We start from the raw sequence: 72089 nt of genomic DNA, 5'->3' as shown, positions 1-72089 counted from the left end.
AAATGGAGGATCTGTCAGGTAATGTGGGTTAAAATGGAGTTAGTGCAAAAATTCAACACAGGTTCAATACAGGTTTTTAATAATTCAACATCAGTCCCCCCTATGAAATGTTAGATTCTAAAAGATAAACTTTATTTGTTAATACCAGAAGACGTGTTAGCCCAAAGGCACAGAAACCCCGTGGCCGCTAGCTAGGTGTTAATGCAAAGTGCAACTCTGTCCCTTAATCTGACCCTAGTAGGCTAACTCATCCGTCAGCATGGCTCTCGAACGCTTCACTCCCATGGGTGGCCCATGGTGGCTTGTCCACCACTTCTCCGCACGGAGGCTTGACCCATCACAGACGGATGCTGTCCCTAAACTGGTCCCTTCCTAGAACTCTTGCACTTTATCAACAAAAGGGACAGTTTGTAGCGGTATACAGGGTGAGTTGTGATCTTGAAAATCTTGGTCATCAACTGCCAGATGTGCAAAAGTTGGTGTTGCTTGGTCTACAGTCTTCTGTAGGAATTTTCTCAGACAAGGGAGGACACAACAAACGAGAAGAGCAAAGATAAAAAGAGAAATTAGTATTGCTATACCAATATGCATTAAAGCTTTTTGCCATCCTGTCATCCAACCAAACCATCTTTCCTAGGGATCTTTTATCCCAGAATTTATTTTTAACTCTTCAGAGAGCTCATTTAATTTTTCTATGGCTAAGGTGACTTTACCATTAGGGCCTGTGTTTTCTGGGATGTAAGTACAACATGTCATGGTGTCGGGCAAAATTTTACATACACCCCCTTTTTCGGCTAGAATCATATCTAAGGCCATTCTATTCTGGAAGGACATTTGGGATGTAGCCTGCAGCTGTTCGGCTAATCCCTGGAGGGCATCCCTGGTGTAATTAACAAAGCGCTGTTGGTTGTAATAAATGTAATTTATCCAATTCAAATTCTTGTTTGCAGTAACTATGGTAAAAAGTGATTCAAATCCTGCAGCAACTTCATCTCTTGCTTTAAATTCATTGGGCACCCCCCTAGGCACCCCAATGGCATCAATATAAATGTGAGGGTCGAAACTGCCTTTTACTGGGGCTTCACGCTTAACCTTGGCTGGTGTGTGTTTGGACTCATGTGTGTCAGGGTGTGTGTCAGAGATAATATGTATAGGCATAATGGCTTTAGCCAGAGTACACTCCCCCCACCATTCCTTGTCCATCCTGGATCTTAGCTGTAAATCCCCACACAACCAGTAAATATCCCCCAGTGACCTAGTATGGAATTGCAACAAGTTCATGGAGACATTTCTGTAGGTGGCACAATACCCTTTAGAGAAGTTACCCAAGAATTTACCAATTCCATCATAATTAGCATAACAAGTGTAGTTACCTTTATATACTGTAACACCATCTGGGGGTTTGACATCCTTGGTTAAAAGAGGATATTCCACTGTCCATGCTTTGCAGAGGGACCTATTGAAATTCTTCTAAATCTACTGGCAAGGTTAAAGGTACGGTGCCGAGGTGAGGCCGGGCACCACCACACACATAGCATGCAGTTCTGTTATGTTTGTTGGCATTATATTTCATCCATTCCAACCATAGATTAACATCATTAAAACCTGTTTCAGCGGCCATGGTATCTTCAAAGGTGGGGTTTGCAATGGCCATCATGTCTTTAAAGGACTGGATGTGTGGTTTTAATGGATTTGAGACCATATGAGTGGCCCCTTGCCACTCTGGAGAGTGGCACATATCTTTAAGGTAGAAGTGCCCTAACTTGTTATAGGAACCTTTCTTCCAATACATTCCCATTACATACTGATCTGCATCTGTTGGACTGGGATGCTCAATATTTAGGATTAATTTCATGGGTGTGCCTCCTCCAGGCTTCCTTAGGGTCATTCTTTGGAGGAGAGATCTACCATGGTCATCTACTTTAGATAAGGCACTTTTTGGTTTGTAACCCCAGGCAGGCCCGGCATTCCATCCCGCCGCCCCCCAATGGTTACAATTATGCCCCCATTGTTTGTCAACTACACAAACATAGGGGTCCTTTGAATGAGGAATATCTCTATAGATATTCTGAATCTGTGATGTAGGGAATGGGCATTCTACAATGTCACAGTAATCAAAAATAAAAGTAGCCACACGGGTACATGAAGAATTGTACCAGAAGGTATACCCACTGGCATCTTTGGTGATGGCTACTTGCTGGGCCTTAATTAAGCTAATTAAGGAGAGGATGCACCAGAGGTACATGGTTGTGCGGTATCTGCTTCCTCTGGGGCAGGAACTTTCTTGCAATGGGAAGCGTGGATCCAATGTGGCCTGCCGGCCAATTTGACGGAGGTTGCGGTAATCAGGAGAACTTGGAATGGCCCGTCAAATCTTGGTTCCAGGGTGTGTTTCTGCACAAATTTCTTGACCAGAACCCAATCTCCAGGAAGCAGGTTGTGGGTACCCGTATCAGATTCGGGATCTGGAATTGAAGAGAAAACTTGGGCATGTATTTTGTTTAAGGCATTTGCAAGTTCAGTTACATAGTCTACTAAAACATCAGTTTGAAGCTGCAACTGTTGCGGGTAATAACAACCTAGTCTGGGTGCAGTCCCAAATAGAATTTCATATGGGGATAGTGAGTGCTTCCCTCTAGGTGTGTGCCTAACACTGAATAAAGCTATTGACAAGCTTTCTGGCCAGGGCATCTTTGTTTCTTGTGACATTTTAAGCATTCTGGCTTTTAGGGTGCCATTCATGCGTTCCACTTTGCCACTACTTTGTGGGTGGTAAGGGGTGTGAAAGGCTAGGGTCACTCCCAGAGCATTCCAAATTTCTTTAGTCACTGTTGCTGTAAAGGCTGGGCCCTGGTCACTTTCAATGACTTCTGAATCTACACACAATATCTGCAAGTAGACGTTTTGCTGTTGTCTTGGCAGTGATATTGGCCACTGGGTAGGCTTCTGGCCAGCCTGAGAACATGTCCACTATTACTAGTGCATATTCATGAGGCCCACTCTTGGGCATTTGTATGTGGTCAATCTGAATTCTCTGGAATGGGTACATGGGCTTAGCCAGGTGTTTCAAGGGCACCTTGGTTGGTTTTCCTGGGTTGCATTTTGCACAAATGACACAGGCCTTACAGAAGCTGTTGATCAATGTTGTGATTCCAGGTGCTTCATAATACTTTTGTATGAGGGCGGCCATTAAGTCTTTTGACAGATGTGCAGGTCCATGTGCCCATTGAACAACTGCTGGATATAAATTTTTAGGAAGGCAGAATCTAAAGTTGTTGTAATATACTCCATCCTTTAGGACTGCTCCCTTCTTCTTCCACTTCTGTATTTCTTCGGGGGTAATTGTAGCTTGCTGTTCCCGTAAGATTCTTAGGTCAGTAGGAAGAGTCTGCAAGGCAAAAATAGGAATTTCTTCGTGTCCGGACACTTCTTCATCCACTTCCTGCAATTTTCTTGCTGCTTGCTTAGCAGCCTGATCAGCCAAATGGTTGCCCCTTGCTTCATCTGTATCCAACTTCCCATGTGCCTTCACTTTTAAAATGGCCACTTCTTCAGGGAGTAGGAGGGCATCCATTAGTTCCTTGATTGCAGAGCTGTGTTTGACTGGTGTACCGGCAGTGGTAAGAAATCCTCTTGTTTTCCAAATTAGGCCGAAGTCATGTGCCACACCCAGAGCGTATCTTGAATCCGTGTAGATGTTGGCACGTTTTCCTTCGGAGATTTTGCATGCTGAAGTCAGGGCTTGTAATTCAGCTTCTTGTGCAGACATTGCTGGTGGTAAAGATGATGATTTGATAACTTCATCTGTTGTGGTTACGGCATATCCTGTGTGGTATTTTCCTTCTTCATCAGCATACCTTGAACCGTCCACAAACAAGGTGAAATCAGGATTTGGTAATGGATTCTCATGCACAGTTGGTAAGTGTACTGTCTCCATTTTCATCTGTTCAAAACAGTCATGAGGTGTCTCTGGGTCATAATCATTCACTATGACCAGGTCTTGAAATTAATTTTCCAGGAAGTGGCGTGGCCATGCTTCAAGATGGTCAGTTGTTGGGTATTTGACAATGCCATTTTTTTTTTGAGTTTTCAACTTGGTGACAGGGACATGTGGAATAGCAGTGTCCCAATGACGGTACAAGTAGTTGAGTTCTGAAGGTAGTTGGATCAAGGCCATGCTGTTGCCTTCAGAGTCACAGTAAAAGTCTTGGGCAGTGAGTTTCACCTCCACTAGGTGATAAAGCTCATCTTCGTAGCAAGGCTCAGGAGTGCTGTTTGGCTTATACCACATGGTACAGAAGGCATATCCTGGTCCCTCGCAGAGAGGAGCCTGTCCATCATGAAAGGATAAATCAGGATGCATTCTCTTGATTGAACCAGCAAGAAGGTAGATGTAGGTTTCATCCATGATAAACCCATAGTGGATACCTCCCTCAGGTAGTGGGAGAAGAGTGGACGGATTGAGAACTTGACATCTTTGTATGGTAATGTTGTCAGGTAACAGGAGATGACATTGGAGGCGTAGGTGTCTTGCAGGAGACACATGCTTGAGTTGTACTTGGTTGATGATGGCAGAAATGTCATGAGGGGCCAAGACAACTAGAGGATGGCCAAGGACCAGGTCTGCAGTTCTTTCAATGAGTTCTCTTGCTGCAAAAACTGCCCTAAGGCAAGAAGGGGTCCCTCTGGCCACGATATCCAGCTGGCAGGAGAAAAAGCCAATAGGCCTTTGACGGCCTCTTAAGTCATTTGTTTGGGTAAGGACTCCTGTAGCATGACCTTGTCTTTCAGAGACAAACAATTTGAAGGGTTTGGTGTAGTCTGGTAGGCCTAGAGCAGGAGCAGATGCAATTGCACGTTTTAGTGTATTGAAATTATCCAGTGCTTCATTGGTCAGGCAGAATGGGTCTGACTTGAGTGCATCATAGAGAGGTTGCATGAGCAGAGAGGCTTCTGGGATCCATGCTCGGCAGTAGGAAATGAGGCCTAAGAAGGCATGTAGAGATTTTGAAGTCCTTGGAGGTGGAATATCCAGTACTGCTCTAACTCGGTCCCGAGTGAGATGTCTGGTGCCTTGGGATAGGCAATGTCCAAGGAAGATCACTGTAGGTTGACAGAATTGAAGCTTGAGAAGTGATGCTTTGCATCCTTGTTCTGCCAAATAGCAAAGGAGACTAATTGAACATTCTTCAGTTGTTGGTATGTCATCTCCACAGAGCAGTAAATCATCCACATACTGGAGCAGGACAACTTCTGGGTGGTCCGCTTGCCATGGATCAAGGATAGAGCACATGGCCTTTGCAAACTGGCTTGGAGAGTTTTGTGCCCCTTGGGGCATGACAGTCCATGTGTACTGTTGCATTTCATGCGTGAAAGCAAACAGGTATTGGCAAATTGGATCCAGTGGTACACTGAAGAAGGCATTGGCCAAATCAATGACTGTGAAGTATTTTGCTGAAGGTGGGACCCCAGAGAGCAGAGTGTGTGGGTTAGGCACAATAGGTGTGTCCAGGACTGTTGCTTCATTGACTGCACGGAGATCCTGAACCATTCTATACTTCTCTGGTTCACCTTTTGGAGTTTTCTTCTTCACAGGAAATAATGGGGTGTTGCATTTTGATTCACATTTCACAAGAGCACCCTTCTCCAAGAGTGCTTTGATTTGAATTGAAATAGCTGCAGCTTGAGCTGGTTTTAAAGGATATTGTGGTTTTTTTGGTAACTTTGCTCCTGGAATGAGCTTTACCACCACAGGTGGAACTTTTAGGTGACCTATGTCCTCTGGGCCTGAGGACCATAATTTTGCAGGTACCTTTGTCTTTAGTTCATCTGGAAAATTGGACCTCTGTTCCTTTGCTTCCCCACGGGGTTCTTCTAGATGCAGCATCAGAGGCAGGGAGCACAAGGCTGAAGTATCTGATTCAGATAGAGGAGTGGACAGTTCTACCTGTCCATCTGGAGTGAAGGTGATAGATGCCTGTAGGCGTGAGAGGACATCAGCGCCTAACAGGTTAATTGGGCATGTGGAGGATACCACAAAACGAGCAAGCAAGCTAGGGTAGTTGCCAACACGTAATGGAGTTGTTAAAGGACTGTGTCTTGGTTGGCCGTCCACTCCAACACAAGAGACATCAATATTTGACAGAAAAGATGGGTCTGGCAGGTCTTGTTCTCGTAGAACACTTCGGGCTGCACCTGTGTGCATCTTGGTATCTTTCTTGGGCTCTGGGCATTCACCTCTGAAATGTCCTTTAGCACCACAATTAAAGCAATGTCCATCCTCGGGTTTGGTGCCTTTTGGGACAGGTCCGGTGCGGGACACCATGAGGGGAGCTGAACTGGGCCTTCTAGGAGTCTGGGCAGATTCCAGACCCCTAGCAACTAAGAGTAAGGTATCCAGAGGGACCACCTTATATTCAGGGCGTGCAGCAATGATTCCTTTGCGTATGGAGTCTTTAACACCTTGGACAAATGCACCAGACAGAATTTGAGAATGGATCTTGTCTGTAAGATCAAATCCTAAATCTGTAAACATTTGAAACAGTCTTGCATGAAACCTTTCCACTGATTCTCCTTTGTCTTGTACAATATCAGTAAGGCCAGCAGCCTGATCTGCAAGTTTGTCCTTAGCCCATTCTTTTAGCTGGTTACAAAAAGTTACTCCGGAGGGGTAATCAATGTCACTTATAAGCAGATCTGTACTGAGGTGGCGGGCCATGCTGGGCCAATATGCATCCCCGGCTTTAATAGCACAAATGCTCAGTAAATCACGCCATGCTGCAGAATAAGTCTTTTGAATCTGAACTATTCCTCGGTAAAAAGGCATAGGCTGCTTTTCTGGGTCAGGGAGTGATTTCATCAGGGCACTAGCCTGAGTAGGATTAAAAGCTACATATTTAGGAGGGGCCTGATCCCCCCGGCCTGTATGTCCGAAAGGATCATCGAGGGAACGGCGGGATGGGGGCCCCGTGGCATCCTGTGAGCTCTGGGATCCCTCCTCATACTCATCTTCACCTGTGACCTGGACCCCTCTGAGTAATGGGGCTATTTGAGGTGTTAGAACCGGGGGAAATGAGGGAATCCCAGAAGCTGGAGTGGCCAGTGGATTATGAGCTTGGGGTGAGTAATCACCGGGAAGCACCGGCATTAGGGGTGCTGGATGACTGGGGGCCGCCATATTGGAGGCGTGAAAGGAAGCTGCATTAGGGTTAAGGGAAGAAGTGGCGGCCATGTTGGATGTGGGCACATCCGGGGCAGACTGTGCCGGACTGGGCATGACCGGGGTCTGGGGAGTGGCTTGGGACAGGAAGTAGGCTTGGTTTGGATAGGGCAGGGCCAAGGGGTAAGGGAAGGGGTAGGGCCAAGACAACTGGGCAGGGTTTTGGGCGGAACCTGGGGAGGGTGGGTTAGTTGGCCAGGGATTAGGGAAGGAGGTGGGACATCCAGGATATGGATATGAAATTGAAGGGGTGGGAACCTGGGCTGTGGAGGAGTGGGAAAGGGAGAGAGCGGAGAGGGATTAGCAGAGGCAGGTGTAGAAGGAGGAGCCGGAATGGGTGTAGTAGGATTGACAGTAGCAAGAGAGGAGGGATTAGTGAACTGGGTGGATACAGATGGGAGGGTAGGATTATTGACGGAGAGAGAGTGTAGAGAAGGAATAGCAGATGAAATGCTTGGATTAGGCAGAGAAGGTAGTGCAGGGATGGATGAGGATGATGGGAATGTTAGGGATGATGATGGGGAGAATAATGATCCATCAGAATTCAGGACCGGACAAACAGGGGAAATGACGGGATGGGAGGTGGGAGGATTGGGAGAGGGGAACATGGTCAGCTGGCTGTCACTTATTGCTGACTGAACCTTGGGGATAGACATCCCCTGGGCGCCATTTTGGGGCGCTGGCTGAGGGAATGCCCCAGCAACACAATTATTATGATACACAAACAATTTTACACCTTTGTGATTTATTTCTTCCTCAACCCAACCTTCCTGCTGAATAGCCTTCGCTACTCTGTACCATGCTTCAGCAGTACGCAATAAATCATTATCTGTAAGCTTGCCTTTCTTCTCTGTCAGTAATCTACGCCAGCTTTCTGGCTGCAATCTACCACATGAAGGCACAGCAATTTTACACACTTTAGCAATCTTTTCAACTCCTTTAACCATTTCCTCTCCCTCTCTATCTTCAACTAAATCACACGCTAGCCAGCCCTTACCGGGCTTACTCAATTCCTGTCCCATATCCCCCCCTATACAGGCGTCCCAGATATAGGGAAAGAAAAATTAAAAAGAACGTCTACAATGCTCGACTGCCACTCAAGAAGGGTGGGTCCCCCTCAAGTGCGTCTTCCCAAAACATAGACTAGTCACTAAATCCGCCTACCCGAGGTGGTAGTCACGGATTGGAGCGGGGTGAGAAGTGTGTGACCAATCACTTCTCTCACAAGAGAAATAGGAGTGGATAGTGAAAATAACACAGGAAGTATAGTAAAATAAAAAGTAAGGTGAAATTTTAGAGACAGACACAGGAGTTTGAATGACTCCCAATTAAACAAAAACAACAATACAATTGAAATACAGTGCATGCATCACAGTTCAAATAAAATCAACAGTAATCCCTTTCTTTTACTCATGTGACCAAAGTCACCTCCCTCAACCTCGTAGTGTCCCCGCTCGGAGAACAACTTTCGTAAGTTTCACTACCAGCGGCCACAGGAAACAGCAACCATCTCCGACCCGAATCCTGTATAGCCTCCCTCGTTACAGCAGTCCACTAAGTGTGGCCACCTCTATCCTCACTCCCGTAGCGCCCCTACGGACCCACCCGTAAGTCTCACTACTACGTGGTGCTGGAGACAAGCAATACCTGCTTGAATCCGCCCGCCACAAATAAAATTGGAATTCCACCAGCCTCAGCGCTCAAAGCTGGAGGGTACCACCTCTCTGCAAGCAGAGTTATGTGCACAATGAGGCTAGCTAGGCTATCAAAGTGACACCAGAAGGACCCCCAGGAAACTACGAGTCTACACAATCTCCACAGATCCAACACCCTCTTTTTCCTTACAGCCACAGCCACGAGGCTCCTAAAAGAGGTAAACAGGCAAAGAAGACCCCCAGGAAAACTTCCACAGGTCCACCCCCCTTTTTCCTTACAACCACAGCCACGTGGTTCCTAAAAGGAGTAAACAGGCAAACAGAGGACCCCAGGCAAACACCCCCAGGCCCCCCCCTTTTATCCCAAAAAGGGGTAAACAGACAAACAGAGGACCCCCAGGCAAACTACCACAGGTCCCCCCCCCCTCTATCCCAAAAAGGGGTACACAGATAAACACTCTACCCGGGCACTTAGATAAAGACAGACCAATACCAACACACCCAGGCAACAGATAGACTAAATGCAGGTAAACAGATGGGTAATAACAAGACACCGGGCAAGATATTACCTGTCTTTGATGTCCTCCCGGGAAGCAGTCACAGACACGTGGACGGGTCAATCAAAGGGGCTGGAACATACCGGTGGCTCTGCAGAAGACTCTACCGTGTAATCAGAGGTGATCAGTCTCCCTTCCTTCCCCCCGGATTCCTCCGTCCAACAGCGTCTTCCTTAGGACGGCTTACCGGCCAGAGGCCATAGCCCGGTGCCCCACGTTCTGGGCGCCAAATTGATGTAGATTAATTTAGAAATAAACAAATATGTTTAGAAATCTATCTGTTCCTGTCCAAATCTGAGATGATTAAATTGCGTATACGCAGAAGTAAATTCACACTGACACACGGAGTTCAGGTTAAAATAACTTCGAGAAAATTTAATGGCATCTGGGCAAAAAACAGGCTTGCAGGCCCTTATAAGACCAAAATGACATCATCATTGAATATCAGATAATAACAAATAAACATCATTAATTGGATTAAATGTTAAGTGACTATGTCAGTATCCACCCATCAATATTATTAATTGGATCAAGAACTAAGTGGTTAGCTAGGTGTCCTCCCACCGGGAGGTGGTATTGTTCTGGACACGGGTGTGGACAGATGGCTCAAGTGCCATCTCTCCCAGCATGAGGCTTACTCGGTGGGAAGGGGGGCTCGAGCGTCATTTTGGGCAGTTAGTGATGTCAGACTCGTGGTCAGGTGCAGGGTTCTTTTATGAATAGAACATTTCATTAGGCCGGCGTTCTCATGGCCTTGGCCTTGGCCTTGGTTATACTTTGTTGCATGTTACAGGAGATTCAATAATTCCGGAGTCAGCTGTCTTTATAGAAAATACAGTCTCTATTCATTACACTAAATGTTGCTGGGAAACTCTGTCATGTAATGTAGTTTAAAATGGAGGATCTGTCAGGTAATGTGGGTTAAAATGGAGTTAGTGCAAAAATTCAACACAGGTTCAATACAGGTTTTTAATAATTCTACATCACTCATACATACCGATTGTCCCGATCTCCATGTGTCCCATATCTCCCATGACTTTGTCGTGGTCCAAGCTAGAGTCCACAATTTGCTATATGCTCCCTCAAATGTTCTTTGGTCTTGTATATCTGTAAGCAGCTTAGAGACGGGCGGGCAAATCTTGGTTTTCCATGCTCTTGCAATCTCTCTATGGGCTGAGAGAATGACATGGTAGTTTCTTTGTAGCTCTGGGTATCTCACTCGGAAGGAGTAAGGTTACATATATTCGGGGCGTGAATATTAGTGTGAAGCCCGTCATTGCCACCAAGAGTTCATGGACTGTTGTCCAAAATGGCCTAAGTGCAGAGCAGTGCCACCAAATATGGAGGACATCTCTTCTTAGTTCCTCACATCTCCAGCGGGTGGGGGGGCTATTTGGATAAAATGTATGGAGTCTTGTGGGTATCATGTACCATCTATATGTGCTTTTCCGCTGTTGCTCTACCAGGGTGGTGGATTTGAGCAGTTGGTTTATGTCTTGGTATAGAGTATTCCATTGCTGAGGTGAGATATCCTCTCCTAAGTCTGTATTCCATTGTTGTGCTATTTTGGTGGAAGGGAATGGGAGACAGCTCGCTAGGATTTGGTAACACATGGAGATAGGTTTACATGAGGGTGGCAATATCCCATTTATGCATATCTGCTCCCACCATGTGATTTGGCCCTTCTCCAAGTCTGGTTTCGCCTCTACGTATGTTGGCTTGTGGAAGAACAATCTCAGCTGCCTATGTGAAAAGTGTGAGGTCTGGGGGAGCTCATGTGTGTCTCTTAATTTAGAGAAATCCAATAGTTCTCCTTGCTGAAGGATGTGGTAGATATGTGTTAATTTTTTGTCTAGCCAGGTCTGGCGTGGAAGGTAGGAATGCAATATGGCAGCGCCACTATCGGTGTGGCTGGTGAGAGCGTGGTCTTTGAGCTGAGTGTATCCCTATGTCTGTCCCATATTTGAAATCTCAGTGTGACTAGGTCAGAAGATTGGGGCAATGAAGGGCGGTGCTTTTTTGGCAGCCACATGAGGTTGGTCAGTGTATAGGGACTCAGCAGGCTCCTCTCTAGCTCTACCCAATTGGGGAGGTGTCTTATCTGTAGGTCAGTATGGATGCGTGATAGTAAGCTTTCGTATCAGGGAGACCTAGTCCTCCCTTCTTTTTTGGTGTTTGTAATATTTTCCTAGCTACTCTCGGTTTGGTCCCTGCCCAGATAAAGTTGTCCGTGTCCCTTTGTACCATGTGAAAGAAAGAGTTCGGGACCGGTATCGGGAGAGTTCTAAAGATATACTGTAGCTTGGGAAGAATTTACCTTTTTAGTGCCACTACTCTTTCTGTCAACATTAGGTAAAGTGGGTCCCATCTCTGAAGTTGTAACTTACACTCCTTCCATATTTTCATATGGTTGCTTGTGTATAGTTCTGATGTTTTTTTTGTGAAAAGGAGCCCTTGGTAAGTGATGTCCTGTTTCCTCCAGTCGAAGGGGTACGTCTCTCTTAGGCCCCTCAAGTCAATTACCGGTACCCCTATACTAAGTGCTTGAGTTTTAGAGGTGTTTAGGGAGTAGTAGGACTGTTCTCCATATGCCTGAATGAGCATCATAATGTGGGGCAATGATGTAGTCGGGTAGGACATGTATAGTAAAATGTCCTCTGCAAAAGCACTAATTCTCACTTCTTTTGGGCCAACCTGGAGTCAAGTTATGCTGGGATGGGCTCGTATTGAGGCCAGGAGTGGCTCCAAGGCTAATACGTATAATAAAGGGGACAGTGGGCACCCTTGGCAAGTCCCGTTTGCAAGTTCAAATGGGTCGGAGAAATACCCTGCCTGGAGAACCCTAGCCGTAGGGGTGGAGTATAACGCAAAAATTTGAGTGATCACCTGTTGGGGGAACCCATATTTGCCTAGAACTTGTCTCAAGAAGGCCCAACCGAGGTGGTCAAATGCTTTTTCTGCATCTAATGCTAATAGCAGACCCCCTCGGCCAGGATCGGACGGTAATTTTTACAGTCGTCCGCAGGTTTACCTGGCTTTGAGATAGTTATAATGGTAGCTAAAAGCATCTCCTGTGGGAGGGAGCCCGTTGCAGTGGCCTGTCTGTAGACTCTCAGGAGGTAGGGGGCCAGTGTGTCCGCAAACATCTTGTAATATGCGTTAGTGAACCCATCTGCCCCTAGGGATTTTGCCTGAGACAGGGCTTTGATGGCGGTCATGACCTCATTTAACGTTATGGGTTGTTGGAGTTCCGTAGCTTGATTTTGCATGATGTGCGGCAAATTGTGTGTTAGGTACTTTGAAATGCTTTCATCTGTCATGTTGTGGATCCCCGGTGTGAGGTGTAGGTTGTACAGGTTAGCATAAAAATGCGCAAAGGCCTGCGTAATGTCACTAGGATTGAGTATTTTCTTACCCTTATCATTTAGAAGATTAGCTATTTTTTGTGAATTGCATTTGTTGCGCAGTCTAGCTGCTAGGAATTTAGTGGCTTTACCGCTATGGTGGTAGGTGTCAGCATTTAATTTATGTAGGAGTCTTCAGGTTTTGTCTGCGTTTAGTTATCTAAGTTTGTCATATTGGTGGGAGAGTTGAGTCGCTATGTCTGTCGAGGGTTGCGTTTTATTTAACGCTGAGAGTTGGGCTGTGTGTGACAATCCAGCAAGGCAGAGTCGTGGAGCTTTTTGATGTGCGCTGCTTGTCTTATAAAGAGGCCCCTGAGTACCACTTTATGTGCAGACCACACAGTGGAATCTGCTATCTCAGGGTTGGTATTTAACTTAAAATTATGTAATGCACTAAGCATAAGTCTGCTGGGTGAACCTGGGTAGGTAGGAGGAAGAGGTAACTGGGGAAGGTTTGAAACTTGGGAGTGGGCAGGGGGTGGAAACACCAATTGGGCTCAATCTGGGAGAGCCTAACCGCACTAAGATAGTCTTGGCCGCAGGTGGGGGGGGAGGGGGGAGTACATTTTGTGAGCCTGATGAAGAGGGTGGCTCATCCGTGGCACTAGGGCTGTGAAGCTAATTAAGGTCGCGTAGACCGCTATTTTTCTGGGGTGCCTCTCTAGCTAACCCCTAGATCTCTCGGAGGTCGGGGTGCCCCATATATTTGTTTGGGGGTCAGGAACCTTTTGGTGCCCTCATCTGTAACCTAACTAGGTACTCTTGGTATATAACTTGAGCACATTAACCATTAACGTTTTCAACAAACAGAATAAGCACAGCAGTGTCCGCACAATGTGGTAGTAGTTAAGACATAGGTATATTTAGCGCCTCTGTGATGTGGAGGAGAGGTAGCTTCTGGTGGAATCTGTGGTTTCAAGCCGGGGTCCACTCGAGGGACATCCTGGGTATCTTCACCTTGTTCCTGTCTCCTGTCTCAGCTGCTGACAGGCCCCAGCTTTTACATTTCTCCTTGCCTGCTGACAATGAGTCCACAGCATGTAGTGCATCCTGGTATGCAATCCCTTGTGTGCGCAATGTGGTCATGAGAGGGGTCAGACTTTTGCGGATATGTAGGATTGCCGCCGACACGTCTGTGAAGATTTTTAGGTCTTGGTAAGGTTCTGGCATGCCTGGGGATCTGGAAGCTCTGACCAACCTCTCTTTAGCGTGGTAGAAGTGGATTCTAATGATTACATCCCTCGCGGTCGAGTTTGGGAGGTGTTTAGGCCTCCTCAGCCGGTTCGCCCGATCAATGATGAGCTGGTCTGGATGGGTCTCCGGTGTCAGCGCCTGGAACATATCCAGCAGTAAGTTGTGGCCGGGTTTAAGACCGACTCCGGAATGCCGTGTATACGCAAGTTGTTGCATCTTGATCTGTCCTCCATGTTGGCCATTTTCAGTGCGTGGTCGTGTAGGATGGAGTCTATTTCTTGCAGTTTATCCGCGAGACTGTTGTGGGCTTCCACGAACTCGTCCATCCGTTTTTCGGGCTGTGCAGTGCGTTGGCCTAATTCGAGTATCTCCTTCCGGAGGTCTGCCGTGAGGGTGTGTATCTGTGCAGCCATATTCTGTTGTATGTTATCTGTGAACTCTGTCAGCATCTTCTTCATGCTTGCTGCTGTGAGAGGGCTGTCCTCTGGTCCAACATCCGAGGACCCCGAAGACAGAAGGGGATCCTCTTCCAAGCGCATGTCGCCACCATCTTTAGTCCGGCTGTGGCCTTCCAACTCTGCTGTGGCAGGTTTTGCTAGGAAGAAGTATGCTCAATCTGCTTTAGCTTTCTGTCTCTGGGACATCTGTTCAGTGAGGTATCTTGTGTTCTGTTTCGCTAATTAGACTGGTTATTTTCAGCCCTTTGGCACCCGTTCTGCAGGAGCCTCGTAAGAAAGCGTCCATTCAGTCAGGTGTCAGCCCACGCACACAGAGTCAAACATTACATACAAAAACACCCCTGCACTAAAATGCTAAAATGAAATGCAAACACCAACTCTACACACAGAAACACACCTGCTACTAAATACTACAATCTGTTTACTATCTGGATACCAAACTTTACTTTCAAAACATGGATCTATCATGACAACCACAATTTTTTGTTATTAGTCCGGATATTAATTATGAGACTAGGACTTAATCCTAGAAAGTGTTCTGGCCACTCTTTTAGAATATGGGCAGCATCTATATCATACAGCAAAAACATACCAGTTCACATCATTAAATTAGTGGGTCGTTGGAAATCATCAGCATACTATAGGACAACCTGTACAAGAAATGCGGCAAGCATTTGTTAAAATGTCCTAGCAACAATGTTCTATTATTTGTATCATGTTCATTGTGTAAATAAATAGCATTTCCTTTTTGCCTACCGCATCGTTGGTTCCGGCACACCACAACTGACTTTTCCTATGTCAAGAGTTATGTTACATCACTTTACTTGCAAATACTAATATTGAGTTTCTCCCCGCACACTAGACATGTGCAATTCGTTTCGGTCCGAATATGAATTCGGACAAATTTCGGGCAATTCGGAAATTCGGGTACTTCCGAATGTCCGAATTGCCAAAGTGCCGAATTGCCAAGGTCCCGAAGTTCTGAAATTAACGAATTTCCAAAGTGTCAAAGTTCTGAAGTTCCGAAGTGTCAAAGTGCCGAAGTTCCGAAGCACAGTATTGCCTAAGTACTAATATACTTACCCAGTTAAAGAAGAAGAATGTTACATTGTATGCAATTCTAAATAAAAAGTATACAAACATAGCCAGGATTCAGCTGTAAGCATTTGCAACACTTAAAACAATCAAGTAACATACATTCATATAAAATGTAAGTTACTTGGCCAGTTATGTAATGACAGGAATAAATAAGTAGATAACTCCCTAATTCCCACGGTATTAGAGAGCTATCAACTTAAAGGCTGAAAGACCTAAATTGGTCTTTCAGCCAAATTTACTAATACCAAGTAAAGATTACTTAGTATTAGTAAATTATGCCCCTACTCGCTATACCGCGAGTAGGGGCATGTCTAGTAAACAGTGAGCAGCCTGCTCACGGTTAAAAAAAAAAAAAAAAAAAAAGGTCCCGCCCCACACCTGCGACGCGCGAGTGGTGGCTTTTAAACTAAACCTATTGCACCACCCCTGAGTGGCGGGTGGGGGCCCAAAATCAGAATAAGGGGGGAACCTAATGTCCTCCCCCCTGGCCCCCACCCCTGAGCAGTCGGTGGGTGCCCTAAATTATAATAAGGGGGGGGGGACCTAATGTCCTCCCCCCTGACCCCCACCCCTGAGCAGTGCGTTGGGGCCCTAAATACCAATAAGGGGGGGGGAGCTAATTTCTCCCCCCCCCTTGGCCCCCACCCCTGAGCGGCGGGTGGGGGCCCTAAATTGGAATAAGGGCCCCCCCCTTACACGCTGTGTAATTTGACTCATAACTCTCTGATTGGTTACTTAATCCACCAATCAGAGAGTTAGGAGTCAAATTACACAGCGTGGGAAAATTCCAAAAAAACTTTCCCACTCTGTGTAAAATGACACAAAGCACTATGATTGGTGGATTTTAAACCAATCAGAGTGCGGTAACAGGTAAAGGTAGAGACTTACCTGTCAGTCTCTTCATTTACCTGTCAGAGCAATCTGATTGGATGGCTTAACTTTATAAGCCTTCCCCCGCCCTGCAGAGCTCAGTCTGCGCAGAGCCCTCGCTGGGTGAAGATGGATTATTTTTTGCTTTTTTTTTTAATGGTGTCTGTTATTATGGATTTTTATTTGGCCGCTCAGGGGTTGGGGGCCAGGGAGAGGAGGACAATAGGTCCCCCCCTATTGGTATTTAGGGCCAAGCCGCTCAGGGGTGGGGGCCGGGGGGAGGACATTAGGTCCCCCCTTATTAGTATTTAGGGCCCCCACCCACTGCTCAGGGGTGGGGGCCAGGGCGGAGGACATTAGGACCCCCCCTTATTCCAATTTAGGGCCCCACCCGCCGCTCAGGGGTGGGGGCCGGGGGGAGGACATAAGGTCCCCCCCTTTATTCCAGTTTAGGGCTCCCACCCGCCGCTCAGGGGTGGGGGCCGGGGGGAGGACATTAGGTCCCCCCTTATTCCAATTTAGGGCCCCGACCCGCCGCTCAGGGGTAGGGGCCAGGGGGGAGAACATTAGGTCCCCCCCTTATTAGTATTTAGGGCCCCCACCCACTGCTCAGGGGTGGGGGCCAGGTGGGAGGACATTAGGTCCCTCCCCCCTTATTTTACTGTAGGACACCCATCCACCGCTCAGGGGTGGGGACCAGGGGGGTTAGGACGTTAGGTCCCCCCCCTTAGTATTTAGGGCCCCCACCCACCGCTCAGGGTTGGGGGCCAGGGGGGAGGAGGTATAGCAGTATAGCGAGTAGGGGCAAAATTTACTAATACTAAGTAATTTTTACTTAGTATTAGTAAATTTGGCTGAAAGACCAATTTAGGTCTTTCAGCGTTTTGGTAGATAACTCCCTAATACCGTGGGAATTAGGGAGTTATCTACCAATCGGCTACAAGAGAAGTGCCGAAGTTCTGAAATTTCGTAATTCCGACCTTCCGAAGTTTTGAAGTGCCAAATTTGCCGAATTTCCGAAGTGCCGAAGTGTTCAAGTGCCGAATTGCCAAAGTCCCAAATTTCGGAATGCCGAACCGAACTTTTTTCCCATGCACATGCCTACCCAACACATATATATATTGTGATGGAACCCCGGCTGTTCGTGGTTTTTCCCCTTGCATTATGTGTTTCATGTTTTATGCCTATATGCAGCTGTGGGCCTCCTCCCCCCCCTCCTTTTGGGATTGTAGTGTCTACCTGGACCTCTTCCTCCTTCTCCTCCTCCCCCTGTCACAGCAGGATGTGGTCTCAGGGACACTGCCAGCCCAGTTTGACCTGGCTACTTTATCGCTTTTCCATCGCCCCCCCTCACCCCTCCCATCAGCTTCTTGGGATTGAAACACTTGGTGTATTGTGTTATAGACCCTATGTAGGGGTCTGTGTATGAAAACTATGTGTGACAAAATAAACAGTCAGTGTTGTAACCTCCAGGACTGTGTTTTGTCCAGTTACTGGGGAGGGAGAGGGGGGAATGGATGCCTGCTTGTTGCAAGGGTTCCTGAATGGCTGAAGGAAGGGAAATAGTGGAGGTAACCGGGCGGGTTACCCATGGTCCACTACATATGTAGTCAAGAATTCATTGTGGAAATGTTTCTACTGTTTTCCATAATTACTAATTTGCCTACTTTTAGAATTTACAGTTTTATTGATGCTTTTTCCAAATCACTTTTTGCAATTTAGTGCATATACTTATTTGTGTAAAAACAATCCAGTAAGTGGGTAAAAGGGTTTTAAGTATAATAATGCATAAAACAAGTTCCTTTCAACTTTAAAGACAAGAATAATACTGAAGTGTAACACCTTGTATGAAAATGTTTGGATGTGAAAATCACAATTACAGTGAACTTGAAAACTAGAAGATATTGGTTTGGTCAGAGAAAGAGAAACTAAAGCGGTGGTAACCGATCATTCTGGACAGGTCAATTCATAATTCAAATGTCTCGAATTATCACTGTAAGGCCATTTATGTAGCATCTAAAAAAAGCATTCATAAAATTAAAATTAGAAAAGGTCCTGAGTTGCTTAGTCAATTATGGTAGGTAGACAACAGATCTCAGCACTGCCGTTTTCTTAGATGTACGTGGATTCCGTTCTTTGATTTAAGGATCAATTGTGGTATTTTAATGGGTGGATTCGCCAGATCGGGTTCCAGCTGGAATCTCTGCAGTGTTAGAATCACAGCTACCTTCATCTCATTCATGGCAAAATTCTGGCCAATGCAATTCCTGAAAATTAAAAAAAAATAAAATAAAAAGAAGTGATCTAACCATAAATTACAAAGGATTTTATAAACATACTCTGCTCACCTTTCACTAGATTGCAACTGAAAGGACTACAGAAACCTCTCTGATTTACATTCCTCTGCTTCTGGTGAAATTAAAGGGACTCTGAATTCACCTAAACAACTTTAGCTTAATAAAGCAGTTTTAGTATATAGAGCATGCCTCAGGTTTTACTGCTCAATTCACTGCTATTTAGGAGTTAAATCACTTTGTTTCTGTTTATGCAGCCATTGCCCTGGCTCTGACTGACAGCCTGCATGAAAAAAAAAACAAAAAAAAAAACTGGTTTCACTTTCAGATGTAATTTACTTTAACAATTGTATCTCTTGCTCTGTAGATTGAACTTTAAATCACATACAAGAGACTCTTGCAGGGTCTAGCAGCTATTAACATAGGGGATAAGAAAATCTTAATTAAACAGAACTTGCAATAAAAGGAAGGATAAACATTAGATGTCTCTTTACAGGAAGTGTTTATGAAGGCTGTGCAAGTCACATGCAGGGAGGTGTGACTAGGGCTCATAAACAAAGGGATTTAACTCCTAAATGGCAAAGAATTGAGCAGTGAGACTGCAGGGGCATGTTCTATACACCAAAACTGCTTCATTAAGCTAAAGTTGTTCAATTACAAAGATTTTTTTTTGTATCTCAATCTGATATCTGGGGAGGAGATTTGACAAAAAAAGGAATACAGAAGGAATGGGGTTGTAAGTCTAATTGAACTGGAAATCTTGAAAATATCTGGTATTTCAACTTTCTTGGTCATAAGTTTCTGGTCACATATACTCCTGCCAATGTACCCCAGAACAAACATGCAGGAATAACCAACTATCCTTTATATTTCTGTTAACTCTATAATACAGGACTTGTAGCAATAAAATGTAAAAATGGATCTGATGTTTAGGCAAAGATTGGAAAACAAAGTATTGTGTCAGGAAACCATATAACCCCTGACTGGCCCCTTTGCTCATGCCCCACAGTGAGATATGTTCTCCAGTGAAGATTCTAAAAGATTACTTATCACAAATGATTGCTTGTTTTTCAGAGCCCCTGTGGATAGAAGAGGTGCTGCCTTTCAATGTTAATCCCTTCCAGGAGGTAGAATCAGTTAGTCATGGCCAACTTATGGTTTGGGTCTTGGTTATTTCGATCCAACTTGCCTGACTACATTTCTGATCTCCTGCCCGTGTGTACTTCCTGCCTTGTATACCTTCCTGTTGGATTCATGTTCCAGTCATCCAGATGAGTTCGCCCCAGACGTGCCCAATAAGGGATTTGAACCTGGGTACTTTGCGTTCCTGGGCCTGCTGTTTCTCCTCTGAGCCACCATACAGCTCACGCAATAGCCTGAAGTTTGGATCTTGCCTTGTATCTAGCACTGGGGGTTGGAATTTACCTGAGATTGCTCCGGTCACTCATGGTTCACCTGTGGCTGATCACTGATTAGACAGGTATAAGACACTGCCTCTCCCTGGGGGTAGTGTCAGTTCATTGACTCTGGTTCCTGTATTGCTGTTTCATGTTCCTGTTTAGGTCCGTATCTGTACTGGGACTTGGAGCATCATCCTGCACAGCCCCATTGCACAGACTCACAGGCCAGGAGAGTTCTTCCCTGACTACTGTGGCCTGTGTTTAATTGCAAGGGTGAGCATATATCTGCGCTACAGACTCCCAGCCAAGGTAAGCCGCTACACCTTGCCTGTCTCGACTACGGCTTGTCCTCTGTGTTTCTGTTACCTGCCTGTGTGTTTTGTTGCTTTCCTGGTCTGGATCGTTAGTCTAGTCTTGTTCCTTCGTAGTTCTACCTTTAAGTTAGCCCGGTCACGCTAAGGTCTAGTAATGCACCTCTCCCTATCCCTGTGAATTTGCCTTTGTTAGGTCGCTGCCTCTCACCTTGCCGAGTATCCTCTAGTGGCAGCCAACCATGACAGTTATTTTTTTAGAGTGAAATTGGTAAATTCTTTCATATTTTTCAACAGTTTCAGAATCTTTTACATTCCTACAATAGCAACGATTTTCATTCATTCATTCCAGTCTATAGAACTATTGGCTTTCTTGAATGATTCCATAAAGCACAGATGTGAAAACATCTTTGAAGAATTTATATTTAGCTAACTCACCCCCAGCACATCACGGTCATCCACACAGGAGTGATGGTGTGGCTAGACATAACCTAAGGTAGGGCAAATGGTCTTCCTAGATCTCTGTTTAGTTTTTTTGCATGAATTTGGTTAGCTTGTTATTCTTTTGAAGAAATAAATTGTGACTATATATCTAGCTCTTTCTAGAGAAAAAAGTTCACATTTTGCAGGTTATTTATCATATATATATTTTAGGAAAGTTTACATGGTAAATTTCAATGACCAGCAGGGGTTATGGTGCAAAGTATTTCCCTTTTGATTAAAGTTACTTTGTAACGTCTAGTGGAATCAGACACCATTAGCCATCCAGATAAATTGAGTTGCGATCTTGGGCCATTTTCAGAGTTTTTCGAAGGAATATAACAAGTTAGACGTTTCTAGAGGTCAGAAAATCTTTAGTTAAATATCTGACACAGAGCTACCCGTTAACTCGTTCTACACTAGCTTCACAATGGATTAAAAATGCTAAAGATCTTAATATATAAAAATACAAAATAAAAAGTTTACATGAAAATCTTAAATGAAAATGGCAACATATAATTTGTATTAAAACAGAGGAATTTTATACCTGGGTCCTGCGGCAAAGGGTACAAAAGCATGCGAGTGTCTGTTGGCAGAATTCTCTGGAGAAAACCTCAACGGGTTAAAAACCTGGAAGATAAAATGATCACACAATGTTACGATCAGGAATGTTAACTGACTCACTTCACACTTTACGGAAATGTCATTGTGATCGACGCACACTTACTCCACTTTTTATGGACATGGTAGTCTACTTAAATTGAACCCTACATGTGCAATGTATTATATGGATAATGCATAAATAAAGTAAAACATTATACAAAAGCCTCTTTGGCAGCATTGCATAAATCCACATACAAAACACATATCACACCAATTTCATATGTTGGAAGGCCATTTGGCCTGAATTTGTGGGAGGAGTTATGATCCTATATAAACCCTACCCCTTACTTACCTTTGTCGTGAAAGCCGTTTGTCTGTCACCATAGTTACCTGCATTTACCGGTCAGCGGGTCCAGCCCAAACCTGCATCAAGCAAGCAGTCTCCCTCCAGCAGCACCTACCGCAGACTCCCGGGCTCATCCACTGGCTGCCCCGCTGCTTTTCCGACTCGCTACCCGGCTGTCGAGCTTACGGTCACGAGACCGGCATGCAAACGTAAGCTTCAACGTGGGAAATAGCGTTCGGCTATTTCCCACTTTTGGCCCTAGATATTACTTACACATTAGTTTAAATCCACCGTTCGGGCAATTTTTTGTCGACCGCAGAGTACACACGAATTTCGTTCTGTCTTACGTTATATTTTACCGAACGCCAATACTCACCTTATGTTCGCCTGTTTCTCACCTTCGTTAGACGAAACACATACGAACGGCTGGGTCACTGGCACCTAATTTCATTAAATCTAAACACTCGCGGGTCTATTATATTTCTCTTGCATGTTCGGCAGCCGAATACAGGTTCTATGCATTTTAATTTCATATTTAAGTATGTTCCTCTATGTACTAATTTAGATCATACGTTCATGGCACTACCTAAGTTTTCCTTACTCTAAATGGCATTTTTTTCTTTTCTTTTTTTTAAACTCACTTTGTCATATTTAATCAAGTGTTCTTGCATAGCAAGACCACTTACTGTTATCTCACATATATATTATTATTCTTATTATAGCCAAATTTACCACCCTAACTCCTCCCACAGTTTTTACACTACATAGACAGTAATATACCAAAACGTGCGGATTGTTCCCGATTGGTGTGCTATTACTTTGTAGAACGTTTCGCCGAATGGTTCACGGAATATCGTCATTCTTGTGGCGAAATTGGTCCCATAGGAATGAATTGCAAAATGTTCAAAGCTAGAGTGGGAGCTGGCAAAAGCTGAAAAATCAGGACATGATTTCTAAACTGCCACCACTCCCTCATTTTCAAGCCCACCTACACAAAACGTTCAGCTATCCCTGTTGTCACTAAAAATGTCCACGGCTAAGCCATAGTCCTGATAGTTTTCACAATATGACCATTTGTTTGCAACTCACGCCGACCATTGACATTCATTGAAACTCCACTCCAGCCAGCTTAAATTTGAAGGGCAATTTCTAAACTGTGACTGTGCCTTCACTGTTCATATTTCAGAGACATACTATACAAGAAAATTTAGGTCTGGGTTTTGTGATTCTCACAATATAAAGCTCTTCGCTGTACGATGTATAGTTTTTAAAATACGACCATTTGAAGATGGCAACCGCCAAAATACTCTGAACTGTGCCAGACTGGAGCAGCAAGTGATGTCATAGACAGGGCCTTTTGTACACCTGCTAATGTTTTTATAAATGTATGTTTTAACCCTTTAAGTCCGGCGGGCGTATATTTACGTCCTTTTAAAAGCGGCTCTAAACGCCGCAGGACGTAAATATACGCCCGCCGTGTTTTTTTTTTACTTACCCGGTCGCCGGTGGTCCCACGCCGGCGATCGCGGTTGGGGGGACTCCCAGGGAGCCCCCCCGTGGCAGATCTTCCTCCTCCGGTCCCTCCCGGTCATGTGAGAGTGAGGTCCTTGCGAGGACCTCACAATCACATGGCCGGTATAGCTGGCTCAGGCATTGCCAGCAGGGGGACCAACTGTAATGACAGTTGGTCCCCCTGCTGGCTGGAAATCAAATTAAATAATGTTAAAAGTGTAAAAAAAAAAAAATAATATATATATGATCTAAGTATATAAGTATATAAGTATATATACACACACACACACACATACACCGTCTAGGTGTATTTTAATTATATATATATATATATATATATATATAATTATATATATTAATATCAAATTACACGTAGACTGATACTGATTAAATATATATATATATATAATTATTGTTATATATATATATATTTATAAATAATATAAAAAAAAATAAATATGTAAATACGTAAAAAAAGTTAAAAAATAATTAAAAATAAAATATTAAAAAATATATAGATGTGTTTTATTTCGTTCTAACTGTATTGTGATATTAATATATATATATATATATTTATATCAAAATACACGTAGAACGAAAGAATATACCGTATATACTCGAGTATAAGCTGACCCGAATATAAGCCGAGGCCCCTAATTTTACCCCAAAAAACTGGGAAAAAACTTATTGACTCGAGTATAAGACTAGGGTGGGAAATGCAGCAGCTACTGGTACATTTCTAAATACAATTAGATCCTAAAAAATTATATTAACTGAATATTTATTTACAGTGTGTGTGTATATAATGAATGCAGTGTGTATATGAATGCAGTGTGTGTGTATGCAGTGTGTATATAATGAATGGAGTGCAGTGTGTGTATGAGTGCAGTGTGTGTGAGTCTGAATGCAGTGTGTATATAATGAATGCAGTGCAGTGTGTGTATGAGTGCAGTGCGTGTATGAGTGCAGTGCGTGTGTGTATGAACGCAGTGTGTATATAATGAATGCAGTGCGTGTATGAATGCAGTGTGTATATCATGAGTGCAGTGTGTGTATGAGTGCAGTGTGTGTATGAGTGCAGTGTGTGTATAATGAATGCAGTGCAGTGTGTATGTATGAATGCAGTGTGTATATGAATGCAGTGTGTGTATAATGAATGCAGTGTGTGTATGTATGAATGCAGTGTGCATATGAATGCAGTGTGTGTATGTGTGAGTGCAGTGTGTGTATGTGTGAGTGCAGAGCATTGGTGGGGGGTGGGCATTTTATTAATTAATTATTATTTTAATATTTTTTTTAATGTTATTATTTTTTTAGGTAACTATTTTTTTCTCTTATTATTAATTGTATTATTTTTTGTTATTATTTTAATATTTTTTTTATTATTATTATTTGTTTTATTATTAATATTTTTATTTTTTCGTCCCCCCTCCCTGCTTGTTAGCTGGCCAGGGAGGGGGGCTCTCACTCCCTGGTGGTCCAGTGGATGGGCTGTAGGAGGGGGCTGTCAGGAAGCTGTAACTTACCTTCACAGCAGCTCCTGTCAGCTCCCTTCTCTCTCCTCCGTCCGTGCATCTCCCAGGTCAGCTCCCTCTGCAACTCTCGCGGCCGCGCGGAGCGTTGCCACGGTAACCCGTGGCAACACTCTGACCCCGCGGCTCTCGCGAGAGTTGCAGAGGGAGCTGACCTGGGAGCTGCACGCACCGGAGAAGAGAGAAGGGAGCTGACAGGAGCTGCTGTGAAGGTAAGTTATAGCTTCCTGACAGCCCCCGGTCCATGTCTGTATTATGGCAATGTAAATTGCCATAATACAGACAACTGACTCGAGTATAAGACGAGTGGGGGTTTTTCAGCACAAAAAATGTGCTGAAAAACTCGTCTTATACTAGAGTATATACCTATATACATAAATATATACGTATATATATACGTATATATACACACACACACACACACACCTATATATAAATAAATATAAATAAAAATATATATATATTTATACACATATATTAATTCTACACATATATCTATGTAATAATTTTACATAATTAGGTATCCTAATTAATTACAATTAGCGGGACCTGCCTGACAACCCATGCCGAAAGTATAAGGAATTTAATTTGCTAGCACTATATTTAACCCTATAACGTTCCAAGACACCATAAAACCTGTACATGGGGGGTACCGTTTTACTCGGGAGACTTCGCTGAACACAAATATTAGTGTTTCAAAACAGTAAAATGTATTACAACGATGATATCGCCAGTAAAAGTGACAAACAGCACTTACACGGACGATATTACTGCTGCAATACTTTTTACTGTTTTGAAACACAAATATTTGTGTTCAGCGAAGTCTCCCGAGTACAACAGTACCCCTCATGTACAGGTTTTATGGTGTTTTCAAAAATTACAGCGTCAAATATAAGGCTTGTGTTTCATTTTTTTCACATTAAAATTCGCCAGATTGCTTACGTTGCCTTTATGACCCTATGGTAGCCCAAGAATGAAAATTACCCCTATGATGGCATACTATTTGCAATAGTAGACAACCCAAGGTATTGCAAATGGGGTATGTCCAGTCTTTTTTAGTAGCCACTTAGTCACAAACACTGGCCAAAATTTGCGTTTTTTGAATTTTTCACACACAAACAAATACTAACGCTAACTTTGGCCAGTGTTTGTGACCAAATGGCTACTAAAAAAGACTGGACATACCCCATTTGCAATACCTTGGGTCGTCTACTATTGCAAACGGTATGCCATTATGGGTGTAAATTTATTTCCTGGGCTACTATACAGTCTCAAAGGCAACGTAACCAATCTGGCGAATTTCAATTTCAAATGTAACACGCTATATTTGACCCTGTAACTTCCCCAAACACCATAAAACCTGTACATAGGGGGTACTGTTTTACACGTGAGACTTTGCTTTTACTGCAATAAAATACACATATTTGGATTCAGCAAACAGTATTATGACATGGACAGTTAAAATGTCATGTAGAACTAAAATTTAAAAAAAAAAAAAAAAAAAAATTATTTTCTCCCATGTTTTTCATATTAAATTATGTTTCATAGCTAAATATTTGATATTAAATGAAAGCCCTGTTTCCCCTGAATAAAATGATACATAATAAGGGGGGGGGGGGGTGCATTTAATATGAAAGAGGTGAATTACGGTTTGACAGACATATAGCGCAAATGCCAGGTTTTGTTTACATTTTGTTTCGTTCACAACTTGTACATTTGGCTGCGGTGTTAAGGGGTTAATGTAACTGTGAAGCACTAAGCACTTTGGGCAACAACGTTGCAATTAAATGTGCTATATAAATAAATAATAACAGTTACTCTGCCCACTCCAGTTGTAGACTACTGGTGGAGGCAAGAACACTTCACACAATTTCCCCAGACATTGTAGGGGGGGGGGGGGGGGGGGGGAGAAGAGAGAGAGAGAGAGAGAGAGAGAGAGAAACAGTTACCATCCCCCCCGTTACTTTTTTTTTCCTTCTATTTCCCTCCTTCACCCCCTCCTCTTTCTAAAGAGCCAAGCCCCACAAACCTCTAAAAAAAATTATCAAACTCCACACTCACTTTTCCAGTAACACTTATGTTTCAAAATCTCCGTTTATATTATAATACTATACTCAGGTTCCTTAATATTTAAAAAGGTTATAGGTTCAAAACGTACCTGGTCTAAGATTCCTCACAAATGTCAACAACAATCTCATTATTATAATCCACCGTATTACTACCATATTTAACCGTAAATGTTTTTTGTCATTCAGTTCTACATATCATTACTTAGAAAAAAAATCTCATTTCTGATTGGATGTTCCAATTTTTGGCGCCAAATTCGAATTAATTCTGTTCTTATTTAACACCTACTAGCCAGGTATCACTGTTATTCCATTTGAAAAAGTCTTTTTGACGAAACGCGTTATGGATATCTAATATGGTGTTCTTTTAAATATATTAAAGTATTTTTGGTCATTTTCTTGTGCCAATTACAGGGGCGGGCTGGGAAGGGGGGCAGGGAGGCAATTGCCCCCCAGGCCGCCCTAAACCCAGGGGCCAGGGCTGCCCACATCCAGCAAAAAAGGAAAATCTGAATCCCCTGCCTCTGGCCCTGGCCCTGCCTCTGGCTGGGGACTCGGATTTTTCAACTTACCTCACTCTTCCTGTAGCCTGCAGCCAGTGGAGTCAGCCGGCCTCTCCTGATGATGTCAGGAGTAGGGGGCATGACTTTTACTGCTCTTCTCCCAGGACCGCTGGGGAGTCTGGGAGAAGAGCAGAGGAAGCCACGCCCCCTCCTCCTGACATCATCAGGAGAGGCCGGCCGACTCCACTGACTGCAGGCTCCAGACTTCACTGACTGTTGCTGTATGCTGGCTGCTGCCCACCCCTCCCTGGCTTAACCCCTTCAGGACCGGACTGTTTTTGCGATGTTTGTACGTTAAGGACCAGAGCTATTTTAACACTTTTGTGGTGTTTGTGTTTAGCTGTAATTTTCCGCTCTCTCATTTACTGTTCCCATACAAGTTATATATTGTTTTTTTCAGGACAAGAAGGGCTTTCTTTACATACCATTATTTGTATCATTTCATATCATTTACTTTAAAAAAAATAGTAAAATATGGTGAAAAAAACCCAAAAAAACGTGTTTTTTGACTTCTACTTAAAAAATATTTTACTGATCTACAAAATCGAATGAAACAAACTGCTAAATAGATTAAACATTTTGTCCTTAGTTTAAAAACACCCAATGTTTACGTGTTTTTTTGCTTTTATTTGCAAGTTATAGGGCTATAAGTACAAGTAGGAAATTGCGGTTTCAAAATTTACATTTTTCAAATGTATCAATAGTGACATTGTACCACTGTTATGTCATAAATCTCCAAAAAACACCCCACATGTATATATTTTTCTTAAACTAGATAACCCAGGGTATTCATCTAAGAATATTTTGATACTTTCTATGCAGCCATTTTACCATAAACCTTTGTCAAACTTTGCATAGGTAGTTTATTTTTTTTATTTTTTTCACATAAATTGCAATTCAGGTATAAATTCACAGATTTTGTTAGGTGTCACTACCAAACAACACCCCAATATGTGTTCAGTAACATCTCCCGAGTACAGGGATACCCCCCATGTATAGGTGTTTTGGGTTGTTTGGGGGCTAAAAGGCCACATTTTGCAGGTGCGCATATCAGTTTCCCAGCTCGGAATTTTGACATGTAGTCAACCTGCATGCATGTCCTATTTGGGACATTTTTGAAGCCGGCCAATGTATTTTACCCCCATCAAACCATATATTTTTGAAAAGTAGACACCCTAGGGTATTTCACATGGTGGAATTTTTACACTTTCCATGCACTAATTCTACCATCAGGCTTTGTCAAACATTGAGTTAGTAATTTTTTTTCTGTTTTTTTCACACACATTGTACTTTAGGCATGAATTAACAGATCCTGTTATGTGTCACTGCCAAACAACACCCCAACATGTGTTCAGTAACATCTCCCGAGTACAGGGATACCCCCCATGTATAGGTGTTTTGGGTTGTTTGGGGGCTAAAAGGCCACATTTTGCAGGTGCGCATATCAGTTTCCCAGCTCGGAATTTTGACATGTAGTCAACCTGCATGCATGTCCTATTTGGGACATTTTTGAAGCCGGCCAATGTATTTTACCCCCATCAAACCATATATTTTTGAAAAGTAGACACCCTAGGGTATTTCACATGGTGGAATTTTTACACTTTCCATGCACTAATTCTACCACCAGGCTTTGTCAAACATTGAGTTAGTACATTTTTTTCAGTTTTTTTCACACACCTTGTACTTTAGTCCTGAATTATCAGATCCTGTTATGTGTCACTGCCAAACAACACCCCAATATGTGTTCAGCAAGATCTCCTGAATACAGTGATACCACCCATGCATAGGCTTGTCGGGTTCTTTGGGGGCTAAAAGGCCACGTTTGGCAGGTGCGCTTATCAGTTTCCCAACTTGGAATTTTGACATGTAATCAACCTGCGCCCATGTCCCATTTGAGCCAATGTATTTTACCCCCATCAAACCATATATTTTTGAAAAGTAGACAACCCAGGGCATTTTAAATTGTGGTATTTTAACACTTTTCATGCACTGAATTCTACCACCAGCCTTTGTCAAACTTTTGGATAGTAATCTTTTTTTGTTTCTTTGTCACACACATTGTACTTTAGGCATGAATTAACAGATCCTGTTACGTGTCACTGCCAAACACTGCCCAATATGTTCAGCAACATCTCTTGAGTACAGTGATACCCCCCATGTATATGGTTGCCGGGTTGTTTGGGGGCCAAAAGGCAACAATCAGAACTTGTACATGTCAGTTTTTCAACTTGATATATAGGTATGCTTGGTCTATCTTCAGTTTGACATATTTTTGTACCCCCCAGTTAATGTTACCATCATGCCAATATGTATAGTATATATTTTTATAAAGTAGACATCAAATGTTATAGAGGATGGGGTGTTTTGACTTCTTTCCCCCAACCATTTTGCCCCCCAAAGAAAGTGTAGTGGTATTTTCTTTATTCTGGTTTTTATGCACACGTCATCTGGTTTTGGACAGCTGGTTATGTGTTACTGCCAGAAAACTTGTTAGGCCAAATGTGCAGGTAGCAAATGTACATTTAGCAGCAATCTTTAAACTGACTCCTGCAAATAGAATCTAAATGGAGATTTGGGGGAAGGAAACTGACTAACAAAAAAATGGCTGCTTTCCAAAGAAACAGAAAATAAAATAAAAATTCAGGAACACTTCTTACAACTGTTCTGTGTGGTACTGCTTGAAACATGTTCCTACACAGAGTCCTGGTTTCGAAGGACAATCAGGACAGTGAAAAGGGGTGTCTGTCCTTTTCCCGTTTTTAAAACAGACCCGGCAACGTTTCTGGGGGGTTTTTTTTCTAGCAGTTGGCGGTAACTTAAAAATAAAATGTCTGGACTCAGCTTGCACCGTTGTTGGAACTTGTCCATCTCCATAAATTGTTAAAGAAATTATTTTCAATTGAAATTGGAGAAAGGTGATTTTCCCTGGATTATTTTTTTTAAAAAGTAAAAATTAGTTGTGGGTTGCTATTTGCATCAGATATATAGCCACCTTTTTATACCATGCTTTGGTTTTTCGTAAAATAAGATACGGCTGCATAAGCTGATCAGCCAAATCAACACCACCCATGTACTTATTATACGCCCTGATGCAAACCGGTTTGGACTCTACTTTGCCCCGGACAGAGACGTCGGACATGCGTTCATCATGGATGGTGGTGAGCATTTGGACATCCTTCTTGTCCCTAAATTTTAGTGCAAGCACCTCAGCTTTCCGAAGTGCTTTACATTCGCCTTTTTTTAATTTTGCATCTATGAGAGATCGTGGAAAATCTTTGGAATTTTTTCTGGCAGTGCCGCAGGCCAGTGTCTGTAAAGCATAAAGGGTTTTAAATAGACGGACACTACTATAAAAATTATCCACATAAAGGTGGTAACCTTTATTAAACAAGGGGTTTAGTAGGTCCCATACAAGTTTCCCACTTGTCCCCAGGGAGTCAGGACAGTCAGGAGGGTCCAGTTGACCATCTTTCCCCTCATATACACGAAAGGCAAATGTGTATCCGCTTTCGCTCTCACACAGTTTGTACAGTTTAATGCCATACCTAGAGCGCTTTGAGGGGATGTATTGTCTGAACCCGAATCTCCCTTTGTATTTCATTAGAGATTCATCTATGGATAAATTTTGTTGGGGGGTATAAACATCCGAAAATTTGTCCTGAAAATGGTCTAGCAGTGGGCGTATTTTATAAAGCCTATCGTATTGGGGGTGATCTCTAGGGTGACAGAGGGTATTGTCACTGAAATGTAAAAATCTCAGCAGTAACTCGTATCTGGCTCTAGGCATGGTTTGGGAGAATACTGGACTCGACATTATTGGGTTGGTGCTCCAGTATGAGCGAATCGATGGCTTTTTTATAATCCCCATGAGCGATGTGAGAGCCCAGAATTTTTTAAGCTCTGGGACATCTGTGGGATGCCAGTCATGCTCCCTGGCTGTATAGCTACCTGGATTGTTGTCAATAAATTGGGTAGCATACAAGTTAGTCTGGGAAGCAATCTCCTCCCAGATGGTATCCCCTAAAAATAGTTCTACATACTGCATTGGGGAGAAGCCATCCACATTAACATTAATGCCTGCGTTGGCACTAAAAGGGGGGACGTTGGGCTCGGCTAACTGTGGAGGTACCCAATCCTCCTCCACATTTGGCATAGCAGAGGAAGCACAGCTTCTTTCTTCAGCCGGCTCACACACAGATGACATGTCGTCTTGACTAGACATGTCAGAAAACTGACCTGGGTCAAAATCTGACGCAGTGTCAGTGGCGTCAGAGTCTGACGCCAAGAAGGCATATGCCTCCTGCAAGTTATACATACGCTGCATGTTTTACACACGACTAAAACAAATTACAAACACACAAATTTTTTTTTATACTTTTTTTTTTTTTTTTTTTACTAAAACAGACTAAACAGCAATCCCTAAACTAACTCCTGTCACAAAAATCTAATGGAGATTTGGGGGAAGGAAACTGACAGACTACGACAGACTACGACAGACTACGACAGACTACGACAGACTACGACAGACTACGACAGACTACGACAGACTAAGACAAATATTTTTAAAACAAATTTAACCCTTTAAGGGCAAAAAAAAAAAAGACAGACAGTACAAATGCACTGCTGAAACAGATCTGGCAGGGAAGGGGTTAAAATGGATTTTGAATTCACTGCTGATACTTTTTACAACTCTCTGGAACACTCTGCTGCAACAAACTATCACGATCTCTGTCTCTCTCGCCTCACAAAACGCTACAGAGGAGAGAGGGGCAGAGATCACTGTCAAAGTGAGTGTTTGTAACACCCACTTTGACAGCAGCCAATTGTGAGCGATCGCGGATCGCTCACACACCGTAATTGGATGTTACTATCTGCCTGGGATGTCTGGCAGATAGTTACATCATAGTACGGGCAAGAGCGATCTTTGATCGCTTCCTGCAGCCCGTTTTCCGCTATGACGGTTCAGGACCGTCAGCGGTCCAAACGCACGTTTTACCGCTGACGGTCCTGAACCGTCCGCGGTCGTGAAAGGGTTAAGGTAAGACTCGGGGAGGGGGAAATACACTTTAGGTTTTTTTTTATTCCCCTCCTCAGCCCTGCCCCCCCTTCCTCCCTCCTCAGCCCTGCCCCCTCTCTTCCCCCCCTCCTCAGCACCTGTCCCCTCCTCAGCCCTGCCCCCTCTCTTCCCCCCTCCTCAGCCCCTGTCCCCTCCTCAGCCCTGCCCCCCTCCTCTTCCCTCCTCCTCAGCCCCTGCCCCCTCTCTTCCCCCCTCCTCAGCCCTGCCCCCTCTCCTCAGCCCTGCCCCCCCTCCTCAGCCCCTGCCCCCCCTCCTCAGCCCCTGCCCCCCCTCCTCAGCCCCTGCCCCCCCTCCTCAGCCCCTGCCCCCCCTCCTCAGCCCCTGCCCCCCCTCCTCAGCCCCTACTCCCCCTCCTCAGCCCCTACTCCCCCTCCTCAGCCCCTACTCCCCCTCCTCAGCCCCTACTCCCCCTCCTCAGCCCCATGTCCCCTCAGCCCTGCCCCCCTCCTCAGCCCCTGCCCCCCTCCTCAGCCCCAGTCCCCCTACTCAGCCCCAGTCCCCCTCCTCAATCCCTGTCCCCCTCCTCAATCCCTGTCCCCCTCCTCAGCCATCCCCTGTCCCTTAGTCAGGCACTGGTCCCTTAGTAAGGCTCTGTCCCACCCTTTCCCTGCTCCTTTTTTCCCCCTATTAGCTCCTGCCCCCTTTCTCAGCCCCATGCCTCCCACTACAGCCCCATAACATCCCCACTACAGCTCCTCTTCCCCCAATTGCAACCCATATCACCCACACCACAACCCCTTTCCTAAATTGTAGCCATCAACCTACTTAAGCCCCTATCCCCCCTACATTTCCTAAACCCCCCAATTACAGTTTATACCGTCCACTACAGCCCCTGTCCCCCCACTACAGCCCTGTCCCTTTACCCAGCCACTGTCTACTGGTTTTAAAAGTGTAAAGTTTGGGTGTATGTGTGTGTCAGTATGTCTGTGTGTGTGTGTGCGTGCCAGTATGTCTGTGTGTGCGTGCAAGTATGTCTCTGTGTGTGCCAGTTTGTGTGTGTGTATGTCAGCCAGTATGCCTGTGTGTGTGTGTGTGTCAGTATGCCTGTAACAGTGTGTCTTTCTGTGTGTGTCTGTGTGCCTGTCAGTGAGTGTGTGCCTGTCAGTGAGTTTGTGTTTTTTAGTGTGCGCCAAATCAGCAAGTGTGTGTGTGTGCTTGTCATTGAGTGTCTGTTTAGGTGACTGCTACCCCCACCCCCCCTTTCAATCACATGGGAAAGGTGTTTTTACTCTCCTTTTGGTGCAATGGGCCACTTGACTGGATTTGCCCCCCAGGCCATAGGCTGCCAGCCCTCCCCTGGCCAATTACCTTTTTTATAAACACATAATCTATTTTACCCTGGCTTTTTAGTATTATCTTATTCACCTTTTATTGGTTTTATGTAAAACCTCTGAAATACATCTTTGGAAGTTTCCTGTACCTAAAGAAATCCTTAGGTGGGGATAAATCCACCCACGCTGTCATCACAGAGCAGTTGGTCTGCTCTTGTCTTGTAAGTACATTCTTTTATTCTTTTATCAATATTACCATACAGTGAGCACTATTGGTTGTCTCTTTTTATCCGAGAATTGGACAACAGTGACGGAGAGGAATCCATTTATATCCCACAAGCGGGGATTAAACCGCTGTATGCGCTTCACCCCAGAGCTGGTTATTAGCTCTGGCAAATGTGAGTTTTATATTATTACTCCTTTACGTCTATATTTGAATTTTACATACTGCACCATTGGTTGTCCTTCTCTCTTTTCATCTTTCATATAAAGTGGAACCACTGCAATAGTAGAAGACCTCATCACTAAAGACCATTTGTAAGGATAATATATTTGGACTTTTTATTACCGATTGTGGCGCAGCCTTTTTTATTGTTTTTCTTGTCTTATTTTAAAGGGTTTGAGGGATTCCTTTTAAGGTTGCTGCCTATAAGTTAAGTAAGCGCTGTCTCATTCTTCCATTTTTATATCATTACTTAGACCTGCATCATTACCGCAGCTCGCCAAGTCCTACGCCATCGACAACATAAAGGCTACCTGGTTCCCTGCAGTATCAGCTATTGGTACTCTTACTATGTTTAAGTTTCTTCTTAAGGCCTCACTTTGCCTTCATTTAATTTGTTTCAAGGGGCTTGTCTCTAATTTACGGACCTACGTTCAGGTCCCTCAGCTTACGTTCTTACGTTACAGTATCTCTGATACACACCTACCCATACGTTCAACATTTCTACACTCATTATACTAGTGGCACATCTCAGGCCCACTAGCATCTTTTTCCCCCAAGGTTTCCCGGACCGGGCCCGTTCTCTGCAGAAGCAAGACAATATTGTAATCTTCCTGCGCATTGCCCAAAGAAAGAGGACAAACTCAAGGTTAAGTATCTACATACGTTATATCACACCATTCTAAGAGACAAGCCCCATCAGGCTAGAAAACTGGCATTGAGGGTTAGACGCTGGCCTTAACTAGCCTAAGTAACACTACGGTCCCGCGAGGTCTACACCCCCACCTCATACACATAGGTTCAGCCCCACGACCAAATCATAGTTCGCTACCTCGCTGGCCCTTCTTTAGGGCTACAGTTATGGCTTCCCAAGTCACGGCCACACGTTTTGAATCTCTTACGGTAACCGAGAGACCGACACCCTGCCACCACGTTCAAGTGGCCACAAAATTCCCTCGGCCAAAATCATAGGTAGAGCCTCTCTCCGCCACTTGGCTCTAACACAGCCTCACCTGTCACTTGGTCCTAGAAAATGTTTTTGCTTCAGCACTAGCTAGCAGGCCAGTTCTCCGAAGGTCTCATCCACACCCCTAAGACACATTACTTATCCAAATCATTATTTCTTTTTCAGAATGTCACAAGAATCCATCCCAATAATCGGTCTGCTGTTGGACGAAATACCTAGCACGCCAGTCAGGCCTGGGTCTCCAAAGGAATCCATCACCCCTTCTACCCTCAGTTACCTGGGATACTGGTACATTCCAAAAATGTCAGCAGAGCTCAGTCACAGGGGTATCCCCTCTCCAGCCACTACCAGTAAGGCAGGACTACACAAGCTCACGACGGCTCAGGCCAACATCCCCAGGCCCGGCTCTAGTTCCCAAGGGCCATCAGCTTACTCCTCAGATTCCAATCAGGAGACCCCGGTCGCTATCCCGGCCAGCCTCCAAATGATCAACAGGCTTAAGTGGAATCGGCTATAGCCACACCAGGTGTCTCATTAAGCCCAGCAGGCCCTCAACTGGCGATCTCGGTCATACAGTCTGACTTACCCCTCATTTCCCTCCCCGTCCCCCACCATCCACTATCACTACTCCATATGTCTCACCGGACCATTCTTTTCCACTCACATGGGCCTTATCGCCATTCCCACCGGTACACTCATATGCCCCAACCTATTATCTACATCCATTGACCCTCTTACGGTGGACCACCTTCTGTCCACAGCAATCATACGCTGGTTTCACGATCGCCTCTTTTCCGGTCCTCACATTTCTCATCTTGGCGTACCATTCCCATCGAGGTAGCCATTCACAATACCCTTTTATACATCTGATCATAGTCCCCTTCCTCACCGCACTCTACTTCCATTCCAAACATCAAAACTCCTCATTCCCGTTAAGGAGTTCTCACTGCACTACGCAAATCGACCATGCCATACAAGCTATCACTTCAGCAAGTAGTACGGCTTGGTTGAGCAAGTCAGACTTATCCAACGCCTTTAACCACTTAAGGACACATGTCATGTGTGACATGTCATGATCCCCTTTTATTCCAGAAGTTTGGTCCTTAAGGGGTTAATCTACTACCTATTCACCCTCCACAATGGCACCTTGTCTACGTTTGGCTCTAGAAGCAGCCCTAAGTATTCAACATCTTCGCACAAACCCTCTGCTGGCCGTTCCTAAAAATATTCAGGTCATCCACTATATGGATTAATTTTTTGTTGATTTAGCAGGTTCACAAACACCTAATAGTGTTCACACCACCGCAGCCTCCTTTTCACAACACGCGGGGTCCCTCTGTCACCAGGCAACCTCGGGTTAGGTATGCCTGGCCCACTGTGACGGATGCCTTGACGGCCTTTAGAGAGACTTCTACTTTGTCAGATCTACTCCAACGTGGTGGCCACCCTCACATGGGATCACCTTTGGACCGGCAAGGCAGTTAAATGCTGCTCTGACAACTCCGCAGCCTGTGATTTCATTAGCAAGGGTGGTCATACTCGCCGCCACTGTGGCTAATACGCATGCTAATTTGGCAGGTAGAAACCCCTCAGTTCTTTCTAGTCTAAATTTTTATTCCTGGTGTCCACTACACAACTGCTGACACTTTGCACGCTCTCAATTTAAGGTTTTCTTTCAGGCACTCCCTACGATCCACTACATACCATCCAAGATACCACCATTCCATGAGCTAATCTTGGACTAAGCACACAATTTCAAAACGTACAGGTGTGCACACTTCACGCATTTTCACGACTACTCTATCACCAACGCCAGGGCCTTGTATTTTGTACATATCACAATTAGAGTTTGCTTGAATCAAGACTTTTGCAGTTACAATATGTTTTTTGCCTCTTTCTCCAAACCTACAAATCAAGCATCTTACTTAAACCTCCTATGCTGTCACACCGCTTTATGTCTCCAAGGTCAACCACACACTATCAGTCCTAATCCACTACTCCACGTCTAAACCTTCCATTAGGATGGAGATACATCATAGCTTCCTTTGCTGGTCTTTCTGTCACAAAGTGCTGCATCAGCACCTTCAAGCTCTTACACCCCAGTTTACATCACTAAGTGATGGGGCAACGGCTAATCCTCAGCACAGTTATATATATACCTCAATCAGAGTAAAAGCTCCTTACAAGCTTTCAGTACCCATGCTGTATTTAACTTGCATAAAGTGTGTTTTCTTTGAATCCTCTTTTTGCCCTCTTTTACAGGCCTACTCGTACGTTGGTTTCGGCACACCTCAACCAACTTTGCTTCTCTTTCTACATTCCATTACGTATTAGATAAATTCCGAGCACAAGTTGGAAGGCCATTTGGCCTGAATTTGTGGGAGGAGTTATGATCCTATATAAATCCTACCCCCCTACTTACCTTTGTCGTGCAAGCTGTTTGTCCCCACCCACCTACACCCATTTATATTAACAATTCACCTTTGTGGGCCCTCTTTTACAGGCCTACTCGCACGTTGGTTTCGGTACACCGACCTCAACCAACTTTGCTTCTCCTTCTACATTCCATATTAGATAAATTCCGAGCACAAATGTATGTAGTTTTGGTCCATGGAAGCTATGGGGTAATTACTTTCTTTCGTGTCAAACAATATTCAGATGTTTTGCAAAAACAGAGGTATTCCCCAGCACCCACAACTAATTCTCTGAGGTCAGAATTAGATGATCTTTTTCGAAGATAGGATGAACAAGATTATCTTTTCTCACCTTTGGATTCTCCCAGACACTAGGATTTCGGTGGATGGCATAAATATTCAGGGCAACCAATGTCCCTGTTAAGAAACTACATAATTAGTATAGAACATACATTCATAAAAAAACTTATATCCAATATTTAGAACGAGAAAAAAAAAATATATGAACATGAATATATACACTATGCGAGAAAAGCAGTTTACTCCCTATGCATTTTGAAAAGTTTGACCTCTGAATATTGCTCAGACTGGAAGAGGAGCTTGGAATGAGAATCCTTAAAGCTTCATAGCCACCTGGAAGCTTATAGCAAAGCTCAGTTACCTGCTGGGACAGAACGTCCATCAAAGAATTTGACCTCCTTCCTTAAAAAGCGGGATACTCCAGGCACTGGGGGGTACAAACGAAGGCACTCTTTGATGCACATTGTGGTGTAGGGGATTTTACCCAAATCCTCCCTGAAAAACAAAGAGTGATATAGGGACTGGTAAAATAATAATATAGGCTACACAACATTCCTCCATACACGTCTCACCGTGCACCAAACATTCCACATGTAAAAACAAGCTACCCTTGACAAACCATCAACTTTTAGAATCTGGAATTTGAAGAGAACCTTCAGTGTCCATTCTTAATTATATTAGGGGAACTTTTATGGGAAAATTATGAGTGATAGTTGGAATTATGGAGAAGGAACGTTTAATATAAACTTTTTATAACCAGTGTTTGCATGGCCATTATATTTGAAAACGATAAAAAAGGATCATTCGGCAAATAAGTTAATGATGTAGACATTGTTCAGCTAAACAATGTCGAAATGTATAATGTCTATCAAGCTTGAGAATTTTTTTTACAGTTTGGCTATTATGATCTTACATTGGAAAATCCCTTTGAATTCATTTTTAAGACTCTTTACTCTTTTCTGTTCCCATGGTACCCCATGCTACATATAAGAAATATGCAATTAGTTTTTTCAGAATTTCTGATATACTAACCATCTAATATCCTTACATTTAGCTTCAGAACCTTCTGAAAAGCTGATCCTTCCCTTCTCCCTCTCCCCCCTGCCCCCCCCCCCCTCCCCCAGTAAAAACATGGTGTTTTCTCCAGAGAACATGATAAAAGATAGAATGGACACTTACTAAAATTAGAGTTTAGTGAGTGCATCCCAAACAAACAATAAATAAAAGAAAGTTATTTTTCGGTCACGTGGCAATTTCTTAGAGTTTGGGATTTTGGATGAAATGTCAACCACCACAAGAAAGTATATTGTATATTTTAGTAAGTAGTAGTAAATCTCACCACTCCATGTATTGTCGATCTCCTAAGACCTCTCTGATCTCTTCCCAGCATTTTTCTTGATGCTCGGGGTATTTGGCCATACAATACAGGATCCAGGATATTCCGCTGGCTGTTGTATCGTGTCCTTCAAACATAAAGGTGTCCACTTCAGCTCGCAGGTCTTCATTGGATAAACCTTTACCATTCTCATCCTAGAAAGCATTTAACCTTCATAACATTTCTCATTTCCAAGTATTAAAGCAGTTACATAAAGAATCACATAGGGGTTTAACAAATAGTAATTTATTCGCTAACCCAGTGATTGTGAATAGCCAGAATAGAAAATTGCCAAATTCTAGAAACACCCTTACACGTCCAACACCAAAGGGTTTAAGTCAAATATGAAATGCCGCACATACAGACTTCAGGTTTCATGACTACACACAAAAAAAACAAAAAATCACTGAAGTGGTCAGGGTGATTGGAGTAACCCTTCAACAAATCAGGATAGTAGTATTGGAAAGGCCAGAGTAGAAGAGAAATTCTACAATTCATAGCTACATGGAATCAAATATTAAAGTGATGGCAGCTATTTCAAGTTAGAGCAGATTTCATAAGAATTTTTAAAATCAACATTTATGAGATTTTTAAAAAAAGACTTCTAAAGTCACCCATGGTCCTTTATTTGTATTCATGCAATGTAAAACACTGGATTTTACATTTTTTTTTTTTTTTTTTTTTAAAGGCAACATTTACATTGAGGGTTAAATCCACCTCTTGTGGCTGTCATACGAATAGCCGCGAGAGCAGCATCTGCAGCACTAAGTAAAAACCTCTCACGTGATGTAGATGCCATCATGAAGAGCATTTATTTAATGTTGGTCTATGTGGAAGGTTGTGTGTGCACTCACCGCACATGTCCCCCAAAGCTTCTCTAAGAGGAGCATTGGATTTGGCCAATGTGGAGAGCAAAGCAGTGCCAAGGGAGCCTCAGTAAGTAAAATAATTAACACAAATGGAGGGAGGAGAACTTGTATTTTACTAGGAACCATGATACTAAAGCATTAGGAACACAGGCTTGTTTACCTAACACTCTAGTGTTCCTTTAATTGGACTATGACTTGTAGAGGTCTAAAAACATGAAGTAAAAAAATTGAACCTAAAATAGGAAAAAATCTTTAACGCATTACTTTTTCCAGCTTGCCAATTTTTGACTCCCTTGTCAATTTGAAACATTGTTACTAAACCCCACATGATGCAAAGGTTTATTTAAAAACAAACAAACGAAAACACAAACAGTATCATTATGTGATCACAGACCGTGGCAAACAAGAGAATATCCAAAAAATCCAAATGTCTTTTCTCCTTTATTTTTTCCATTTCTTTTTCATTTTTTATGGATTCTTTTCGTTCTTGTATCACCTTATCTAGTTATCGAGTTATAAAATGAAAGGTTGGGTTAGTTATCATGTAAAATATTAATTTATTAACCTGGCTGACTGTTTTTCATCTTTTCAAAAAGCATTCAAAGTTCGTAAAGTTAAATATAAATATAAGACATGACTTTGCTGGACTGTAATTCACCATCGCCCCTTTCACTCTGTTTTTTAGCATAGCACTAAGCTGTGAACTTTTTCATGGAATTCTGATTTTGCATGAAATATACTTGCTGTGCAAAATAATAATGGTTATGGCCACATTAACCCTGTAAGGGGCTCGGCCGAACAATGAGGGTCCCACTATGTGCTCATTTGGTGGGGGGCAGGAAGTAGGTGGATGGAGAAAGGGACATGAGTTTTTAGAAAGGCTTTTGGTTGAAAGAGCATCATGGGGAATACAGTCCATAAGCACCTGGAGAGCTAATGTTACCCGTTCGTGGACTGTATACGTCACAATGCTTAGCCAGTCAAAAGCCTAACCTGAGTGTTTATGTTCGGGCCTGACCTCCAAGCCTTCTGTTATCAGCCCTGATTATGGATTTGGCCTTTTTCCCATATTGTTTTACATTGTGTATCTGTATCTGTGCACAATGAATTCATGTTTGTTTATTGCACTCATTCTTTATTCCATAGGTCTGCCTCCCAATCGTCTTGACATGACAGTCCCGTCCCGAAATTCAGGTCCTACTCAGCCGTTCTGCCATAGTTCCCTGGTGTCCCGCTTTTGAGGACATCAGGGAACGTTCCCTAACAATCATACCACGAGCGCATCAATAGACACATTCAAGCAAGGATTAGAGCACTAGTACCCTGAAACAGTGCTCCTTGCATGTCCTGCACTCAGTTGGCTGGACTGAATGATTGACAGGCAGTCAGATGCACTCACATCAAGCTGTCCTGTCATTATCTTGACCTGACCCACCCCCTTACTAAGCGGATGCGCTCCTTCGGGGAGGAGTCTTGACACTACCACTTCACTGGCTCCACCCCTTTTACTCCCCTCGCACTGGGATGCACTGAATGCATCCGGCAAGATGCAGGTTTGCAAATGAGTCACTTGCATTTTGCAAGTAAATTGATCATTTGAAGAACTATTCGCCTGCTGGCAGTGCTAGGACCCAGCAGGCACATAGTTAAATGATCCTCAGCAGCACAAGGGTTAATTATGTGGCAACTGGCCAGTGACTGCTAGTCAATTGCCACATTAGAGTAAATAAAAACCCTACCCAATAAAACGGCCATGTCTATTAAAATATCTAGTCCCCTGTTTGTTGGGATCACTGGTGGATTGTGAATACCTGTATGGCGATGTGTTATAGCACAGGCTCTCCGAAATCGATATCCGTGGGGACTCAGATGGAAGATGAGATTGCTGTGATATGGAAAGAATAGGAATCTGAAGTCCACTATGGCGGAGATATCATACACTGCCTTGACGTACACATTGTCCCTGCAGAACAGAAGACAGACATTGACAAAGCACAGTGTGGGAAAAGGGGGAAGACTTCCTCATAGATTAAGTTTGTTTGAGCAGAACCCTCTTAAATTTCCTTTTTTTTTTTTTTTAATTCTTTATTTTTGTGGTCAGCTTAACATTTGAGCATATCACAACTGTAAGGTGAAGATATCAATGCTTACATGAGTGGTACAACAATCACTCCACAAGTATAGTAACAACCTGTTTTTTTTTTTACATATATTAACTTTGAAACCCTGCATGTCAGTAGTCAATATCTATAACAGTGAATCAGGGGGACAGGTACAAGGCTTTGTGTGCCTGCAGCTTGGCAAAGCAATGTGCCGACTGCGAGTTGAGCATATGGCACCTATATGCGTTCGATTTCTGCATATAAGCTACTCGTAACTGTGGCCGGTTCCGGCCATGAGGGTATGAAGTAAAGGCTCAGAGCTGAGGCTGAACGTGTGATGGAACATATACTGCAAGAAAGGGGCAATTAGGCACGTTCAGTCTGGCTTATGGGGGGGTTAACAACTGGGTAGTATGCAAGTCATATGCTTACGGAGCCAGAGTGCTAGGGAGACTTAAAGTCCAACACAGAATTATGAAAAAGTAAATAATGCGTTTAACAGTATGTCAGCCACCCTTGGCGTCAGGTATGAGAGTCAGTAGCCTCCGGTGCTGCCCGTCTGGGCACAAAGGGAGTAATTCTCTCCACAGTCCAGGGTGATTATGCAGTCTTCTTCACGGTCCCCGTCGGTAGACCCAAGGAATGGAGGAACGTCGTTGCCTCTGAAGTGTGTGTCAGGAGATGCGTCTGGTCGTTCTTGTCCGCCAATCGGTGCAGGCCCCACTTGTATGGGATGGAGTGTTCTCTCAGTAGTTGCGTAACTGGTCGGAGCGCCCTCCTCCAGGTGAGGGTACCTCTAGAAAAGTCTCTGTAAAAGACTAGGTGTGCTCCCTCGAAGGGTATTGTGGGAGAGCTTTTAACTGCGCCCATGAGGGCCCCTCGGTCGGAGTCCTTTGCTAACTTCAGCAATACATCCATAGTTGCATCTTTGGGTGCTTTGGGAGACAGAAGCAGGTATCCACCACGAGCCGTTTTGACTGTTTTGGCGGCAGGAGTGTGGAAATAAGCCTCCTGCAGTAATGGGGTAATTCAGCATTTAAGATGGTGTCGGGGACGCCACGTATTCTCACATTGCGTGCTTTAGCCCTGTCTTCCATGCTAGCCAGTTGTGCTGTGAAGTCGTCACATCTCTTCTGTAGTGAACTAAGAGCAGCATCTGTGGCAGATTGTGCCAGTTTGGTGCCTCCCATGTCTCCTTCCACTGCGTCCACTCTGCTAGTAAAGTGTTATGACTTCTTCCCGAACTAGGGCCATATCTGCCTGGAACATGGCTTTTATGTCTTGCCTCAGCGCTTGTATGTCTGCTTTAGTAGAGGGTGCAGAATCACCCTCCTCCAGAGGTGCCTGGGATACAGAGCGTACCTGGGATGGGACAGGAGGAAGATCCTGGAGGCTGTCATCGTCCGACGAAGCAGAGAAGTAGGCCCCAGCCGGCGCCATCTTGGAAGGATCTGGCCACGCGGTCGGGTGCATGTACGCACCAATGTTTTTGGAACTGGAGCCCAGATCCGCCTGGTGCTTTTAATTTTTTTTCCCCATGGGTTAAGAAGTCCAGGGAGCCCCACCGGACCCTTGTGGGTAATTAATTGGCTGCAAAAAGTCTTGTTAGTCGGGGCCAGCTCATGGAGCTGCACAGTAACGCGTCCTGCTCGATCGGGCACTGGCTCCGCCCCCCTTAATTTCCTGTTTTTTTTATGTCAATTACTTGTTGTCAAATATCTCCCTTCTATAATAGTAAAGTGCTTGCTGTATAAATTATAAATAACTTGTTCCAACTGATTTAGGTATTTAACAAATTCTACTAGGAAGCACTTCCAGGAATACCTTAGAGACAGGAGAACCCAATTTGGAGGTGAAATCTCACCTACTTCGTGATCTTTACAAAAGCAACAGATTTCATAGCTCTTTATAAAATGCTGTACCTGCTTAAAGGATTCATCCTCTGAGACCAGGTTCATTTCTAAAATTATACATCCATGTCAACTTAAATAGGTCATTTTATTCCCCAGAGCATCTAATCAAAATCTCTCCTAATATCCACCTGTTTTTCTGGCAGTTGCTATGGCAGCTAAAAGCACATTTCAAAATACTGTCCAGTGTCATCAAGCTGACGCGCTGAAAAAGTTCCACTCGGCTCGTTTTCATGATTAGCTTGTCCCAAATATCCTAGGGAAATAATAAGAAAAGTTTTAGATCACCATGTAAAATAATGCTGGCCATCTCTTTCAAAAAGCACAATTGTCGTCTAATACATAAAAAGCAATACCGAAAGTAAGGCTTTGGGAAGCAAACAGTTTGCTCTTTCTATAGAACCTGTTCAGAGGCGTATTTCATGCAAATCGATGGAGAAACTGGATAATCTGCAAACTAAGATTTATATCAACAATACGAATTAACCCCTATCAGAACTGCAAAGGAACAGCCTTTTTATCAGTAGATGGATATTCAGGGAGAGCAGAATTTACACCTAAAAGAGGGTCAATCATAACTGAATACAGAGTAATGGACTTGCTGCTGTGTCAGTCCAGTCCCGAGGTGATGTTACAGATACGTGAGGAATGCCCATTCTATCTAGCAGGGAATTAAAGCCACATGGTTACATCTGATTGAGCGGTAGAGTTGATGTCCCTGCTGCCGGTGAAGTTGGGCAGGAAGCCAAGTAGGAAGGGCGTGTGTATATATAATGCCAAGTGTAATTTAGGTGATCACATCCATCACTCTATTGCATTAAATTATAAAAATGTTAAAATAAAAAAATAAAAACAGTAGGACTGAAAAGGTCTGACTCATTTAATATTATGAGTTATGTTTTGGTTTTTTTACTTTCTGTACACAGATCTATTGCCACGCCAACCACTTACCAGCATGACTACCGTAGAATCAGACATCAGTTTAGTGTATGGTTTAAGCACATCATAATGAAAGCCAGGGGTAAGCAGGCGACGGTGCTGAAACCACTTCTGTCCATCCAAAATCAAAAGACCTTTCCCTAAATAACAGAATCATCAATGCAATGGGTCAGAACCAAAAGATCAGCAAAATATACCAGTTGTAGAATTCTACATGAATACAGGGACAGGAAAGTTAGCATCTTTACTGTGTGCTTTTCTCAGTTCAGTGATAACCTTCTATAAAAATTCCCAAAAATTGTACCACACATGAAGAGACAAATTGGATTTCAGGTGACACCTCACTGGTCACTGCCGATTGACATTGCATAGTGTCTAGTCCAGGGGTCCTCAAACTCCGGCTCCCCAGATGTTGCTGAACTACAACTCCCTCGATTCTTTGAATTACATGAATAGCCAGATAATCATGGGAGTTGTAGTTCAGCAACATCTTGGGGGCTGGAGTTTGAGGACCCCTGGTCTAGTCTCTACTCTATAATTATTTCTAAAACCGAATTCAATATTTTTTTTCAGAATCCAAATAGACCACATTCATTGCAACAACCTGATCTTCAAGCAAGGCAGTAAGGTAAATTTGACATGATCTGTCCTCAGGGCAGTTAGGATAAAAAAAAGAAACCTGTGGTTTGAGCTAAGAAAATATTTTTGCACTCTGCCCCAGTGAAATTGGCCCCGGATAGATTCATGCATACAAAATGCACTCAAAAGTTACACACAACTCTGAAGACACACATATACACAGTCACAGGTATAAAACATAGACATATACAAACACACAGTCATACACTCAAGGAAACATGCAAAAACAAAATGCAAGCATTCAGGCACACACACTGGTAAGTTCACATTCTCCCAGTCATTCATCAGGTGAACACACATACATAGCAGGACATACACACAGGATTATAGACAGATACAATAAATTGTGGGGGGAGTAGTGGGTTTTTCCTTTTCATTGGGAAAGAGACAGTTGTAGTCCCTCTAGCTCCCCTGCACGGAGTGAACAGTGTGGCATCTGGGGATACTGTCCTGTTTCCCTTGCCCATAGCACTCCCCATCACATATCCTAGTACCTTAATGGCAGGTGTAAGGAAACCAAGTGTATTTGAACCTCCTTCGGTAGTTTCCTCCCGAACCGCCAGAGCCTAGTGTATATAGCTCTCCGTTCGGTAGTTGAAGTAGACGAAATCCATACGAAATACAAATAGCTTTACAAGATAATTCCCTTAGTAAAGCATACGAATCCCCAAACATCAGCCGAAGTCAAGAAGAAGGGTACAAAATGAACTGGCTTTAATTAACACACACAGGCTTTTATGCAAGTCCCCATGCAAGGGGACATCCCACAGGGAGGGACAAAGTATAACCAATCACGTACAGTAAAATCATAAAACACAGCCAGCACAAACATACAATTCCCTCCCCTAGCCCTGGAGATAATCAAGTCTGATAAAGTAATAACGATTATCTCTAGGTAGAAAAATCAAAAAGTTTCCCCAATATCTGAAACACCCCTTTATACATGAGTTATCCCCACAAATCAGTTCAGGGGTTCTCAAAAACTAAGGAAGTCCTCTGTGACTGGTTCACCGTGGGTGGGTGGGCTGCCCAAAATAGTTCCACGAGTTTGGGTGGTTTTGACGGTCAATTCAATAAAAGGAGAAAAATGAATAAAAGTACCGAAGGGATTCCCCTGGCTCCTAGCAGCGATTGTTCCCCTCATTCGTAGGCACAACCGTATCGAATAGCGCTCTTCCAGCTAATCGGTAAATATAGATCCAGCGTTCGTGTGTTTGAGACCGGTGTTAGGGAAGTAGAGTGTCTGATTTTAGTTCCAGACACTCGACGACCAAGTCCCGCTGCCTTTGTTAGTCTGAAAAAAGATGGCCGCGGTTTTCTCAGCCACGTGGCGTTCGGTAGTACGAACGCTGGCCGCACACGTAGAGGGTTTAATTGAAGCAGGCTTTGAAGTTAAATGAGCCAAGGGGTGGTCTTTGTTCAGTAGTTCCATCTACCGAATGGAAAATGAAGAAATAACAAATAAAAAGGGTAATGTCTTCACAGCAGGTAACAAGGAGATTTTTTTTTTACATTTATTTTCTTAGCAGCTGCTCCTATCTGCAGAAACATTGAAGATAATCACTTTCTCCAGAATAATTTCCTTCACTCCATACTCTAATTCCCACGTGGCCCTGACTTCCTGTGATATTGCAACCCTAAGGAGTAGTGAGTGGATGCTGAACTATGTGCCACCGGCTGGATTTTCTAACTGTTGCTGGCCCGGCGGCCATTTTACAAAAGTCTCTCACTGAATTAGCGATATAGGGAGAGGAGGCAATGACCCACTGATCCTGCATCCTTGAGGGTCTCCCTAGTAGTGACAGTGATGAATGAGGCTGGGCTTTGCTGGACGGCCTCAGAACTTTCAGAATTAGTCTACCAGGGGCATACCTGGGTCATTTGCTCCCCCAACACAATTTAAATTGTAAAAAAAAAAACAAACAAAAAAAAAAAAATTCATTTAGCACTGTGTTTGTATTTTTTAATGTATTTAGCACTGAGCAGTGTTTGAATGAAAGCATGTTTTTGTATGGAGTATATGTACTGGTGTGTTTGCACGTATTGGCATTTAAATGCAAGCGTGCATTTTTCTGTAATGGTGGTGTGTTCTTATGTAGTGTTGGCATTTAGATGCAGGGTTGAATTTGTGTGTAGTGCAGGCAAAATGCTGAGATGTATGCACATATACGCATGCAGTTACATAGAAACAGTCATACACAGATACATGTATACCTGCGGCAACGTTCTCACGGATCACGAGAACAGAGGACCTGCTACTGTATGGTTTCACATTGTTTTAAAGTGTGGAGACTCTTTTGAAGCGGTCCAGTCCCTTCCCATAAGACACAAGGGCAGAAAAATGCCACCCATATGAAAGTGCACCCGGGCACCCCCTCAGACAGCGCTACCACAGAGTTCTGTGAATGGACTGCCCTGAGTGGGGCCAGCTGAAAGGTTGTCAGTCTTGCGTGCATTCAACGCATGTTGATATGGCCCTTTAGAGTGTCCCCATCCCATTTCAGGGCACGATTGCCCATTTTGGGTGGTGCCAGTGACATGTCCCTTTGCACCCCAATCCTGAGTTCATACTGCCCAATGTTAGGAGATCTTTAGTAAGCTCAAAGATTTGTAATTTTTTCATCTTGTTTTTAATTACCGTATATACTCGAGTATAAGCCGACCCGAATATAAGCCGAGGCCCCTAATTTTATCCCAAAAAACTGGGAAAACTTATTGACTCGAGTATAAGACTAGGGTGGGAAATGCAGCAGCTACTGGTAAATTTCTAAATAAAATTAGATCCTAAAAAAAATATATTAATTGAATATTTATTTACAGTGTGTGTATAATGAATGCAGTGTGTGCGTATGTGTGTGTGCATGAATGCAGTGTGTGTGTGCATGAATGCAGTGTGTGTGTGCATGAATGCAGTGTGTGTGCATGAATGCAGTGTGTGTGCATGAATGCAGTGTGTGTGTGCATGAATGCAGTGTGTGTGAATGCAGTGTGTGTGTGTGTGAATGCAGTGTGTGTGTGTGTGAATGCAGTGTGTGTGTGTATGAATGCAGTGTGTGTGTGTGTATGAATGCAGTGTGTGAATGCAGTGTGTGCAGGGCCGGTGCAAGGATATTTGCCGCCGTAGGCAAAAAAAAGGTTGCCGCCCCCTCCCCCCCCCCATATGTCCTGACTTCCCCTCCTCCTCCCTCAGTGGTCCTTACCTCCCCACCCCCGTGTTCCTTCACCCCCCACCAGTGGTCCTGACTCACCCCTCCCCTAGTGGTCCTTACTTCCCCCTCCCCTCCCATAGTGGTCCTTATCCCAACCCCTCCCTCCCATAGTGGTCCTTATCCCAACCCCTCCCTCTCATAGTGGTCCTTATCCCCCTTCTCCCTCTCATAGTGGTCCTTATCCCCCCCATCCCTCCCATAGTGGTCCATATAACCCCCCCCCCCTCCCTCCCATAGTGGTCCTTATCCCACCCCGTCCCATAGCGGTCCTTATACCCCCCCTCCCTCCCATAGCGGTCCTTATACCCCCCCTCCCTCCCATAGCGGTCCTTATACCCCCCCTCCCTCCCATAGCGGTCCTTATACCCCCCCCTCCCTCCCATAGCGGTCCTTATACCCCCCCCTCCCTCCCATAGCGGTCCTTATACCCCCCCTCCCTCCCATAGCGGTCCTTATACCCCCCCTCCCTCCCATAGCGGTCCTTATACCCCCCCTCCCTCCCATAGCGGTCCTTAACCCACCCCCTCCCTCCCATAGTGGTCCTTATACCCCCCCCTCCCATAGTGGTCCTTATACCCCTTTTTTTATTATTAATTTTTTTTATTATTATTTTTTTATTATTATTTCTTATTTTATTTATATATATTTTTTTTTTCGTCCCCCCTCCCTGCTTGATATATGGCAGGGAGGGGGGCTCTCCTTCCCTGGTGGTCCAGTGGCAGTTCAGTGGGGGGGAGAGGGGGGCTGGCAGAGCTGTAACTTACCTGTCCTGCAGCTCCTGTCAGCTCTCTCCTCCTCTGCGCCGTCCGTTCTGCTCTTCTGGCAGCTTACACTGTAAGTCTCGCGAGAGCTTTTACACTGGGAGCTGACCGAGGTGCTGACCGGACGGCGCAGAGGAGGAGAGAGCTGACAGGAGCTGCAGGACAGGTAAGTTACAGCTCTGCCAGCCCCCCTCTCCCCCCAGTCTGTATTATGGCAATGCAAATTGCCATAATACAGACCTTGACTCGAGTATAAGCCGAGTTGGGGTTTTTCAGCCCAAAAAATGGGCTGAAAAACTCGGCTTATACTCGAGTATATACGGTATGTGCAACATTTGGTTTTTGCCAATCCTATGATGGAACCCATTAGGAAAAAGCTCCCTAAGTACTGGTAGGTTTATACCATCCCTCTCTGTTGATTGATTTACAATAATGTTATTTTAAAATTTTATCCTGTGGAATTCAATTATATATATATATTTCTAGTGAGTTTTTGTAACAGTATCAAAATAATTTTAGATATGCATCATACCAATCCATGGAATGAGAAATCTGTAAGTTGTCGCTTTGGGATCTAAAAAGTAAATAAAACATAATTACATGAGATTTATTTAAGTTTAAATGCTGAAGGTCATTTCATGAGAAAATGAAAACTTATAGCAAACTTATAGTGGGTAAACATAATTTAACAATGGAAATAGGCTAAAAACTGACAAAACAAAAAAAAATGTCAAATTTTTAAAAATAAAAAAAAAATACAATATTAAATAGTTCAGGTGCGTTGATGTAATCTCTCACCTTCTCGTCCAAATACAGCTTTGGCATAGTCCGGATGAGTGAGGAACAAGAATGCGTTAAAGTTCCAAAACCATATTGGATAGGCTCCTCCGTACGTTTTTGACCAAGTGACGATAGTATCCAAATCATTCCCATCTCGACGGAGCTGCCAAACAAGTATTACAATCAGAATATCATTTGTATGAAACAATATGTGTCTTCCTGGTGTGACATTCAATACTTTCTTAATTTTACTCATAGTCCTCTTACTTTGTTTGTGAATCTTTCTTTTGCATCACTAAGCCTCCCCTACCCACACGGAGACTAAAATGTTTTTGGGTGACAGTCTTAAACTTATCCTGTACAAAAATAGGTAATAGCTAATGATTACAGATTCTGATTTAAAAGTGAGTTCAAAGTAAATTTCAGATTAAAGGCCAGAGTAACGAAGTAAGAATTTGTAAGTGAAAGCAAATCTATTCACAAACCGGACTTTACATAGGACATGAATTTAGACTGGAAGAGAGAAGATTTCTTCTAAGACAAAGGAAAGGTTTTCTTCCCGAAAGAAAAAACAAGGATGTGGAATTCCCTGCCTGAAGAAGTTATTTTATCAGAGTCCAGACAGATGTTTAACCCCTGTACGTCCGCGGCCAAATTGAGTGCTGGAAGCAATCGTGATCGCTTCCAACCGCTCTAAGGGTAAAACCTGTACATGGGGGATATTGTTTTACTCTGTGTCACATCCTGTTCCTAGCTGCGGATCATTCTGGCAATGGCTTCTGTTATCAGCACTCTTTTTTTTACAATTCTTGTTTAGTTTTTCTAGTAATCTATTCCATGTCTGGTTTTTTTTATGCTGGGTTTTCTGGGTTCATTCCTGTATTCCGTTCCTGGAATTCCCAGTCTCCTGGATTCATTTAAATGTTTGTTTTATGTTGCCACACCCATTCCTTTTGTTTCAGTCTGATTCCTGCAGGCAGTTGCTCAAGTTCTCTGCCTTTTCTTGCAGGTAAGTGCTGTATGTGCTTTATTATGGTTTATTTAGCAGACATTAGGCAGAGGAAGACCTGCCAAATATGGGGTACATTGGCATTGTGGCAGGCTTATGCAATGTATGATCATATAATGTAACTAAATCCCAATTATTTTTCACATATAGTACTTAGTTATTTCTCCTCTTGTTTTGCCTATTATATCTGGTCTTGTTTTAGTTTGTCTTCCCAGTCCAGTAGTGTCCTGCCCCTGTTCTGTTAATGTTTCCCTTGTGTATTGTGTACATGTTCTGGGTTTAGCTTCCGATCCTTCTCTGGTTCTGGGTTCTACTAGTTCATGTTTGGTGTCTGTCTTAGCCTTGCCTTGTTTCTGTACTGGATACATTCCTGCTGCAGAGCCTCCATATTCAGCTCCTGGGAGGTCTGCTTATTTCCTAGTTCCTGGGATCCGCTGAAGCTGCATCAGGGTCCTGGTATGTGGCCGCACAAACGCTGGTGCTCAACACCAGGTGCGTGCGGTTACCCTGCACCAGACCCTGATAATCCACTTCTACTTCAACATCAGGCATACTGGGTCCTGGTCATCCGACCCCCGCCCAGACAGTGTCTGGGTCCCGGTCATCGGACCGCCACACTGAGTGAATGTGTCTGGGTCCCGGTCACCGGACCGCCACCCTGACACTCGGGAGACTTCGCTGAACACAAAATGTGAGTTTTTAAAACAGTAAAATGTATCATGACGATGAAACCACCAGTAAAAGTGCAGTTTTTTTGTGTAGAGCAAGAAATGCTAACTTTGTGGCTACTAAAAATGACTGGACATTTTGATTACCGTGGGTTGTCTACTTTTACAAATGGTATTCCATGATTGGGTTAATTTTCATTCCTGGGTCTCAAAGACATCATAGGCCCAGCAAACCAATCTGGCAAATTTCAATGTACAAACATGGAAAGCCCTACATTTGACCCCTGTAAGTTTCTAAAAACCCATAAAGCCTGTACATTGGAGGGCACTGTTGTACTCAGGAGATCTTGAACACATAGTGGGGTGTTCTTTGTCAGTAACTCATAAAAGTAAATGAGAATCCATGACTAGTGACTGTGGCGAAACCAGCTTCGCCACTGTGAACTGAAGAGGCCTGGCTGCTAGCCTCCTGCCCTGCGACTACGGCCCATGGACATATTGCTCTATAAACACTATATTTGGGCATGTAATAATTTATATTGCTGCTACTGGCCCTTTAAAATCATCTATGAACAGATTGGGACTTTTGGGACTACTGTCCCTTTAAGACTGTGAAGCATATTCTAGTGTACTGCCTGTAATATTGTATATGTATTCATGTGTTAAGTTTAACCTGGGTGATATGTATGCAGCATTCACCTGATTGTTCGGTAGAATCACTCCATTCATTATATTGAGTGAAACTACCGAACAACCAGACCACCCAGGAATAAGTGTGCCTCCAATTACAGTTTGCAACAATGTTGCAAACGGGTAATTGGCAATCAGTGTAATGTATTCTTTGTCCTCTGGGTGGCCGCCATTCGGGAAACAAACACGTGGCGGCGGCCATCTTAAACTACCGAACAGCGGTGTTTTGCCGTCGAGTGTCTGGAACTAAAATCGGACACTTGACTAGGCAAACACCGCTGAGACCTCCATACTTCCAGAAATTCGTATGGAAACTACCGAATGACCCGCCGTTCGGTAGAAAGAACCCCACAAACAAGGGAATTCATTCAAACCCTCTCCAGGCTCTATAACACAGGCAATTCGTCTGTTTCATTCACTTGTTTGTGACCGACCGCAGGGCCAAAATGCATGGAACTGTTTTCGGATACTTTACCCATGCGGTCGGTCAATACTTTAAAGTCCCATAACTCCCGAACCGTTTATCCGAATGGGCTGATTCTTGCATATGTTGTCCCCCTGAATAAGGGCTATCAGGGGATATGATGTTTTGGAGGTGTAGCCTATGTATTTGGGGTACATCCAGGAATTGGGGAAAAAGGTGTACGGTATAATTGTGTTAAGTGTTAATCTAAGGGGAGGAAATGTGTGGGAGGTACATCCATGTGATTGGTTAATTTCATCCTCCCCCTGGGAGTGTCCTGTATGTACTTGTTTGTAATAAAAGCCAGACTGGGTGTCCCAGTCTAGAGTTCTTGCTTAACCCTCAAAGCGATGTGTCGTCTCGGTCTTTGGGGGAATGGGATTGTATGCTGACTGCCAAGAGTGTAAGCCGATGTCTGCTTTTCTTGTTCAGCTGTTCCAGTGTTCGTGTGGTTCCAGTCGGGAGAATGGTGTTTGCAGTAGCTGCCTGTGCATCTGGAAAGGGGATTATCGCCTAAACTGGGTTTTATCCTCTTCTGTTCCAGTGTTCGTGTGGTTCCAGTCGGGAGAATGGTGTTTGCAGTAGCTGCCTGTGCATCTGGAAAGGGGATTATCGCCTAAACTGGGTTTTATCCTCTTGTAAGTGAAACGGTCCGTTACAGTGACGTCGAACATAACATTTTCGGTTCGCAAACGCGAACTTCCGCAAATGTTCGCGAACCGGGCGAACCCCCATAGACTTCAATGGGCAGGCGAATTTTAAAACCAACAGGGACTCTTTCTGGCCACAATAGTGATGGAAAAGTTGTTTCAAGGGGACTAACACCTGGACTGTGGCATGCCGGAGGGGGAACCATGGCAAAAAACTCCCATGGAAAATTACATAGTTGATGCAGAGTCTGCTTTTAATCCATAAAGGGCATAAATCACCTAACATTCCTAAGTCACAATGGATATGGATTGACACCTGACATATGACATATTGACACCTTGACATATGGATTGACACCTGTCCTCAGGGACCCTGATACACACTGACACAGAGCAGAATAGGGAATATTCACTAAATGCCAAACATTGTTATACAGGGGAATATTCAGTAAATAAGGATAAGGGGGGGGGGGGGGGGGGAGACCTACTGTCCTCCCCCCCCCCCCCCCGGCCACCACCCCTGCGCGGTGGATGGGGGCCATAAATCACAATGGGGGGGGGAACCTACTGTCCTCCCGCCCCCACCCGTGAGCGGTGGGTGTGTCACGTTCACAGTAAATGATGTGGAACACAACTGCAGATTTGTTAGGACTTTGATATTTTATTAAGACACTTAGATGGAACTGAGACTTCAGTTCCAGAATTACAGGTACTGTTTCTTTAAATAATAAACGGTTTGCTTCAGTTGGCAATGACAAGGTTCAGAATTCATTAGAGTCCGTTATTCTTGTTAACAGTTCAAATTATAAGAGATTGTATACATTGAAGGTATTAGTAGCAAGACAGGTACAGCTGAACTTGAATAATACTTGATTTGAGGAAAGCTGTAGCAGGCTTGCTGGGCAATTTGATAGCAGACTTTAGTATGAAGAAATAAAGCTTTAGCATTGTTAGCTCTTAACTCAGAGACTGTAAGTTACTTAACTTCGGAAGAAGAGGGATTGCGTTCCCAGCTCTCCTCTGAGGCGGATGCTTCAGTGAATGGTTCCAGAGAGTGCTGACACCTGTAGGTGAAGAGGAGAGATGTTGGGGACTTGAGTATTCTTCCAGTCCGGCTCCGTAGCGAGTGCTCGCCTCAGCGAGGTATGTGAGCCGGTGTCTTAGGTGCGATACGCGCTTCAATAATCCAGCGTCTATCAGCTGGTGCGGTCGCATTAAATAGCAGACCGCGTCAATGGGGGTGTGGCTAAGCTCCGTCAACCCGGAAGCATGAGGAGACATCGGGAGGCTTAGGCCTGACAGGGTGGGGGGGGACCTACTGTATGATGTTGTATCGATCAGGTAGTGTAAGGGTTACGCCCGCTTCACAGTGACAGACCAAACTCCCCGTTTAACGCACCACAAACAGTCCATTTGCACAACCGCAAACTCCCCATTTGCACAAGGTTGGATACCAAGCTAGCCATGTCCCGTTCCTTGTCCTCACTGATGTCATTGAAGGTCTCTTCCTCCACCCAGCCACATACAACACCAAGGGTCCCCGAAAGGTGACAACAAGCCCCCTGGACCGCCTGCTGTGTTTGGTCTTCCACCTCCTCAAAGCCACCTTCCTCCTCTGACTCCTCTTCTTCATACTCCTCTCTCTGCGTTAAGAATAGTACTACTTAACACACCTTATATTATCAGTTTAATCCCTGTTACGAGTAGAGGACTATTTCCTTGTTTCGCCAAACCCCTTCAAAGATGGAAAAAGCGGTATGAGTGGAAGAAACAAGGAAATGTGGTCAGGTGGTGGTTCCAGCCACACCGAAGGCTTGTACCCAGGTATGCTAATAAACTGAAAGAAAAAATCTCCCAAGAAGGAGATCTAAAACTGGCATAGGAAAAGGGTTAGACAACTATAATAAAGTGATACCTACAAATCCTAGTGAGCATAGGTGTATAATAGAGGAAGAAAGGGAAAGCAGAGCAATGCTTCCTAATACCGTGGTTAGTACCCTTTGTTAAAGTAAATTGAGTAATGGACAAAAGTCTTTATTGTATCATTTATAAATAACAAAGGGATACTATACTTATTCCCCTATATTGGCTAATTTTGTAATAAACCTATTATATAATATTGCCTGGGGCAAGGAAATTCCCTCTAAATAGATGGGTATAGGCAGAGAGTATGGAGACCGGAGTGATGCTGTCATAAAGTGTCAATAAGGTGATATAAAGTTAAAGGTATCACAGACACACAGCCCCCCTTTCTCTTAGCTAGTTTCCAGAAATGCTGGATAGGTAGAAGGGTTATAAAGGCTCAGAGAGGTCTAAGAAGAATCCTCTAAACTAGCCCTAATCTCCTTAAACACCTTCAAGGGTGTTCTAAGCTAAAGCTCAATCTAAACGTTTAGAGGACTGCCTGATTTCCCATCACAGATGCTGGCTAGGAATAACAGTGTGCAAGACAAAGAGTGGGTCTAAGTGCCCATAGTGCAGTAAAGTGTCCCTAGTGAAGTGAAAAAGAGAAGAACGAGCTGGCGCCCTATCAGGGGACGTGTATATGGCATCGATTTTAGGAACCGGGAGATGGAAAAAGATCCTTGGTCGGTCCTCCTATTTCAAATTTGGGGCACTGCGCGTGCAATCTAATGTGCCACCAGATAGGAATAGTACTACTTAACACACCACTCCTATCAGTTTAATCCCTGTTATGTGCCTTTTTTTTGGTTTGGTTTTTGAAGCCACAGTGCTGCACCAGTGGGCCTAAAAATTAGGCATGTACACATGCCTGAAAAATTAGGTATTATTGCAGCCGCTGCTGTAGCAGCAGCCAGAAAAATTCATGTTTGTTTCCCAGGCAGAAATTGCCCTAAAACATTGCGACTTGAACCCTAGTTGGTGGCGGATAAGTCACGCAAGTCAACCGGCATTCAGAGCTAAAATACAGCAGCGTCTGGACCATTTTTATCCCAAGGCAGCTCATCTCATCAGGCCTTTTTTAGTCGAATGTATCGCCCACTGTCAGTCCCTTCGGGATCCATCCCTCATTCATCTTAATAAAGGTGAGGTAAGCTAGACTTTTTTGACCTAGGCGACTTCTCTTCTCAGTGACAATACCTCCTGCTGCACTGAAGGTCCTTTCTGACAGGACACTTGAAACGGGGCAGGCCAGAAGCTCTATCGCAAATTGGGATAGCTCAGGCCACAGGTCAAGCCTGCACACAAAGTAGTCAAGGGGTTCATCGCTCCTCAGAGTGTCGATATCTGCAGTTAAGGCGAGGTAATCTGCTACCTGTCGGTCGAGTCGCTCTCTGAGGGTGGATCCCGAAGGGCTGTGGCGATGCGTAGGACTTAAAAAGCTCCGCATGTCCTCCATCAACAACACATCTGTAAAGCGTCCTGTCCTTGCCGGCGTGGTCGTGGGAGGAGGATGACTTCCACCTCTCCCCCTGTTAGATTCCCGTTGTGCTGTGACATCACCCTTATACGCTGTGTAAAGCATACTTTTTAATTTATTTTGCAAATGCTGCATCCTTTCCAACTTGTTGTAATTTGGTAACATTTCAGCCACTTTCTGCTAATACCGGGGGTCTAGTAGCGTGGACACCCAGTACAAGTCGTTCTCCTTCAGCCTTTTTATACAAGGGTCCCTCAACAGGCACGACAGCATGAAAGACCCCATTTGCACAAGGTTAGATGCCGATCTACTCATTTACCGTTTCTCCTCCTCAGTAATCTCAATTAAGGTATGTTCTTCCCCCCAGCCACGTACAACACCATGGGTACCAGATAGGTGACAACAAGCACCCTGGGATGCCTGTTGTGGTTGGTCTTCCTCCTCCTCAAAGCCACATTCCTCCTCTGACTCCTCTTCCTCACAATCCTCTTCCAGCGTTGCCACAGGTCCAGCAAGCGATGCTGATAAGGCTGTTTCTGGTGGTGATGGTGACCACAACTCTTCCTCTTCACGCTCATCTACGGCCTGATCCAGCACTCTTCGCAGGGCACGTTCCAGGAAGAAAACAAATGGTATGATGTCACTAATGGTGCCTTCGGTGCGACTGACTAGGTTTGTCACCTCCTCAAAAGCACGCATGAGCCTACAGGCATTGTGCATGAGCGTCCAGTAACGTGGCAAAAAAATCCCCAGCTCCCCAGAGGCTGTCCTAGCACCCCGGTCATACAAATATTCATTAACAGCTTTTTCTTGTTGGAGCAGGCGGTCGAACATTAGGAGTGTTGAATTGAAAGTGAGCCATGAAAGTGAGCCATGGCCGTGTAGGAATGCCTGAAATGGCCACACACCTTCCAGGCGTCCTGTAAGCCTGTGTACTTATGCACAAAGCGTTGTACGATCAGATTACACACATGTGCCATGCACGGCACATGTGTCAACTTGCCCAACTTCAATGCCGCCAACAAATTTGTTCCGTTGTCACAAACCACTTTGCTGATCTCCAGTTGCTGCGGAGTCAGCCACTTTTCCACCTGTGCGTTCAGGGCGGACAGGAGTGCTTGTCCGGTGTGACTCTCTGCTTTCAAGCAAGTCAAACCCAAGACGGCGTGACACTGCCGTATCCGGGATGTGGAATAGTACCTGGGGAGCTGCCGTTGATGTGGAGCAAGACGCAGCAGTAGAAGAGGACATGGAAGAGGATGGCGTAGAGGAGGTGGCAGCAAGCCTGCCTGCAAGTCATGGCGGTGTCACCAACTCCTCTGCAGAGCCACGCATTCCATGCTTGGCAGCAGTCAGGTTTACCCAATGCGCAGTGTAGGTGATATACCTGCCCTGACCATGCATCAGTGGTCAGATGGACCCTTGCCCCAACACTGTGTGCCAGACATGCCATTACTTCCTTTTGCACAATAGAGTACAGGTTGGGGATTGCCTTTTGTGAAAAGAAATTTTGGCCGGGTACCTTCCACTGCGGTGTCACAATAGCTACAAATTTTTTGAACGCCTCAGACTCCACCAGCTTGTATGGTAAAAGCTGGCGGGCTAATAGTTCAGACAAGCCAGCTGTCAGACGCTGGGCAAGGGGGTGACTTTCTGACATTGGCTTCTTACGCTCAAACATGTCCTTGACAGACACCTGACTGTGGGCAGATGAGCGGGAACTGCTCAATGCAAGAGACGGAGTGGCGGATGGTTGAGAGGTGGCAAGGAGGACAGCAGTGGTTGATGTGTCTGAAGATGCTGGACCAGGAGGAGGATGGTGGCTTTGAGTTTGTGTGCTGCTTGTACTCATGTGTTGATCCAATAGGCGTTTGTGATGTGCGATCATGTGCCTACGCAAAGCAGTGGTACCTAGGTGAGTGTTGGACCTCCAACGACTCAGTTTCCTTTGTCACAGGTTGCAAATGGCATCGCTGTTGTCAGAGGCAGACACACAAAAAAAAATGCCACACTGCTGAGCTCTGCAATGACGGCATTCTGGTGGTGGACACAGCATGCGTTGATTGGCGTGCTGTCGGGCTGACCCTGGGTGCCGATGCATGCTGTCTGACTGTGCCACTAGCTCCTTGCGACGACCTCCCCCTGCTTCCAACTCGTCTCCTCCTCCTCCTCTCTGTCTCCCCATCTGAACTTTCCCCCTGTTCTTCTTCTTCCCGAGCGGGCACCCATATGACATCCATGGATGCATGGTCATCAACCGCTTCACTTGTATCTGACAACTCAGCAAAGGAAGCAGCAGCGGGTACAAGATAATCATCATCACACCGTACGTCCATGTGTGTAATGCTGCCTGCCTGAGACATATCCCTGTTATCTACATCCTCTGGCAATAATGGTTGCGCATCACTAATTTCTTCAAACGGATGTGTAAATAACTCCTCTGACAGATAAAGTGAAGCGGCTGTGGTGCTAGTGTTGGCGGCAGACGGGTGAGTGGTAACTTGAGAGGTGCCCGAAGCTAAGCTGGAGGAGAATGGTGCGTCAAGGTTCCGAGCGGAAGCTGTAGAAGATTGGGTGTCCTGTGTTAGCCAGTCAACTATGTCCTCAGAACTTTTCAAGTTCAGGGTATGTGGCCTCTGAAAACTGGGCATTATTCTAGGGCAAAAGGGAATCACAGCACCACGACCACGACGGCCCCTGCGGGGTGGCCTTCTCTGCCTGTCATTTTTTGGGGGATTAGTGGTACTATGCGTGCAAGCTACTGTGAGACCAGATATGAGTGGCACTGTGCAGTGGCAGAGGTTGGCAGAGTAGACGCTGTAGGCCTGACACACACTTGAAGACAACTGCTATTCAATCTAAAACAGTGAAAAAATAAATTGTTTTTAAATGCACGCTTTTGTGACACCAGATATGAGTGGCACTGTGAACTGGCAAAGGTTGGCAGAGTACACGCTGTAGGCCTGACATGCAGACAACTAACTGCTATTCAATCTATTACAGTGAAAACTTTTTTTGCTTTTAAATGCAAGCTGTTGTGACACCAGATATGAGTGGTGGCACTGGGCAAGTGGGCACAGTATCCACTGTGAGCCTGACACAGAAGCTGGCAGGCAGGCAACTGCAGTTACATTACACATAAAAAAAGAAAAAGAAAAAGCAGGCTGATGTTCTAGCCCTAAAAATGGCTTTTTGGGGTGCTGTCCTTACAGCAGAGATCAGATGAGTCCTTCAGGACTGTAGTGGACACTGAATACACTAGCCTAGCTATCCATTTCCCTATCAAATCAGCAGCAGCTAAACTTTCCCTCCTCTCACTAAGAATGCAGCTTCAGAATGAATCTAAAATGGATGCTGTACAGGAGGTCTGCTGCTGATTGGCTGGAATGTGTCTGCTGACTGTGAGGCACAGGGTCAAAGTTTACTCAATGATGACGAATAGGGGGCGGATCAAACCGCACATATGTTCGCCAGATCAATATCCATGACTAGAGTACAATGTTAGGGAAAGACTGGTGGCAGAATTAGTGCATGCAAAGTGGTAAAATACCACCATTTACCCTAGGGTGTCTACAATTCAAAAATATATGGTTTGATGGGGGTAAATTACATTGGCTGGCTTAAAAAAAAGTGTCCCAAATAGGACATGGGTGCATGATGAAGAACTGTGAAAATTTAAAGTTGGAAAACTGGAATGTGCACCCTCCAAATAAGGTATTTTAGCCCCCCCGAGAACCAGACACACCTATACATGGGTGGTATCACTGTACTCAGGAGATGTTGCTGAACACATATTGGGGTGTTATTTGGCAGTAACCCTTAAAGTTCTCCGTACATGTATTCTTAAATTGCTGTGTATGTCCAAAAAAAATCTGACTGCCATTCTGGGGTGAAAAATGGGACAAAAAATTTGTTGCAAAATTGGAAGTGCTTCAAACTGGGTTTTTTTGCCTTCTTTTGGATCAACAGCAAAAAAAAAGTGAGAAAAGCTGGACACTTGTCTCTTTTCAGTCTATAAATATAAATGCTAAGGGAGTGTTTACAGTTCAGCTATTTGCAACTTAAAGTTTAAACATGTTTACTCATGTTAGTAAATATTCCGGTTTGCGTTTACTGAATAACTTGGAATGTGTGCTTTAAATCAAAGATCAAAAATGCTAAAATGCTGGGTTTCTTAGTGACCTTTGATATTTGCAAAAATAAAAAAAAAAAACTTAACCCTTTACAGAAGAATATATGAAAGTGTCAGCTGCCCACAAAATAACTAATTATTTGTGAACTGCATTATCCCTTTCTATACACAAGCAGATTAGATTTTGAAGCCCCCCCCCCCCCCCAAAAAAAAATCCAGACACCACATAGGATTAATTACTAAAGAGAAAATTGCAATTTAATGCAAAGTGAAGGCAAAAACAAACACACTGCAAAACGTCATAATCAATTTATTTATTTTTGCCTTAAATTTGATATTCACTATGAATTCCCACTTCAGTCATTAACCCTGGCAGTGTTTGCATTTCCTATGCATACATTACGAAGGTGCTGCCGGTCTGAGATCAGTTTCTAAAAACCATAAAGAATCCAGAGCACTCAATAGTCTAGTTTAAAAAAATAAAAATAAAAGCACCTCAACACTCAAGGGATCTACCCGGTAATTGATCAATCGATTTATGGTTCTACACTGCACAAGCCTGTCACAATGCCAATATACCCATTTTTGGCAAATCCTACAAGTGGCCCAAGCAGCCCCCTTATAATGTATGCATGTTTAGGGGAGTGCAGCCCTCCTGTTTCAGATCTGTGGATTTAAAAATATCGTACACTCACCTTATCCACATTCCCCAGAAGCCAGTGTCGAGGGGGTCCCGGGAATTGCTGGAATATTTTCTCTAGTTTCCTCTTTTTAATGAACAGTTGTGAAATTTTCAGCACAATTGCCACAAGGCAAAGTGTCAGCAAAAGTCGCAGATAGTGCTGAATGTCCAGAGATAGCCATGTCCTGGCTGTTTCTATCTCCATAACAGCTCAGGTCTGGCTGTGATTAGCTGATTGTCATCCACACTGATTCCCTTCCCTTTATACCTGCAACATGGGAGAATCTGACCAATGAGCACGTTGAATCAAAACATGCCCCAACTCAGCAGATACCTGTTCATCAATCTCAGCAGCAAAGAAATACAATGTATTCACTGCCATTAGCTGTATGCTGGGATATAACAGAGTATTTATTACCTTAATCTTATATACAATGTATTCACTGCCATTAGCTGTATGCTGGGATATAATACAGTATTTATTACCTTAATCTTATATACAATGTATTCACTGCCATTAGCTGTATGCTGGGATATAATACAGTATTTATTACATTAATCTGATATACAATGTATTCACTGCTATTAGCTGTATGCTGGGATATAACACAGTATTAATTACCTTAATCTTATATACAATGTATTCACTGCCATTAGCTGTATGCTGGGATATAACACAGTATTTGTTATATTAATCTTATATACAATGTATTCACTGCCATTAGCTGTATGCTGGGATATAATACAGTATTTATTACCTTAATCTTATATACAATGTATTCACTGCCATTAGCTGTATGCTGGGATATAACACAGTATTTATTACCTTAATCTTATATACAATGTATTCACTGCCATTAGCTGTATGCCGGGATATAATACAGTATTTATTACATTAATCTTATATACAATGTATTCACTGCTATTAGCTGTATGCTGGGATATAACAGTATTTATTACCTTAATCTTATATACAATGTATTCACTGCCATTAGCTGTATGCCGGGATATAATACAGTATTTATTACATTAATCTTATATACAATGTATTCACTGTCATTAGCTGTATGCTGGGATATAATACAGTATTTATTACATTAATCTTATATACAATGTATTCACTGCCATTAGCTGTATGCTGGGATATAACAGAGTATTTATTACCTTAATCTTATATACAATGTATTCACTGCCATTAGCTGTATGCTGGGATACAACAGAGTATTTATTACATTAATCTTATATACAATGTATTCACTGCCATTAGCTGTATGCTGGGATATAATACAGTATTTATTACATTAATCTTATATACAATGTATTCACTGCCATTAGCTGTATGCTGGGATATAATACAGTATTTATTACATTAATCTTATATACAATGTATTCACTGCCATTAGCTGTATGCTGGGATATAACAGAGTATTTATTACCTTAATCTTATATACAATGTATTCACTGCCATTAGCTGTATCCTGGGATATAATACAGTATTTATTACCTTAATCTTATATACAATGTATTCACTGCCATTAGCTGTATGCTGGGATATAACACAGTATTTATTACCTTAATCTTATATACAATGTATTCACTGCCATTAGCTGTATGCTGGGATATAATACAGTATTTATTACCTTAATCTTATATACAATGTATTCACTGCCATTAGCTGTATGCTGGGATATAACACAGTATTTATTACATTAATCTGATATACAATGTATTCACTGCCATTAGCTGTATGCTGGGATATAATACAGTATTTATTACATTAATCTTATATACAATGTATTCACTGCTATTAGCTGTATGCTGGGATATAACACAGTATTTATTACCTTAATCTTATATACAATGTATCCACTGCCATTAGCTGTATGCTGGGATATAATACAGTATTTATTACATTAATCTTATATACAATGTATTCACTGCCATTAGCTGTATGCTGGGATATAACACAGTATTTATTACCTTAATCTTATATACAATGTATTCACTGCTATTAGCTGTATGCTGGGATATAACACAGTATTTATTACCTTAATCTTATATACAATGTATTCACTGCCATTAGCTGTATGCCGGGATATAATACAGTATTTATTACATTAATCTTATATACAATGTATTCACTGTCATTAGCTGTATGCTGGGATATAATACAGTATTTATTACATTAATCTTATATACAATGTATTCACTGCCATTAGCTGTATGCTGGGATATAATACAGTATTTATTACATTAATCTTATATACAATGTATTCACTGCCATTAGCTGTATGCTGGGATATAACAGAGTATTTATTACCTTAATCTTATATACAATGTATTCACTGCCATTAGCTGTATCCTGGGATATAATACAGTATTTATTACCTTAATCTTATATACAATGTATTCACTGCCATTAGCTGTATGCTGGGATATAACACAGTATTTATTACCTTAATCTTATATACAATGTATTCACTGCCATTAGCTGTATGCTGGGATATAATACAGTATTTATTACCTTAATCTTATATACAATGTATTCACTGCCATTAGCTGTATGCTGGGATATAACACAGTATTTATTACATTAATCTGATATACAATGTATTCACTGCCATTAGCTGTATGCTGGGATATAATACAGTATTTATTACATTAATCTTATATACAATGTATTCACTGCCATTAGCTGTATGCTGGGATATAACACAGTATTTATTACCTTAATCTTATATACAATGTAATCACTGCCATTAGCTGTATGCTGGGATATAATACAGTATTTATTACCTTAATCTTATATACAATGTATTCACTGCCATTAGCTGTATGCTGGGATATAACACAGTATTTATTACCTTAATCTTATATACAATGTATCCACTGCCATTAGCTGTATGCTGGGATATAATACAGTATTTATTACATTAATCTTATATACAATGTATTCACTGCCATTAGCTGTATGCTGGGATATAACACAGTATTTATTACCTTAATCTTATATACAATGTATTCACTGCTATTAGCTGTATGCTGGGATATAACACAGTATTTATTACCTTAATCTTATATACAATGTATTCACTGCCATTAGCTGTATGCTGGGATATAATACAGTATTTATTACCTTAATCTTATATACAATGTATTCACTGCTATTAGCTGTATGCTGGGATATAACACAGTATTTATTACCTTAATCTTATATACAATGTATTCACTGCTATTAGCTGTATGCTGGGATATAACACAGTATTTATTACCTTAATCTTATATACAATGTATTCACTGCCATTAGCTGTATGCTGGGATATAACACAGTATTTGTTATATTAATCTTATATACAATGTATTCACTGCCGTTAGCTGTATGCTGGGATATAACACAGTATTTATTACCTTAATCTTATATACAATGTATTCACTGCCATTAGCTGTATGCTGGGATATAACACAGTATTTGTTATATTAATCTTATATACAATGTATTCACTGCCATTAGCTGTATGCTGGGATATAACACAGTATTTATTACCTTAATCTTATATACAATGTATTCACTGCCATTAGCTGTATGCTGGGATATAATACAGTATTTATTACATTAATCTTATATAATGTATTCACTGCCATTAGCTGTATGCTGGGATATAACACAGTATTTATTACATTAATCTTATATACAATGTATTCACTGCCATTAGCTGTATGCTGGGATATAACACAGTATTTATTACATTAATCTTATATACAATGTATTCACTGCCATTAGCTGTATGTTGGGATATAATACAGTATGTATTACATTAATCTTATATACAATGTATTCACTGCCATTAGCTGTATGTTGGGATATAACACAGTATTTATTACCTTAATCTTATATTCACTGCCATTAGCTGTATGTTGGGATATAATACAGTATTTATTACATTAATCTTATATACAATGTATTCACTGCCATTAGCTGTATGCTGGGATATAACACAGTATTTATTACATTAATCTTATATACAATGTATTCACTGCCATTAGCTGTATGTTGGGATATAATACAGTATGTATTACATTAATCTTATATACAATGTATTCACTGCCATTAGCTGTATGCTGGGATATAACACAGTATTTATTACATTAATCTTATATACAATGTATTCACTGCCATTAGCTGTATGCTGGGATATAAGACAGTATTTATTACATTAATCTTATATACAATGTATTCACTGCCGTTAGCTGTATGCTGGGATATAACACAGTATTAATTACCTTAATCTTATATACAATGTATTCACTGCCATTAGCTGTATGTTGGGATATAATACAGTATTTATTACATTAATCTTATATACAATGTATTCACTGCCATTAGCTGTATGCTGGGATATAATACAGTATTTATTACCTTAATCTTATATACAATGTATTCACTGCCATTAGCTGTATGTTGGGATATAATACAGTATGTATTACATTAATCTTATATACAATGTATTCACTGCCATTAGCTGTATGCTGGGATATAACACAGTATTTATTACATTAATCTTATATACAATGTATTCACTGCCATTAGCTGTATGCTGGGATATAAGACAGTATTTATTACATTAATCTTATATACAATGTATTCACTGCCGTTAGCTGTATGCTGGGATATAACACAGTATTAATTACCTTAATCTTATATACAATGTATTCACTGCCATTAGCTGTATGCTGGGATATAACACAGTAATTATTACCTTAATCTTATATACAATGTATTCACTGCCATTAGCTGTATGCTGGGATATAATACAGTATTTATTACCTTAATCTTATATACAATGTATTCAGTGCCATTAGCTGTATGCTGGGATATAATACAGTATTTACTACCTTAATCTTATATACAATGTATTCAGTGCCATTAGCTGTATGCTGGGATATAACACAGTAATTATTACCTTAATCTTATATACAATGTATTCACTGCCATTAGCTGTATGCCGGGATATAATACAGTATTTATTACCTTAATCTTATATACAATGTATTCACTGCCATTAGCTGTATGCTGGGATATGATACAGTATTTATTACCTTAATCTTATATACAATGTATTCACTGCCATTAGCTGTATGCTGGGATATAATACAGTATTTATTACATTAATCTTATATACAATGTATTCACTGCCATTAGCTGTATGCTGGGATATAACACAGTATTTATTAAACACATTCACTAATCTTATATACAATGTATTCACTGCCATTAGCTGTATCCTGGGATATAATACAGTATTTATTACCTTAATCTTCTATACAATGTATTCACTGCCATTAGCTGTATGCTGGGATATAACACAGTATTTATTACATTAATCTGATATACAATGTATTCACTGCCATTAGCTGTATGCTGGGATATAATACAGTATTTATTACATTAATCTTATATACAATGTATTCACTGCCATTAGCTGTATGCTGGGATATAACACAGTATTTATTACCTTAATCTTATATACAATGTATTCACTGCCATTAGCTGTATGCTGGGATATAACACAGTATTTATTACCTTAATCTTATATACAATGTATTCACTGCCATTAGCTGTATGCTGGGATATAATACAGTATTTATTACCTTAATCTTATATACAATGTATTCACTGCCATTAGCTGTATGCTGGGATATAACACAGTATTTATTACATTAATCTTATATACAATGTATTCACTGCCATTAGCTGTATGCTGGGATATAACACAGTAATTATTACCTTAATCTTATATACAATGTATTCACTGCCATTAGCTGTATGCTGGGATATAATACAGTATTTATTACCTTAATCTTATATACAATGTATTCATTGCCATTAGCTGTATGCTGGGATATAATACAGTATTTATTACCTTAATCTTATATACAATGTATTCACTGCCATTAGCTGTATGTTGGGATATAACACAGTATTTATTACATTAATCTTATATACAATGTATTCACTGCCATTAGCTGTATGCTGGGATATAATACAGTATTTATTACCTTAATCTTATATACAATGTATTCACTGCCATTAGCTGTATGCTGGGATATAACACAGTATTTATTACATTAATCTTATATACAATGTATTCACTGCCATTAGCTGTATGTTGGGATATAACACAGTATTTATTACATTAATCTTATATACAATGTATTCACTGCCATTAGCTGTATGCTGGGATATAACACAGTATTTATTACATTAATCTTATATACAATGTATTCACTGCTATTAGCTGTATGCTGGGATATAACACAGTATTTATTACCTTAATCTTATATACAATGTATTCACTGCCATTAGCTGTATGCTGGGATATAACACAGTATTTATTACATTAATCTTATATACAATGTATTCACTGCCATTAGCTGTATGCTGGGATATAACACAGTATTTATTACATTAATCTTATATACAATGTATTCACTGCCATTAGCTGTATGCTGGGATATAACACAGTATTTATTACATTAATCTTATATACAATGTATTCACTGCCATTAGCTGTATGCTGGGATATAATACAGTATTTATTACCTTAATCTTATATACAATGTATTCACTGCCATTAGCTGTATGCTGGGATATAACACAGTATTTATTACATTAATCTTATATACAATGTATTCACTGCCATTAGCTGTATGTTGGGATATAACACAGTATTTATTACATTAATCTTATATACAATGTATTCACTGCCGTTAGCTGTATGCTGGGATATAACACAGTATTTATTACCTTAATCTTATATACAATGTATTCACTGCCATTAGCTGTATGCTGGGATATAACACAGTATTTATTACCTTAATCTTATATACAATGTATTCACTGCCATTAGCTGTATGCTGGGATATAATACAGTATTTATTACCTTAATCTTATATACAATGTATTCACTGCCATTAGCTGTATGCTGGGATATAACACAGTATTTATTACATTAATCTTATATACAATGTATTCACTGCCATTAGCTGTATGCTGGGATATAACACAGTAATTATTACCTTAATCTTATATACAATGTATTCACTGCCATTAGCTGTATGCTGGGATATAATACAGTATTTATTACCTTAATCTTATATACAATGTATTCACTGCCATTAGCTGTATGCTGGGATATAACAGAGTATTTATTACCTTAATCTTATATACAATGTATTCACTGCCATTAGCTGTATGCTGGGATATAACACAGTATTTATTACCTTAATCTTATATACAATGTATTCACTGCCATTAGCTGTATGCTGGGATATAATACAGTATTTATTACATTAATCTTATATACAATGTATTCACTGCCATTAGCTGTATGCTGGGATATAACACAGTATTTATTACCTTAATCTTATATACAATGTATTCACTGCTATTAGCTGTATGCTGGGATATAACACAGTATTTATTACCTTAATCTTATATACAATGTATTCACTGCCATTAGCTGTATGCTGGGATATAACACAGTATTTATTACCTTAATCTTATATACAATGTATTCACTGCTATTAGCTGTATGCTGGGATATAACACAGTATTTATTACCTTAATCTTATATACAATGTATTCACTGCCATTAGCTGTATGATGGAATATAACAGAGTATTTATTACCTTAATCTTATATACAATGTATTCACTGCCATTAGCTGTATGCTGGGATATAACACAGTATTTGTTATATTAATCTTATATACAATGTATTCACTGCCATTAGCTGTATGCTGGGATATAATACAGTATTTATTACCTTAATCTTATATACAATGTATTCACTGCCATTAGCTGTATGCTGGGATATAACACAGTATTTATTACCTTAATCTTATATACAATGTATTCACTGCCATTAGCTGTATGCCGGGATATAATACAGTATTTATTACATTAATCTTATATACAATGTATTCACTGCTATTAGCTGTATGCTGGGATATAACAGTATTTATTACCTTAATCTTATATACAATGTATTCACTGCCATTAGCTGTATGCCGGGATATAATACAGTATTTATTACATTAATCTTATATACAATGTATTCACTGTCATTAGCTGTATGCTGGGATATAATACAGTATTTATTACATTAATCTTATATACAATGTATTCACTGCCATTAGCTGTATGCTGGGATATAACAGAGTATTTATTACCTTAATCTTATATACAATGTATTCACTGCCATTAGCTGTATGCTGGGATATGATACAGTATTTATTACCTTAATCTTATATACAATGTATTCACTGCCATTAGCTGTATGCTGGGATATAACACAGTATTTATTACCTTAATCTTATATACAATGTATTCACTGCCATTAGCTGTATGCTGGGATATAACACAGTATTTATTACCTTAATCTTATATACAATGTATTCACTGCCATTAGCTGTATGCTGGGATATAATACAGTATTTATTACATTAATCTTATATACAATGTATTCACTGCCATTAGCTGTATGCTGGGATATAACAGAGTATTTATTACCTTAATCTTATATACAATGTATTCACTGCCATTAGCTGTATGCTGGGATATAATACAGTATTTATTACCTTAATCTTATATACAATGTATTCACTGCCATTAGCTGTATGCTGGGATATAACACAGTATTTATTACATTAATCTTATATACAATGTATTCACTGCCATTAGCTGTATGCTGGGATATAATACAGTATTTATTACCTTAATCTTATATACAATGTATTCACTGCTATTAGCTGTATGCTGGGATATAACACAGTATTTATTACCTTAATCTTATATACAATGTATTCACTGCCATTAGCTGTATGCTGGGATATAACACAGTATTTGTTATATTAATCTTATATACAATGTATTCACTGCCATTAGCTGTATGCTGGGATATAACACAGTATTTATTACCTTAATCTTATATACAATGTATTCACTGCCATTAGCTGTATGCTGGGATATAATACAGTATTTATTACATTAATCTTATATAATGTATTCACTGCCATTAGCTGTATGCTGGGATATAACACAGTATTTATTACATTAATCTTATATACAATGTATTCACTGCCATTAGCTGTATGCTGGGATATAACACAGTATTTATTACATTAATCTGATATACAATGTATTCACTGCCATTAGCTGTATGTTGGGATATAATACAGTATGTATTACATTCATCTTATATACAATGTATTCACTGCCATTAGCTGTATGTTGGGATATAACACAGTATTTGTTATATTAATCTTATATACAATGTATTCACTGCAGTTAGCTGTATGCTGGGATATAATACAGTATTTATTACATTAATCTTATATACAATGTATTCACTGCCATTAGCTGTATGTTGGGATATAATACAGTATTTATTACCTTAATCTTATATACAATGTATTCACTGCCATTAGCTGTATGTTGGGATATAATACAGTATGTATTACATTAATCTTATATACAATGTATTCACTGCCATTAGCTGTATGTTGGGATATAACACAGTATTTATTACATTAATCTTATATACAATGTATTCACTGCCATTAGCTGTATGCTGGGATATAAGACAGTATTTATTACATTAATCTTATATACAATGTATTCACTGCCATTAGCTGTATGCTGGGATATAACACAGTATTTATTACATTAATCTTATATACAATGTATTCACTGCCGTTAGCTGTATGCTGGGATATAACACAGTATTAATTACCTT

At 42.2% G+C, this 72089-nt stretch overlaps 1 protein-coding gene across 2 annotated transcripts; it reads right to left on the bottom strand.

The window, feature by feature from the left end:
• Window positions 1–18284: 18284 nt before the first annotated feature.
• Window positions 18285–62521, bottom strand: LOC134568995 (cytochrome P450 4B1-like). 2 transcript variants are annotated; one of them, XM_063427768.1, is made up of 12 exons: window positions 62307–62521; window positions 50636–50780; window positions 50370–50411; window positions 45241–45368; window positions 44421–44545; window positions 42089–42240; window positions 40672–40778; window positions 39373–39563; window positions 38395–38528; window positions 38086–38150; window positions 21488–21570; window positions 18285–18722 (listed from the first exon to the last, which is right to left on the bottom strand). In XM_063427768.1, exons 1-12 carry the CDS (start codon window positions 62496–62498, stop codon window positions 18551–18553), a joined length of 1536 nt encoding a protein of 511 aa, XP_063283838.1. In that variant the 5' UTR covers window positions 62499–62521; the 3' UTR covers window positions 18285–18550. The 2 variants fall into 2 exon arrangements, with proteins under 2 accessions (XP_063283838.1, XP_063283839.1); XM_063427769.1 differs by lacking the exon at window positions 50370–50411.
• Between the last annotated feature and the right edge of the window lie 9568 nt (window positions 62522–72089).

This window comes from Pelobates fuscus, chromosome 7 (genome assembly GCF_036172605.1).
Source record: "Pelobates fuscus isolate aPelFus1 chromosome 7, aPelFus1.pri, whole genome shotgun sequence".
Lineage (NCBI taxonomy): Eukaryota > Metazoa > Chordata > Amphibia > Anura > Pelobatidae > Pelobates > Pelobates fuscus.
Note: the sequence above shows the minus strand (reverse complement) of the source record. Positions and strands in the feature narration are given on the sequence as shown.

Bases quoted from the DNA above. Each gene is read 5' to 3' on its own strand.
- LOC134568995 (XM_063427768.1), bottom strand. From the start codon at position 62,498: ATGGAGATAGAAACAGCCAGGACATGGCTATCTCTGGACATTCAGCAC. The intron at 44,546-45,240 runs GTAAGTGGTTGG...TTATTTCCCTAG, and splicing joins ATTCTACGGTAGTCATGCTG to GATATTTGGGACAAGCTAAT. The intron at 18,723-21,487 runs GTATAAAATTCC...TTTAATTTTCAG, and splicing joins CCCTTTGCCGCAGGACCCAG to GAATTGCATTGGCCAGAATT.